At 34.3% G+C, this 72089-nt stretch overlaps 4 protein-coding genes, 1 long non-coding RNA gene and 1 pseudogene across 5 annotated transcripts; 5 read left to right on the plus strand and 1 right to left on the minus strand.

Moving 5' to 3' along the window:
- Window positions 1-4417: 4417 nt before the first annotated feature.
- Window positions 4418-5614, plus strand: LOC105787819 (cytosolic sulfotransferase 13-like; annotated as a pseudogene).
- Window positions 5615-17293: 11679 nt separating this feature from the next.
- On the plus strand, window positions 17294-19723 carry LOC128033725 (uncharacterized). The gene is made up of 2 exons (XM_052621717.1): window positions 17294-17530; window positions 18077-19723. The coding sequence occupies exons 1-2, from the start codon at window positions 17294-17296 to the stop codon at window positions 19721-19723; spliced, it is 1884 nt and encodes a 627-aa protein (XP_052477677.1).
- Window positions 19724-22828: 3105 nt separating this feature from the next.
- On the minus strand, window positions 22829-23436 carry LOC128034609 (uncharacterized). The gene is made up of 2 exons (XR_008190713.1): window positions 23328-23436; window positions 22829-23051 (listed from the first exon to the last, which is right to left on the minus strand). It is a non-coding gene; the product is annotated as an uncharacterized LOC128034609 (long non-coding RNA).
- A 6072-nt stretch (window positions 23437-29508) lies between these two features.
- Window positions 29509-30805, plus strand: LOC105787820 (cytosolic sulfotransferase 16). The gene has a single exon (XM_012614382.2). It carries the CDS (start codon window positions 29590-29592, stop codon window positions 30595-30597), a length of 1008 nt encoding a protein of 335 aa, XP_012469836.1. The 5' UTR covers window positions 29509-29589; the 3' UTR covers window positions 30598-30805.
- A 28714-nt stretch (window positions 30806-59519) lies between these two features.
- On the plus strand, window positions 59520-63859 carry LOC105789479 (cytosolic sulfotransferase 16). Its single transcript, XM_052621722.1, has 2 exons — window positions 59520-59675; window positions 62659-63859. Exons 1-2 carry the CDS (start codon window positions 59520-59522, stop codon window positions 63688-63690), a joined length of 1188 nt encoding a protein of 395 aa, XP_052477682.1. The 3' UTR covers window positions 63691-63859.
- A 282-nt stretch (window positions 63860-64141) lies between these two features.
- On the plus strand, window positions 64142-65732 carry LOC105789480 (cytosolic sulfotransferase 16). The gene is made up of 2 exons (XM_052621727.1): window positions 64142-64151; window positions 64608-65732. Exons 1-2 carry the CDS (start codon window positions 64142-64144, stop codon window positions 65588-65590), a joined length of 993 nt encoding a protein of 330 aa, XP_052477687.1. The 3' UTR covers window positions 65591-65732.
- Window positions 65733-72089: the final 6357 nt, after the last annotated feature.

Consider the following 72089-nt stretch of genomic DNA (forward strand, 5'->3'; position numbering starts at 1 on the left):
TGTACACGCTCGAGCGCACATTACGTGTCTAGGAAAATGAGTTCCCCGTCCTGCCTGACCTATCTATGTGGGAGGTGCCTCCTACGACTTTCGAGCTTATCCCAGACAGAGGGTCACGGAGGAATCCAAGAGGTTGTCCGCAATGAAGTAGAATCCGTAATGAAATGGACATTAGGGAGAAATCCAACGGTAAACGTTGTGGATTATGTAGGTTAAGTCCGACGGTAAGCATTGTGGATTATGTAGGTTAAGTGGTCATAGTCGAAATAAATGCCCTCATCGGAACTTTCATGTTGGACAGTCGTCCGGATCGGGTCGGAATTGACCTAATGATGTAAAATTTGTATGTATAGTATTATAAAACGTATAATTCATTTGAAGTAATTTTTATTATTCAGCTTGTGCTTATGCTTAAATTGTATCCAAATTAAGTTATAAAATACCATGTGCGCATTTGGAATTATTAGAATTGTATGTCCAACCCGTAGGCATTTAACCTTAAATTTAACTTTAATATAATGCAAAAATAAAATAATTAAATTTATACAAAAAAATTCAGAAGTAAGCAAAGATTAAATTAGAAAGATTAAATTTATACAAAAAGAATACAAACTTCGTAATGTACAAAAAGTGCATTAAACCCCTAAAATTGATGGTTCGATGGTGTGGTCCTAGGGGTATACCTATTCAGAAGTCGACGCTCACGTTCTGGGTGTTCGCAACGACCAACATCATCATTCGGCGCAAGTAGGGGTGTGGCAAACATAGTGGAAAAATCCTGTGGCTCGTTAAACACCGACAAACTTGAACCGGAAGGAGTCCCATGATGCTGTGGATACGGGTCGAATGGGTCGGGCATGTCGTACTGCGGCGGGTAGGATCCAAAGAGTTCAAACTCGTGCCGTATTCGCCCCTTGAGAAGCTCAAAAAATAGTTACCGCCCGCCAAATCCGGATGATAGCTATATGAACCCCTATGTGACTGTGATTGTTCGAGATCTGGTTGGGGCTCCTGCTCGGGTTCTGGTTTCGAAGAATAATATGCCACAGGATTCGGATCCACCGGGGCCGCTGCGTCTGATCCCCTAGGTTGTTGCACGTGCTGGGGACTACAATCAACTGGCCTCCAAGTATATATGGCTTCCCGCAACTATAGTACCATTGTATATACTCTAATGATGGTTGTGATTCGAAAGCCATAACCATCTGAGGTCGTCGACGCAATCGATCGTTCCACAGTGCCACAAATTTTCGGTGCTTAATTCCCCAATCCAACATCAGTTTTTCTCTCTTATTCATGCCGTGAACTTCCCCCTCCTCGCACGGCAGATCTGGGATAGGTTGGATGCAGCCAAACTTTCGTAGCACCCGATCTCCGTGATACCACTTGACCATGTTAAAATTTATAATTGGTGCGTTAGTGCACCATATGTGGGAATGAACTTATGCAGACGAGGGTACCACGTCTATAATTTTCAGCCTACAGTATGGCATCCATAAAACTGCATGATTAATAACATTGTTATAATTAGCCATAACATGTGAGTAAGATATAGAAAGTAAGATGTCATGAATGTTAGAATAGCAGCTTACCTCTTCCCGGGTATACTGTTTGATCATGAGTTGGTATATCGGGACAGTGTGCGACCTCCCGATACCCGGACGAACACTCCACCTACAAAAAAACATATAGGGTTTAGGGTTGGTAACATTAGTCAATATATTATGACTACAAATAATGACAATTTATATTTTATCACCTGTTCACCAATGGATAAATATACGGTTGGTGACTAACCGATGCCACAAATGGCATCCAATAGAGCGCTCAGGACTGCAGCAATGTGAGGCATCCGCCCATGTCTACAACATTCGGGTTTGTCACCCGACAAAGCTCCCGTTATAGCACTGCTAGAACGGCGGAGCCTCAGCTATACGAGCTAACACTGGACAAATCAGCTAACAAGGGCAAGTACATCAAATGCACCTTGTTGTTGTTGGCATCGGGCATGAGTACTCTCCTTAGGATATGCATGATGTACGCTCGAGCAGCGCACATCAACTCACCTTCAATGGCAGTCGCTGATAATTTTCCAAATTTAGATTTCAGCCATGTAAATTTTAAGCCCAAAAAATTCGACTCATCGCCCTCTGGCGAGTCTCCTATGAGCTGATAACAAAGTGCAGTTGGATCGGTAAATGAAGATACTCCCGTTTTGGGACTCTCGTCAATTGGGAGCCCAAGCTGCATTGCAACATCCTCCAAAGTCACCGTGTACTCCCCACATGGAAAATGAAAAGTGTGGGTCTCTGGGTGCCACTGCTCCACTAGCGTAGATAATAAATCATAGCGCAAGTCAGAGGTCCGGATCAATGCTGCTGACCCAAATCCGGCTTGCTCCAAGTACGGCATCAATCGAACATCTGGAGCTTTCTTTAAACCATTTATACGGCCCTTTATTACTCGGTAGGAGTCCTGATAGTGTTAAATTACAGAAAAAATATTACGATAACATAATTTATTTCTATATATTACATATATCCTTTTTAAATAAATAAAACCCGTGATTAACAAATAATAAATCATACCGCCTGATTAGCCGCATCAGATATGTGTCTATCGGGTCAAATCAATCAAGCCATTGTGATGCCTGCATGTTGAAAAAAAAGTTAGTAAAACACTCTTACTTCGGCTATTTCTTCGTATTTTTTTCTCCGCATTTTATTACTTTAAAAAATATCATAATTTCTAATTTTATAAATTTATTAATTTAGTGTGTTTTTAAATTAATTTAGTGTAAAAACCCTTATTCATGCCCTTTACTCGTATTATTTTCCGAATTTTATTACTTTCAATAAAAAATTATTTTCGTATTTTATTATTTTATATTATTTCAATACATTTTGTTTGAAATATTTGTATTAATTATTTCTGATTTTTTCAAAATTTTTGTAAAATACTCTTACTTGCCATTTCTTCGTATTTTTTTCTCCGCATTTTATTACTTTAAAAATATCATAATTTCTAATTTTATATTTTACATTATTTAAGTGCATTATGTTTGAAATTTATTAAATATACCATTTTTCTCTTCTCCTTATATTATGTTATTTAGCATATAAATTTTATGAAATTTATTTAGCATGAAAAATTCATGTTATGTACATTGTATGTTGATTAGGAATTTTTTATGAAATTTATTTAGAATGTTGTAATTAGTTTTTTAGAAAAATAGCATTAAAAATAAAATGATAAAAAATATGTTTAAGAAAACATAAAATACTGAAAAGAAAAAACGAAAATTGAATATTCACGGAAAGTAATAAAATCTGAAAAATGGCATTATTCAGAAATTTTAAACACGGGTCAACCGAATTGACATTATTCACTTTCCAGGAATGTTAGGGATATTACATACTTTACCTTTAAAATTTTAAAATTTACAATTATCAAACAATCTAATTATATTTCATACTTAATTTAAGCAATATACCCAAAAAAATTATAACTTAAATTTAATAGTTAATTTTCTAATTATCAAATAGCACCTAATTCTCTTTAAATATTAACTCTCTCAGCAAAACGTGCAAAACGTGGACCGAAACAATTTAAAAAAAAAATCAAAATTTCATCACCCTTATGTTATAGGTTAAAACAAGCTATTACTCCATGTATTTTTTTTTATAGAATTTGATATTTAGTCTCCGGGTGAATTTAATTTTTTAGGGTTAAAATTAAATTGTAATTTTTACGAGTGAATTTAAATTTTTTAGGGGTTAAAATTAAATTGTAATTTTACGATAGTAAAAATACAATTTCATCATTTTAATAGCTTACGTCTTCATAATTTTCAAGGATTAAATCAAATTTTTATCATTTTAGGGTGCTAAAGTGTAATTTTACTTTTAGTAATTTAAAATTTTAAAATTTAAAGGGCCTAAATGGATAATTTTTCATTTTAGCCTTTGCCAGCCCCTAGCTACGCCCCTATTTAGTCCCTATACTTTAAAAGATAAAATTCAATCCTCTTATTTTTTCAATTTAAAATCTTATTCCAATCATTATTGTCGTTGGTAGTTTCTATTAAAAATTGTTAAAATAACATGTTTATTTCCATCAATCATATTACACATTACATGAGGGTAGCTTCATCAGCATGCTGAATTGACAAATTTTGACAAAAATATTTACGATTTTAATGATTGGATTGAGATTTTAAATCAACACAATTGGAGGACTAAATTTTTAACTTTTTAAGTTTAGAGATTAAATCTCAAATTTTATTAAAGTGCAGGGACTAACAGCATATTTTAACCATTTTTCTATCTGAATATTCAGATTGACAATTTTTTTATTATTTCAGCCAGCTATTCGCGTGGGACACGCGAGGTTTAAAATAATGGCTGCAATTCCGACTTTTAGTCACGGATCATTTGCAAATCCTTCTTGCAAGATCTCTAGAAAATTAGTTGCTCTACTTTACCATCTTCACAATGGAGACTTCAAAATTTTTTCCGAGCGTAGAGATACCGAATGAAGGTTGCCAAAAGACATTAAAAAACTGCAATGAACTGCTGCCAACTCTCCCTCAAAGCAAAGCATGGTGGTGTGACCAGCTTTTCCAATACCAAGGCTTCTGGATACCTAGTTTTGGCATAAGAGGAAGCATGTTGATCAATGATCACTTCAAGCCTCGATCCACTGACATCATCGTCGCAACATTCCCTAAATGTGGCACCACCTGGCTCAGAGCCCTTGTTTTCTCCATTATCAACAGAAGTTCCTTTGATTTCAGCGACCATCCTTTGCGCAAAGCGAACCCTCAAGAGTTGGTCCTCTTCTTCGAAGGATATCTTCATAAGTATGGGTCAACTTCCTTCGTCGATGGGCTTCCTTCACCTCGCCTTCTTTCAACTCACCTTCCTTACTCTTTGTTCCCAACACGCATGACCGATGATACCTCGGCTTGCCGTTTCGTTTACATCTGCCGGGACCCCAAAGATGTTTTTGTCTCAAAATGGCATTTCGCCAACAAGTTGAGACCCAAGGAACTGCCACCACTTTCACTAGAGGAAGCCTTTGACTTGTTCTGCAAAGGGATATCGGAATATGGACCGTTTTGGGATCACGGTTTGGGGTACTGGGAAGCTAGTGTGGAGTCACCGAAGAAAGTGTTGTTCTTGAAATACGAAGATGTGAAAAAGGAGCCTTTGGGGTGTGTGAGGAAACTTGCAGGGTTCTTGGGGGTACCCTTTACACCAGAGGAAGAAAACAACGAGACTGTGGCAGAAATAGTGAAGTTGTGCAGTTTCGAGAGCTTGAGCAATCAAAATGTTAATAAAAGTCAAACCAGCAGTGGAGGACGACCTGTTGGTAACTCTGATTTCTTTAGAAAAGGAGAAGTAGGAGATTGGGTCAACCATTTGTCACCTAAAATGGTTGAAAAATTGAATCAAATTACAGAACAAAAGCTTAATTCAAGGTACTGGATTCAACTTTGATTGACTCCTACTTTATGATGTTATAATGATATTAGAGTCTATAAATTATTTGTTCACCGTCTCAGTGAATCTGGTTTATAGAACTAAATAAAAGAAGTCTTTGTTTGTAGTTATGTGGTTTGAGTGGCTGATAATGCTTTTGGTTGTTAGTTTTTTGGGTCTTTGAGTGGCAGCTTCAAATTTTATTAAACATATATTTATACTTGTATTATATTTGTGAATGTAATATATTAAGATTTTCCAAAAAAAAAAGAATAAAAAAATGTAACACCCCTTACCCGTATTCGACACCGAAATAGGGTACGAGGCATTACCAGAGTTTACAAATTAATTTACAGACATATCATTTTTATCTAACATTCATATTTATAACCAATCAAAATCAAAACATTAATGAGCTAACGTTAACCAATTTAACTTATACATGCCATATAATCAGAATCAAATCATCCAAAATTACCGATAGAACCAATTGATAATATGATATATCTCCAACAAGCTTAGATAATCATTTCATAGCATCTAATAATTAAACATATTACCAATAATAATTCAGTTCCAATATAAAAACACATATATATAATATTCATTACCAAATAGCATTCACTTCAATTGAAATTAAACAAAATATAGTTCATACGAACTTACCAGGCTAAATTGCGTAAATACCAAAATTTAGGGACATTTTGAAAATTTTCTATTTTTCTCGAATTTTCACCCAATCTTGATATAAATTAATATTTCATTCAATTTACTAATTTGAATAATAAAATAATTCATTTCATGCAATTTGGTCACTTTTGACATTTTACAAATTTACCCTTAAATTTTCACATTTGTTCAATTTAGTCCCTAAAACATATAAATTGGTCATTTTAATGAAAACTCATGCTAATTGAATAATTATATATTTTCCTCCTCCTCCTCTCCATTCCACATCCTTAATATATATAACATACTTATATGTAACAATATCTATAATTTCACATTTATTTATATTCCTTCAAAGCTGTCCACTTGAGTCATAGTCACTAAATTATTTATATCTTGAGCTACAGAACTCAAAATTGAGATCCGTCAATTTTCTCTGAAAATATACTCAATATATTTTTCCCATAAAATTTTCAGAAATTTTTTTTTACCCAATAAGTACATTTTATTCTTTAAAGTCATCCCTCTTCTGCTGTCTGACAGTTCCGACCCTTCTTCACTAAAACTTAATTATCTCCTCATACAGAATTCAAATGATGTTACCATTTTTTTATTTAAAATAGACTCATTAAGGATTTAAACATATAAATTTAAGCCTCTAATTATATTTCTCCAATTTTTGATGATTTTCCAAAGTCAGAACAGGGGAACCCGAAATCATTCTGATCTTATCTCACAAAACCTATTATATCTCATAGTTTACAATTCCATTGCTTACACTGTTTCTTCTATGAGAAACTAGACTCAATAAGATTTAATTTAATATTTTGTTCATCCTCTAATTTCATTTTTACAATTTATGGTGATTTTTCAAAGTTAACCTCTGCTGCTGCCCAAAATTGTTTTAGTGCAACATGTTAATTACTAAGTTTATAACTTCCTTATTCCCTTTCTCTATAATATTTCCCATCACTTTCACTTATTTCTCTTCACTAATATATCAAGAACATAAGACTTTATATAAGAAAACTCTACTATAACATCTTTTCCATGCTACTTCCAATAATATTAAACTCAAAAGTACATAAAAATCTTGATGTTCTTACCTTGTGCTATTGATTTCAATCTTTAACTTGATTTTCTCTCTCCTCCAGCTTCTATTTCTTGAATCTAACTTGATATTGTAGCTCCCCATAGTCTCCTTGTTATCTTTCTCCCTTGATGGATATGAAAATTCTTTTGATTTCTAAGTAAAAATGGTGAATTTTTGGTAAAAGGGCCAAATTGTAAAAAACAAAACTTTCCTTCTTTCTCTCTTCTCCTCACGTTGGATGCATGGAAGATGATGGGTTGGTTGCTTTTCATCTTTCTTTCCACATATATATACTAAATAAATTAATAATAAAATAATAAAATATCATTTAAAAATTAAATTAAAATATAAATAAACTAATATTTATTTAATTAATTAATATAAAATATCACCAACATCATCATTGCCTTCTAGATTTCTCTCTCTTCTAATTGACCATTTTGCCCTTTATGTTCTTTTAAAATTCCATCATTGAGTCATCACTTAATTTGGTAAAATTACAATTTAGTCCCTCATAATTCCTTCATCTATTCAATTTGGTCCCAATTCATCCATCTTCCTTAGTTTCTAGATTATTCCACCCTTAAATTATTTACACTATTGGTCCTTCAACTTTTTTATATTTACACTTTAACCCCTCAAATTTTGAGTATTTACTCTTGGGTAATAAAACTTTTCTCACTTTTGCAATTTAATCCTTCCTTGAATTAATATGTCATAATATACTTTCCAATGTTGACATAACTCAATTACCCTTTTTATCACTTTATTTCCTTATTTTACCATATCAGTATTTTCATACAATCTTCCTATCATAATGCAACCCATGTAATAATTTTAAAATAAATTTTTCCTTGTCGGATTTGTGGTCCCGAAACCACTGTTCCATCTAGACCCAAAATCAGGCTGTTACAAAAAAGGCTTAGTTTAAGTATCATGTGATTTCTATCTTATGGATAAATGAATCATTGTGTTAACTATTTTCGTGATTATTAAAAATATCTTGAATATTTTTACAATAAATATATATTATATGTTCCATTGGAAATATAAGGTGATGTACACTAAACTAATTAATAAATTGACTAAGGCAAATGCACCTATAAATTAATAGTATAGCTATGGTGAGCACATATATCGTTTCCTCTGGGACTATTATGATACCCAATTATTGCCCGAAGCCCAAAACAGAAACTAAAACCAAACACAATTACAAATTTAATAAAACATGGCCCATGTTACAAGCCCATCTGTTAGTCCAAATTACAGCCCAAGCTATTGAACAATTTCAGCAGAAAAAAAAAACTAAACCCTAGCAGCAGTTTCTTGGTATGCAAAGAATCGCCCATGTCATGAAACTGTTTCCACCCACGTTAAAGAAACCCCACACCCACCATGCATGTTCTTCACCTGCAACAAAACCACAAACAATAGCAAGGACCGAGGATACAACAATAAATTGTAAATGAGTCGGGATAAAAAAGGGATCAATCTTTGTAAAAGGAGTTAGCAAATTTTGGTATTGAAAATAAAAAGGAAATAAAGAAGAAAAACAGAAAAGCAAGGATTTTGAAGGTGATTTTCTGGGTCTATTTTTTTTCTTACTCACTGATTTCTTTGTTTGTTTTTCTTTTCTTTTCCTTTGCACACCAAACAAAAATAAAAGGAGGAGGAGAAATCCTTACCAAAAGAGGCGCCGTCGACATCTTCTTCTCCTCGTCCAAATCGAAGTTGGAGGGGAGTTTGGCTTGAAAACAGAGGAGAAGGTGGAGCGACCCTTGTGGTGGTCTTTGCATGAAAAAGGAAATGCTTTTAGGGTTTTAAAATGGGATTTTATAGGGTTCAAAATGGGCCATTTACATAATTGGTCCCCTTGTTTTTACTGATTTTACGCTTTTTAAATCATTTTTATTTCTTTTAAATTTCGTAATATGTTTTATTTCATTTCAAATTGTTCCAAATGATGTGCAGCGTTTTGGGCAGTTTGGGTAAATTTCCCTTTCGGTCCTCTTCCTATTGTGCGTGTTTTGAATTGCTCCCTTTCTCGTTTTTATTTTTGAATTTAACCTTTAAACTCTGTTTATTTTCAAATTAATCCTTAATTTATCATTTTATATATATATATATATATTTTTTTTTACATACTGTTAAATTGTATTATTATTACTGTATTATTGTTAGCATTTATTATTATCACGAATATTTCCATACCAATATATATGCATATATGTATCTTATTATATAAATATATATATGAATATATTTTAAATGGTTTTAAATACATATGCATAACTTATATATTTTATTATTACTTTATTCTTCTTAGTTTTATTACGTATCCATATTTATACTTTATAATATTCATATAGTTTTTTCGTATTTTATAATGCAAATATATATACATTTTTATAATATGTAAGTACACTATTCAAAGTTGTTATAAATATATTTTTGCATTTTTCTTATATATATATATATATATATATACACGTTTTCATAATTTATTAATATATTTTACTTATATGTTTATATACCTATCCATATTTTATAATTTATTTTCATAACTTTCATACATGTTTTCATATATGCATATAAATATCTTTAAAATTTACTTATATATCATATTTTATTTTGTGAATACGTGTACATATAATTTAAATTAAGGTAATGGTTTCATGTTATGCATTAACATTTTAGCATATTTTTAAAGAAAATATCTTTTGGTTTCGTCAAATCATTAAAATCGTTTTTAAATTTTGAATATTTGGTAATCATGATTCTCGAAAAAGATCGTGTCCTAACTTACTGGATCGTGATCATTTTTCGATGAATTTAGAAAGCTAAGTATTTATTTTACAATAAATTCGCAATTTTCAAATAAAACCTTATTCTCGGGAATTCAAAATGTCGGGTCCTAACTTACTGGTCGTGACATTTCGTTATCTCGAAATAAGAATTTCTGAAATAAAAAGCAATATTCGGTATTTTGAAGATATAAAACATTGTGCCCTAACTTACTGGGTGTGGTGTTTTATTTCTTTGAAATGAGAATGTTTTATCATTTTAGATTCATTCACGAGTTAAAAATTTCTATTTAAAATCTTTTCAAATTTTCGACATCAAGACATAAAATAATCAAATTTGGTACCAATTTTTGGGCGTCACGAGGGTGCTAACCCTTCCTCATGCGTAACTGACTCCCGAACTTGTTTTCTCAAATTTTGCAGACCAGAATTGTTTTTTTTTTGGTGAGCCGATCACACCTTAATAAAGGATCGGTGGCGACTCCAATTTTTGTTTTTAAAGTCGATAACTTATTTTTGTTTTCAAAAAAATGGTTTCGACAGCTTGGCGACTCCGCTGGGGAATTTTGAGAGTCGAGCCATAAATTGATTATTTGGTATCTTTTTGTCGAGAATTAAAGATTTTTTTTAACCATGATTTCCCTTTTGCATTCATTGATTTTTCATTGTTATATATTTGTTTGATTAGCTTAAGGCTGTTAGCTTATTTGCATTTTGTATTTCATGGTCAATTTTACCCCTCTAAGTGGGAGTGAGAAGCTAGTCCTTCGTGAGGTTTTCACCTCCGTGCAGGGTAGTGGATCGCTTTTGGAATACATCTGTACCTATGTCTTCGTGAGATTTTCATCTCCGTGATGCCATAGGGAAATGTATTCCCCTGAACTGAACTCGGTCTGTATGAGCCTATAATGGGTGAAGATCGAGGAATCTGCTGGTTTGGGTACCTTTACTCTAGAAGCCAAAACCTCATATAGTGAACCTTAGGAACCTACCCTAGGTAGAATTACTTTGAACCTTAGTAGACACCTAATTAGGAGTTTTTACTATTTCTTGGTTGTATTGTATTTAATTGTTACTGATTTCTTGTGTTTTATTCTGATTGCATGGCATTACAATTACATGGCATTCCATTATAAAGGCGTTGGTTCATATTCGGTTGCTAAACAGAAAGCTTACCATGGGAAATGGGTTTCTTGATAGAGTGGAGGACAATGCGGTTGTCGAACTTGAATGAGATGACACAATATGGAAAAGGTGATAGTTTGGCCGAGGGATACGACGTCGAATTATGGTACTTCACCCGTGTCGGTAGTAGCTCAAAATAACTTGCGGGAGTTGAAGGAGATTTGGGATCAGTGGAATAATGAGGTTAGGCAGTTATTCTATTCAAATTATGGGGATTTACCTTATTTACTTGATATGAAGGTAGACAAGCGTCTTTTTCGAGCTCTTGCCCAGTTTTGGAACCCGGCCTACGGTTGCTTCACGTTTGGAAAGGTTGATTTGGTGCCTACAATAGAGGAGTACGTGGCATTACTTCGGTGTTCGAGGATTCAAGTAGACAGAATCTATTCGAAAGCGGTAAATGTGCCAACCTTCTTAAGGAAGCTGATGAACATAACGGGGATGAGCGAGCAATGGGTTATAGCTCGGATTAAGCAAAGGGGGGATAGCAGATGCATTCCTTGGAAAACTTTGAAGGACCTCATTTTAGTGCACCTAGACACGAGGAAGAAGGTGGACGTCTTTGCTTTAAGTATTTATGGTTTGATTGTGTTTCCTAAGACATTGGGGCATGATGACGAGGCGGTTACTGACTGATTCGATCGGCTTGATAAGAGAGGTACGCCAGTCCCGGCAATTTTGGCAGAAACCTTCAGGTCGCTGAATGCATGCCGAAGAGCGGGAGAAGGTAGGTTTATTAGATGTGCACAGCTTCTACTTGCTTGGTTCCACAATCACTTCTGGAAGGAGGATAAGGTTTCATATCGGGTCTTCTCTGAAAGCTATTCACCATTGAAAGAGGTAGTGGCTACTCCTAGGAGAGATGACATATCGGAGGAGAAATGGATGGCAATTTTTCAGAATTTGCAAGTGGAGGATATTGAGTGGAGAGCTCCATGGTTGCTTCCAGATGAGGTCCTATATCGGTGTGGGGATTTCGACTAGGTCCCTTTGCTTGGAATTTGGGGAGCTGTTGGTTATGCCCCATTGTTAGTGTTAAGGCAATACAGGTCAAGACAGTTTGTGCCTGCAACTCATGGACTGGCTGAGTGTGAATTCTCGTATAAAGATGATGGTTACAAAAAGAAAGCTCGTGATATGGCCAATGCGTGGAATCAAACTCGTCGAATGAAGAGATTAGCTGTGGGTCCAATGACAACTCTCGAGTACAACGAGTGGTGGGTTATGAGGATCAACGATAACATTCCTGGGCCGAGTCTAGAAAATAGTCAGTCGATAGAGGAGCATTTGCGTGTCGTCCCCACTGAGCTGGAGATCATAAAACAAGACTTTGAAAAGAAGAATGCAGAATTAGAGAAGAAAATAGAGCTGATCGAGGAAGAAAAGGTGAATTTGAGATTGGATGTAGATGTTCAGAAACTCGAGGCTGATAAACTAAGAAAGGGGAAGAATAAGGCTGAGAAAGAGCTAGATAGCTTAAAGACCGACTATAAGAAGCTGCGTTTGTCGATGAGAACTGCAGGGCTCGGAAAAACTTCAGAGCAGTGGCGTGAAGAGATTCGAGAAGAAAAAAATAGGTCAGACAGGTGGGAAAGAAAATTCCAAGAAATGCAAGCACGAAATGAAGCCTTAGAGAAGAGCTTGTTAGAGAGCCAAAAGGAAAAGGGAGAACTAAAGGACAGTGTAGTTGAGTTAGAAGGGTCTCTCCGTCAACATAGAGGTCGAAATTCTGTAATAGAGCTGAAAGCAAGCCTGAGTAGGATCGAAGAAATGAAGGGTAAAATAAAAGAGTTGGAAGCAGCATTACAAAGTTATGAGGGTCGAATCAAGCATCTAGAGGCAAAGGAAGGTCGTCAGAATGAGCAGCTTCATTATTTCCAGGATCAAGTCAGAAATAGGGATCACGTTATGGGAGAAGTCAGAGTGCAGATTCGTGAAGTGGCGATCACTTGCAAACTTTGGCGGTACAAGCTGACACGTTGAGCGTAAAGTTTGAGCTAGAGTCAGATCGAGGACAAGAGTTAGCATCGTTGCTTAAAAAGATCAAGGTCTTAAGTATTAGGGCAAAACCATATTTGTAGCCCATTCTATGTAAAGAGATTTATTTTCTAATAAAGTTTTCTGAAAGTAATTGAAATTAGAATTAACGCCTTTTCTGCATTGCATTTTCATACATCGCATTGCATGCATTAGCAAATTATCAAAGGGTTCTGATTAATCAAAATCATTCCTCAGTTAACCTGGAATCTAACAAGCCAATTCAAATCGTTACGGTTTACAATGAAATCAAGAAATATGGACCAAAGGTTGGAAAAGCTTGAAGGGTTCCAAAAAGAAATGCAAGATCAGCTTCAGCAGCAAATGAAGGAACAACTCGAGAAAATTCAACAAAGTCTGATGGATAAAATGGAGGAATCACAAGGAAGTATGATGACAAAGTTAACGCGATTGTTGACTGAAGGGAAAGATAAGGGAAAGAACTCTGTAACAAATATTGAAGAGGAAGACGAGGATGGACTCCAGTATCCTCCAGGCTTCACTCCTTTACATGTGCAGCACCAAGCGAATGTGTACCCGCGTAAATCTTCTGTTACGATTAGGCCTCAGCAAGTTCAAGCCGATGCTTCAAGGTCGATGAATTTTCACGTCGGATCAGGCTTCAGTCCTGAGAATAATACTGCCAATCCTATTATTCTTGATTTTGATGAGGCAGTTGAAAAAAGAGAAAACAAAAGAGGAATTACCAAAGCAATTTGAAGAAAGATGGAGGTGGATTGAGGAGAAATTCAAAGCGATAGAGACTACTGAAGGATGTCATGGGATGGATGCTAAGGATTTAAGTTTGGTATCGGATTTAGTGCTTCCGTACAAGTTTAAAATGCCAGATTTCGAGAAGTATAATGGGACAACCTGCCCTGAAGCTCACATTACTATGTTTTGTAGGTGAATGACTGGGTATGTCAATAACGACCAGTTATTGATACATTGTTTTCAGGATAGCCTCACGGGGGCTGCGTCAAAATGGTATAATCAATTAAGCCGTGCTAAGATTAGCTCTTGGAGGGATTTAGCACAGGCTTTTATGAAGCAGTATGGGCATGTAGCAGAAATGGTTCCTGATAGGATCACTTTACAGAACATGGAGAAAAAATCGAATGAAGGTTTTAGACAATATGCTCAGAGGTGGAGAGAGGTGGCAGTGCAGGTCCAGCCACCGCTTCTTGAAAGAGAAATGACGATGCTTTTTGTAAACACGCTAAAGGCCCCTTTCATCACACACATGCTAGGCAGTGCCACGAAAAATTTTGCTGACATAGTCATGAGCGGTGAGATGATTGAAAGTGCTGTAAAAAGTGGGAAGATAGATGTTGGAGATAATAACAGAAGACAAAATTCAAAGAAAAAAGAAGGGGAGGTAAACAACGTGAATACACATAGCAAGTCAATTACGGTGAATCAGCCCAGAAAGGTGGTGGTAGGTCAACAGGGTTCATCAAAACAGGAATCTGGTACAAGGCCAAATAATGAGAGGCCTCAGTTTACACCCATTCCTATGTCGTACAAAGAGTTGTATCAGAATTTATTTAACGCGCTTGTTGTTGCCCCATTTTATTTGACCCCCTTATAGCCTCCATATCCTAAATGGTATGACGTAAATGCACAATGCGATTACCATGCAGGAGTTACGGGGCACTCCATAGAGCATTGTACTGCCTTTAAAAAGCTTGTTGAGAAGTTGATTTAGATGGGGGTTGTCAAAATAAATAATTCATCAGGTACAGAGAATCCATTACCCAAACATACTGATGCAGGGGTAAACATGGTAGGTGAAGGTACAGGGAAGACGGTCAAGGAGAATATTGCTGAGGTAAGGATCCCTTTGAGAAGGGTTTGGAAGGAAATGGTAAGAAGAGGGTTAATTGTTTCGGATTCAGTCGAAGGTGACGAGACTCAAAATTGTTGTGAGTTCTATCATGAGGTGGGACATGAAATTCAGGGATGTAAGAGGTTCAGAGCTCTGATCCAGAGCATGATGGATACTGGAGAAATAGAGTTTTTTGAAGAGGAAGAAAGGAAAATATATGCGCATCGGAGTCAGAAACGAGGATTCCGAAGATAATCATCTCGCGCCCTAGGGTTACTGAAATTGGGGCACAAATGACACCGAAGGTTGTTATTCAAAAGTCGGTAAAGTTTTTGTATAAGGATAATAGGAAGGTCCCTTGGAATTATGAATGCGAGGTAACAATTGCGGGGAAAGAAGCTTCAGTTAGTGTTGAGAGAGAAAACCAAAAGACCGGTTCTTATACGAATACCGAGGAGTACTATGGTCGGATAAATGCTGAAACAGAATCAGTAGAGGGAAAAGTCTTTGCAGCAGAGCAAAAGGAAGAGAAGAAGGCTGAATTAAGGCCATTGATTAACGAGCCAATAAAAGAAAAAGAAGCCACTGAATTCTTGAAATTTTTAAAACACTGTGAGTATAGTGTTGTAGAGCAGCTGCATAAACAGCCAGCTCGTATATCGGTGTTGGCCTTGCTCAAGAATTCAGAGGTGCATTGAAATGCGCTGATGAAGGCGTTAAATGAAGCATATGTGGCAAGTGATATTTCTGTCAACCAATTGGATCGGTTGATCAACAATATAAGCGCTGATAATTTTATCTTCTTCAACGATGACGAAATACCATCTGGAGGTATGGGGTCTACTAAAGCTCTGCACATTACTGCTCGGTGTAAAGGAAGCTTGGTGTCGGGAGTTTTAATTGATAATGGGTCTGCATTGAATGTACTGCCCTTATTTACTCTCAATAGGCTACCTGTGGATAGCTCACATATGAAAATATGTCAAAACGTGGTAAGAGCGTTCGATGGGACGGAAAGGAAGGTTTTGGGGAGGATTGAGATACCGTTGCTGATAGGCCTGAATACTTATGAAGTAGATTTCATTGTAATGGATATCAAGCCTTCATATAACTGTTTAATAGGTAGACCTTAGATACATTCGGCGGGGGCCGTGCCTTCAACGCTGCATCAGAAGTTAAAATTGGTGACAGAAGGACGGTTAGTGACAATAAATACCGAGGAAAGTATTATTGCGTCAGTGACCAGCAATGCACCATATGTGGAGACGGACGAAGAGGCGGTGGAATGTTCTTTCCTGACTTTAGAGTTTATTAATACAACATTTATTGCTGAGGGGAATAGAATTCCAGTACCGAAGATATCCAAGACTACAAGAATGGGCCTTCAATTAATGGTGGGAAGAGGAGCTATACCCGGAAAAGGTTTGGGAAGAGATTTGCAAGGAAGAGTTGAAGCACCAGTGATGAAAGAAAAGTTTGATCGCTTTGGTCTGGGTTATAGACCAAATATAAAACAAAGAAGAAGGGAAATAGAGAGAAGACAGGAGAGAAGAAAGGCACGCCTGAGTGGAAATGAAGTTAGTTGGGAGCCTATGGTTTTTCCTCATATATCCAAGACCTTCGTGTCAGGAGGGTTTTTTCATCCGGAACAAAGAGTGCTAGAGGTGGAAGGTGTTGAAGAAATATTAGGAGATGTTCACATCAATGCCCTAGACACGGTTGAAAGAGAGACTTGGCTGGAGATTCGCCCTTACGAGCCTGGAAGTGATCTAGACAATTGGACTGCGGAAGAGATTCCTGTAGTTTTTAGAGCTTGTTCTGAGTAAATATGCAGAACATCCTTGTCGATTTGACTTAAAATATAATTTATTTATGGATTAGGCACATCTTGGATATTATAATAAATATACTTTTTCGTATGCATTTTTGAGCCAGTATTCTTTTATTCTTTTTTTCGAGTAATTATTCTTTTATTCTTTTTTCTACATCATTCTTTATTCATTTCATAATCATATTTTGTTCATAAATTCATATATTCTTTGTATATTCTTTGGCACCTATCATAGGTCCCCAGATATCAATGATATGAGTGACGCCGCTTGGACTCGTAATCACCTTCGAGCGAGACGATGTTTAGAAGGATCACGAATTTTGAAGATGGCGTGACCGTGATGTATCTCCGGACTTATTGAGAATGGTAGAAGAGGAGGATAAGCAAATCTTACCTCATAAAGAATCATTGGAGATTGTGAGTCTAGAGGAGGGAAAAGAAGTAAAGATCGGAACTGACATTTCTGCTAAGACAAAGCAGGACCTCATTGAGTTACTCTGGGAATTCAAAGATGTCTTTGCATGGTCATATCAGGATATGCCTGGGTTGAGCACTGATATTGTGGTGCACCGTCTTCCCATAAAAGAGGATTGCAAGCCAGTTCAGCAGAAGCTCAGAAGAATGAGGCCTGACATTGTGCTAAAGATAAAAGAAGAAGTCAAGAAGCAGTTTGATGCTGGGTTCTTGCAAGAAGTTAAGTATTCAGAATGGGTAGCTAATGTTGTCCCTGTCCCTAAGAAAGATGGGAAGGTGCGAATGTGTGTGGATTATAGGGATTTGAACAGGGCCAGTCCAAAAGATAATTTTCCGTTGCCTCACATTGATACTTTGGTAGATAATACTGCAGGCTATTCATTGTTTTCTTTCATGGACGGTTTTTCTGGATACAATCAAATAAAGATGCATCCAGAAGATATGAGAAAGACCACATTTATCACTTTGTGGGGAACATTCTGTTATAAAGTGATGCCATTTGGATTAAAGAATGCAGGGGCAACTTATCAAAGAGCTATGGTAACTTTGTTTCATGACATGATGCACAGGGAGATTGAGGTTTATGTTGACGATATGATTGCAAAATCTAGAACAGAAGAGGAGCATGTTCAAGTGCTACAAAAATTATTTTTGAGATTAAGAAATTTCCAGCTCAAGCTTAATCCAACAAAGTGCACTTTTGGAACTAGATCGGGGAAGTTGTTTGGCTTCATAGTTAGTGGGAAAGGAATTGAAGTTGATCCAGACAAAGTCAGGGCAATACGTGATTTGCCTCCACCACACACACAGAAGGAAGTACGGGGTTTTTTGGGAAGATTGAACTACATTTCTCGGTTTATTTCACAACTAACTGAGAAATGTGATCCCCTATTTCGTCTCCTAAAAAAACATAATCCGGGCGTTTGGGATGAAGAATGCCAGAAGGCTTTTGACAAAATAAAACAATATTTGTCTAATCCTCCAGTTCTATCATCACCTAATCCGGATAGGCCATTAATACTGTACCTAACAGTGTTTGACAATTCCATGGGGTGCGTGTTAGGCCAGCATGATGAGACAGGGAGAAAAGAAAGGGAAATATACTATATCAGTAAGAAATCCACTAATTGTGAGGTGAGATATTCAACTATTGAGAAGTTGTGTTGTGCTTTGGTTTGGACAACTCGAAGATTACGACAATATATGTTGTATCACACGACATTGCTAATTTCAAAGTTAGACCCCTTAAAGTATATGATGGAGTCGACAACTTTAAATGGAAGGATGGCCAGATGGCAGATCTTGCTTTCTGAATTTGACATAGTGTATGTGAGTCAGAAGGCTGTGAAAGGGAGCGCAATAGCTGACTTCTTAGCTATCAGAGCTTTGGTGGATTATGAGCCTTTGAACTTTGATTTCCCAAATGAGGATTTGATGTATGTGACAACCGCTGAAGAAAATCCCCAAATGGATCAGGTGTGGAAGTTAAATTTTGATGGAGCCTCAAATGCTGTAGGTAATGGAATTGGGGCAGTCCTAATATCTCCAAGCGGAGATCATTATCCTTTTGCTAGCAAGCTAGATTTTGATTGCACAAATAATATGGCAGAGTATGAAGCGTGCATTATGGGCATTCGTGCAGCCATCGAGCGTAAAATCAAAATGTTAGAAGTGTATGGGGATTCTGCACTAGTGATATATCAACTCAAGGGAGAATGGGAAACAAGGGACTCTAAACTGATCAGTTATCGAAAGATGGTTCTCGAATTGATGGACGAGTTTGATGATATTACTTTTTGTTATCTTCCACGAGATGAGAATCAGATGGCTGATGCGTTGGCTACCTTAGCCTCTATGATCCGAGTGAATAGGTTAGAGGACATGAAGCCTATCCAGATGAGTATTTTTGAAACCCCGGCTCATTGCTATAATGTCGAGGAAGAGGGGAAGGATGATCATCCCTGGTATTTGAATATATTGCGATATATAAAGAATCATGAGTATCCAGATCAGGCAACGGAGAATGATAAAAGAGCACTGAGAAGATTGGCTATTGACTATGTTCTAGATGGAGAAATCCTGTACAGAAAAGGGAAGGATCAAGTATTGTTAAGATGTGTGGATGCAGTAGAAGCTAGAAAAATTCTAGAAGAAGTCCATGAAGGTATCTGTGGCACACATGCGAATGGTTTCACAATGGCCAGGCAGATCATGAGGTTTGGGTATTATTGGTCTACTTTGGAAAGGGATTGCATCAGCTATGCTAAGAAGTGCCATAAATGCCAAATTTATGGTGATAAAAGGCATGCACCTCCTTGACCTCTTCATGTTATGACTTCTCCATGACCTTTCTCTATGTGGGGTATGGACGTCATTGGGCCAATATCGCCTAAAGCTTCTAACGGGCATCGCTTCATCTTTGTGGTTATTGACTACTTTACCAAATGGGTGGAGGCTGCTTCATATGCAAACGTCACAAGTCAGCAGTTAGCAAATTCTTGAAAAAGGAAATCATATGTTGATATGGAATGCCTGAGAGGATTATATCTGATAATGCACTGAATTTGAACAATAGTGCAATAATGGAGGTCTGCAGTCAATTCGGGATCAGACATCATAACTCGTCGCCATACCGCCCAAAGATGAATAGTGCAGTAGAAGCAGCTAATAAGAATATCAAGAAAATTGTGGGAAAGATGACCGAGACTTACAGGGATTGGCATGAGAAATTACCATTTGCTCTCTTTGCTTATAGAACGTCTGTCGGACGTCATTGAAACAACACCTTTCTCTTTGGTTTATGGCATGGAAGCAGTTTTACCTATTAAGATAGAAATTCCTTCTCTCCGAGTATTATCTGAGTTGAAATTGGATGAGGCAGAATGGGTTCAATCTCGTTATGATCAATTGAACTTAATTGAAGGGAAAAGGCTAAAAGCTGTTCGGCATGGTCAAATGTATCAAAAACAGATGATGCGGGCCTACAACAAAAAAGTTCGTCCTAGAGAATTTAATGAGGGGGAGCTGGTGTTGAAAAGAGTCCTTCCTATACAAAAAGATTTCAGAGGGAAATGGATGCCAAATTGGGAAGGCCCATATGTTGTAAAGAAAACTTTTTCAGGGGGAGCTTTGATTTTGAGTGAGATGGATAGCAAAGACTTGGCAAACCCTGTAAACTCGGATTCAGTTAAGAAATACTTTTCTTAAAAAAAAAGAAAAGAAAAGAAAAAAAGAAAAAATAAAAATAAAATAAAATAAAAAAGAAAGAAAGAAAAGAAAAAGAAAAAAAAGAAAGAAAGAAAAGAAAAGAAAAAAAGGAAAAGGAGAGGCCAATGTGAAAACCCGTAAAGGGCACTTTGAGACCAAAGGGATTTGAGTTGAAAACCGGAAAAGGCGGCTCAAATCTTGATCGGTGGCGCATTCGGTGATCTTGCAATGATTGAACCAAGAGGGAAAGGGACGAAACATCTTGGGGCATCGACAGATCTGTAGATCTTCTAAGCACATGTCGGATTGAGTGGTCTTGAGAAGTGCATGCGGAGAAGTTCAAACTGCGATATCTGGGACACCTAGTCTTCATATTATTTATATTGAATTGCTTATTCTTTGAATACTTTATCCAAGACACGAGTCAATTCCTCTTTTATTCTCAATATTATTGATAATTTATTCATTTCGAGCTATGCTCTCAATTCAATTCTATCTATTCGTTGTTTTTTTCTTTTGGCAAAGCATGTTGCATTAGAATAACGATTAATAGAGTAATAAAACTTTTACAAAGGATTTTGCATATTACTTTGGAGGTTTCTAAATAATATGGGAACCTGAAACAGGACTATTGTTTAGAACACACTTGGTTTAAAGGTGGGAAATCTGAGAGGGAAGAGTCTAAATTAAGACTATCTCTTTGGATTTTATTGTCAAAAGCATTGATTAAATAAAATGACAAGATGTCGTGTTGGTAACAAAGCGTCAATGAACAAACACGCAATGATCACCTTGCAATAAGAAGATGTTTCATCGGAGAAGAAAATCCTTCATTTGTGCATAGGCATTTGGTATGACACCCTGAGAATGGTATAGAAGTCCAAAGTGCTTCACATTGCGATAAGAGAAGATCGAGAAGTCATGTTTTTCTACCCTTGGGTTACAGTGAGAAGATGATACAAATTTTGTGTCCCAGTGGATTAAACCCTGAAGTTTACAGTGGGTGCAGGTTGATTAAGTGTTTCTTCGGAGATGCTAGCTGAACAAGAGGACGTTCTAGTGCGTCGGTGATAAAGTCTTAGTAAACTTTGAGTAATGATAACCTAAGCGGGGTCATTTTCTAAAAATAATATTTTACATTCATTCATACACGCCTAGTTAGGAGCATTTGATTTATTCTAATCATGACATCCATTAGGCATAATTAGGTTCATAAATTGAATTATACAGGTCATGTTCCCCAGAGAACAAACCGGTGAAACAGTCTTATCTCCACGAAGTTGCGATGGAGCGAGCGGAAGAAATCAATCCTATCTCCCTGAAGTTGCAGTGGAGAGGATTAACATTCAGATCTTATCTCCCTGAAGTTGCAGTGGAGCAGACAGAAGAAATCAATCCTATCTCCCTGAAGTTGCAGTGGAGCGGATTAACATTCAGATCTTATCTCCCTGAAGTTGTAGTGGAACAGACAGAAGAAATCAATCCTATTTCCCTGAAGTTGTAGTGGAGCGGATTAACATCCGAGATCTTATCTTTACGAGGTTGCGAGAGCGAGATCGCATCGATCTTATCTCCACGAAGTTGCGGGGAGTAGATGAAAAAATCAATCCTATCTCCACGAAGTTGCGGTGGGCGGATTAACATCCGATCTTATCTTTACGAGGTTGCGAGAGCGAGATCACATTCGATCTTATCTCCACGAAGTTGCGGGGAAGCGAGCGAAGAAATCAATCCTATCTCCCTGAAGTTGCAGTGGAGCGGATTAACATCCAGATCTTATCTTTCTGAGGTTGCAGAGAGCAGATCACATCCAGTTTTATCTCCCTGAAGTTGCAGTGGAGCAGACAGAAGAAATCAATCCTATCTCCCTGAAGTTGCAGTGGAGCGGATTAACATCTAGATCTTATGAGAGCAGATCGCATCTAGTCTTATCTCTCTGAAGTTGCAGTGGAGCAGACTAAAAATAGCAAATTTTGTTCTTTTAAGAAGCTACAAGGTACAAGTTCTACCTCCTTGATGTTGCAGTGGAGTGGATTGAAGCACCGATTCCTATACCTCTGAAGACGCAGTAGGTTGGAATGAGGTTGCTTGAAGAGCGCCAAGGTCCAGTATGACCGGGCAAAATTGGGCTTTTTAGTCTTTGCTCTGTTCCCGTTACACGACAACGAGCAAATAGGGGCAGCTGTGATACCCAATTATTGCCCGAAGCCCAAAACAGAAACTAAAACCAAACACAATTACAAATTTAATAAAACGTAGCCCAAGTTACAAGCCCATCTATTAGTCCAAATTACAGCCCAAGCTATTGAACAATTTCAGCAGAAAAAAAAAACTGAACCCTAGCAGCAGTTTCTTCGGCGCTGCAGCAACTGCCCATGTCGCGGCAACCGTTTCCACCCACGTTCAGCAAACCCCCACACCCACTATGCACGTTCTTCACCTGCAACAAAACCACAAACAATAGCAAGGATCGAGGATACAACAATAAATTGTAAATGAGTCGGGATAAAAAAGGGATCAATCTTTGTAAAAGGAGTTAGCAAATTTTGGTATTGAAAATAAAAGGAAATACAGAAGAAAAACAGAAAAGCAAGGATTTTGAAGGTGATTTTCTGGGTCTATTTTTTTTTTCTTACTCACTGATTTCTTTGTTTGTTTTTCTTTTCTTTTCCTTTGCACACCAAACAAAAATAAAAGGAGGAGGAGAAATCCTTACCAAAAGAGGCGCGCCGTCGACATCTTTGCTTCTCTTCGTCCAAATCGAAGTTGGAGGGGGGAGTTTGGCTTGAAAATAGAGGAGAAGGTGGAGCAGCCCTTGTGGTGGCTGCTGTTGCAGAAAAGGGAAATGATTTTAGGGTTTTAAAATGGGATTTTATAGGGTTCAAAATGGGCCATTTACGCAATTGGTCCCCTTGTTTTTACATTTTTTAAATCATTTTTATTTCTTTTAAATTTAAGTAATATGTTTTATTTACATTTCAAATTGTTCCAAATGATGTGCAGCGTTTTGGGCGGTTTGGGTAAATTTCCTTCGGTCCTCTTCCTATTGTGCGTGTTTTGAATTGCTCCTTTCTCGTTTTCTATTTTTGAATTTAACCTTTAAACTCTTTTATTTTCAAATTAATCCTTAACTTATCATTTTATATATATATATATATATTTTTAAATACTGTTAAATTGTATTATTATTACTGTATTATTGTTAGCATTTATTATTATCACGAATATTTCCATACCAATATATATGCATATATGTATCTTATTATATAAATATATATATATGAATATATTTTAAATGGTTTTAAATACATATGCATAACTTATATATTTTATTATTACTTTATTCTTCTTAGTTTTATTACGTATCCATATTTATACTTTATAATATTCATATAGTTTTTTTCGTATTTTATAATGCAAATATATATACATTTTTATAATATGTAAGTACACTATTCAAAGTTGTTATAAATATATTTTTGCATTTTTCTTATATATATATATATATATATACACACGTTTTCATAATTTATTAATATATTTTACTTATATGTTTATATACCTATCCATATTTTATAATTTATTTTCATAACTTTCATACATGTTTTCATATATGCATATACATATCTTTAAAATTTACTTATATATCATATTTTATTTTGTGAATACGTGTACATATAATTTAAATTAAGGTAATGGTTTCATGTTATGCATTAACATTTTAGCATATTTTAAAGAAAATATCTTTTGGTTTAAATCAAATCATTAAAATCGTTTTTAAATTTTGAATATTTGGTAATCATGATTCTCGAGAAAGATCGTGTCCTAACTTACTAGATCGTGATCATTTTTCGATGAATTTAGAAAGCTAAGTATTTATTTTACAATAAATTCGCAATTTTCAAATAAAACCTTATTCTCGGGAATTCAAAATGTCGGGTCCTAACTTACTGGTCGTGACATTTCGTTATCTCGAAATAAGAATTTCTGAAATAAAAAGCAATATTCGGTATTTTGCAGATATAAAATATTGTGCCCTAACTTACTGGGTGTGGTGTTTTATTTCTTTGAAATGAGAATGTTTTATCATTTTAGATTCATTCACGGGTTAAAAATTTCTATTTAAAATCTTTTCAAATTTTCGACATCAAGACATAAAATAATCAAATTTGGTACCAATTTTTGAGCGTCACGAGGGTGCTAACCCTTCCTCGTCATGTCTCGACTCCGAACCTGTTTTCTCAAATTTTGCAGACCAGAATTGTTTTTTTTTTGGTGAGCCGATCACACCTTAATAAAGGATCGGTGACGACTCCAATTTTTGTTTTTAAAGTCGATAACTTATTTTTGTTTTCAAAAAAATGGTTTCGACAACTATAATTACTAGTAATTATCACATTTCTATTATTTAATCTAATACTTCAAGGGCTTAATTAAAATTAAATTAAATTATCTAAATTAACTAATGAATGCACCAAAGAATAAAACACAACAAAAATAGTCAAATATCAACCAAGTGACAAAACAATACCTAGGTAAGAATCCACCTAAATTTCATCTATAATTCTCAATCTAATTTATGCAATTTCTTTTATTAGCTTTTTGATCCATAAAAATCTCTAATTTATGCTAATATCTCTTTCGAGCATAAGAGCAACTAACTCTAGGTTGATTAATTGAAATTTCTTTCTAATTAAAACCCTTATTATTGTATTAATTTGCTCTATGGATCCCCATATTAGATTTGACTCTAATCCGGTAGATTTATGTCGTCCTATTTCTAAGGTTACATAAAACTCCATTCAATTATGTAAGATCTAATCGCAAAAAGGGTCTATTCAACCTCAGACTTATGCACATCTAATTTGAATCAACACTCTAAAATTATCAACCCCAGAACAATTAAGCATTCATAATTGAAAACAAAGAAACTAGAGTTTTATTGCATAAAACTAGAAATCAAACAATAAAATCCATCCTAGGGTTTATCTCCCCTAGGTATTAAGAGAATTAGTTCATACTTACAAGAATAAACACCAAAAATACAATATGACCACTAAAATAAAAGAAATTCATGATAATTCCCTTGGAAATCAGCTTGGACTCTTGTATCTTGATGGAGAATTGTTTGAAAATTGACTTCAATGGTGTTTGCTGGGTAATTTTCGTGCTATCTCTTGATGTCCACTTTTTTTTCTCTTTTATTTTCTTATTTATGCCTTCTTAAAGTGTCAAACCTAAAAACCTTTACTTCCTTCTGTTAGCGCACATGGTTCCTAAAATCGTCACACCTTGGACACACGGTCATGTGGATTGCCCATATGAAACTTTGCTGCATGTGTACAACTTCCGGAATGTTCCATTGTTTTAATTTTCACCATTGTTCACTCTTATTGCTCGCAAGTACCTTATTAAGCATAAAAACATGAATATAAAGAATTAGGAGTATATAATTAGCCATTAACGTCACATAATCACCCAAAAATGCACTGAGAATGAGGCTAAAATAGATTACTATTGACACTTATAATAAGGATGCAAATATTCTTTCTGGTATGGAATTTATTTTTAAAAAAAAAACGAGTATCACTATCAATACAATTATAAGTAGAATATAAACATAAATATATATTCAACTAGTTATAATATAAAATTGAACCAATATAAAACATAATGAATAAAGAATAAGACAAAATTAATGTCTAACAAACACGTGAAGAAAGCACAAACCATATATTGTAATTATGGATAAATCTATCTTAACCAACAAATCGGTCCATCAAATTTTAGTATGATAAAGCTTTTTTTAAAATAATAGGATAGACCTAAACAAGACAGTAATGCCACCGAATACCATGTACCAAAGAAAATGTCATCATCATACCAGAAAAAAAAAAGCATTATTGTAATAAGCTCAATTTGCCCGGGCCCGATTAAAATCCAAATAAAACAAATATAAAAACCAGTCCAATATTCGAAGGCCCATTTTCATGGCCCAAACCTAACTACCCAGATGCAGGCCCAAAGCCTAGGTTTTACCCTAGCCCGATTTCAGTATGGCCCAAATGCGTATTGAAGCGATAGCCCTAGCGCATTACGCTCAACGCCCCAATAGTCTCCAAATTGCCAGAAGACTCTAATCGGTGCACATTTCGGAACCGACCACTCCCCACGATACCTGCAAACACGGACTAAGAGTCCAAGAAGAAAATATTGTAAAAATAAAGCATTTTATCGGGCTATATAAAGCCAAATTGGTATACTGAAATGGGGGAAATGAAAGATTATAAAAAAGAAAAAAGGAAGGCAAACGTTGTATTGAAAAACATTAGAAAACATGAAAGATCAGAATACGATTTTGAAGGTTTTTATTTTTTTTCCTCGAGTCTCCTTTCTGTTTTAGTCACCATTTCATGTTTTTGAGACAAAAATAAGGGAAGAGGGAGGAGTTTTGTTTACCTTTCGATCGGCGGCGTCGTACGGTGGGGAAAACATGAGAACGGCAGCGCTGAAGGGTTGATAAAACCCTAAGGAAGTTGCTTCTGCTTCAGGGAAAAGGGAGCAAAATATTTTCCCTAAATTTTTTCTTTTTTTTAAACTTTTAACAAAGAACAAAACGACGCCGTTCTGTGGGGGGAAAGAGTCCGCGCGTTAACCCGACCCACAGGTTGGGTCCGTGCATTTTTACTCTAAATGGGTAATTTTCGCAATTGGCCCCCCAGGATTTGCAGTTGTATACTAATATGTATTTTTTATATATGCATACACATATTTTCAAATTTACTTATATTGTACTTATATATATATATTTGTAAATACATATACATATATAATTTAAATTAAAGTGTTTGTTTCACGTTATACATTAGCTTTTTAACATGCTTTTTAGAAAATATATATTTTGGTTGTGTCAAAGCATTAAAATCACCATATTTTATAAATTTTCAAAATATTTGGCATGCATAATTCTCGAGAAAGATCGTGTCCTAACTTACTGGATTGCGATTATTTTTCGATGAATTTAGAAAGCCAAGTATTCATTTTGCAATAAATTCACAAATTTCAAATAAAGGCTTATTCTTGGGAATTCAAAAATGTCGGGTCCTAACTTACTGGTCGTGACATTTTGTCATCTCGAAATAAGAATTTCTAAAACAAAAGGCAATGTTCGGTATTTTGAAGATTTAAAAATATTGTGCCCTAACTCACTGGGTGTGGTGTTTTATTTCTTTGAAATAAGAATGTTTTGTTATTTTAATTCATTCACGAGTTAAAAGCTTTCTTTTAAAATCTTTTTCAAATTTTCAACACCAAGACATTAAACAATCAAATTGGTACCGATTTTGTGCGTTACGAGGGTACTAACCCTTCCTCGTACGTAACTGACTCCCGAACTTGTTTTCTCAAATTTCATAGACCAAAATTGTTTTTAAGGTGAGCCGATCACACCTCAATTAAGGATCGGTGGCGACTCCAATTTTTGTGTTTTAAAAAGTCGACACTAAATTTTTGTTTTCAAAAAAATGGTTTCGACAATTATGTTGAATGATATATGTGTATCTGTAATTTTATTATGTGTGTATGCTGAGTGAATTTTGTGTAAATTTTTTAGTTTAGTTCAAATTTTTTGGGGTTTTCCTTTCATATATTTTATACTGATTTAGTTTTAAATTATAATGTCTTACTTGTATTATATTTGTAAATGCAAAAACTTTATTGGCTGCCAACATATTGGGCATCTTTCCCCACATTTATCTCCAAAATTTCTTACACCACAAACTACAGAAAGGGGTTTCAGTTAAAATGACACGAATGAATCCCACAGTTTTATCTGGTTTTGTTGAACTCAACAATGGGTTTTTTACTTGGTTCAAAGCAGATATCCAAACAATCTATGTAGCCAATCAAAATATAGTGATTTTTACATAAGATTCATCTAGCATTATAACACTATTGACAGGCCCTTAACAGATTTGTTGTTGGACAATGCTTTTACATGGAACCTGTGTGCTCAAGCTGCATTCCAAAATGTAAAGACGTCTATGACCACGGCCCCTGGATTTCAATTTAGAATTTACCTCATCCCCAAAAGTTTCTAAGAACTGTCCACAGCCCTGTATTCGATTATTACGTTTTCAGCTTAAGAAATATGCCATGTTGGCTTCTGTGCTTTGCTTAGTACCAGACGAGTTGAACCTGTTTTTTAATTTGTAATATTTTATATTATATACTTTTATATATAATAACATATAAAAATATTAAAAAAATAGGTTAAATTGTTTATATTAAAATTTTAATAAATAAGAAAATATATAAGTATTCAATATTAATTAAAATAATATAATATTTTAAATAATAATATGAGAAAATTTAAAATTAGATTGAATTAGTCATTTATGAATATAAATAGATTTAGATAAAATTTAAAGTTCATATGTTAGTTCGGGCTTGTCAATAGTGTTATAAAAATCTCATTTCAATCATTATTGTCATTGATAGTTTCTATTAAAATTGTTAACTTAACATGTTTATTTTCATCAATTATATGAAACATCACATGAGGGTATCTTAATTAACATGTAAAATTTACTAATTTGACAACAAGTATTAATGATTTTAATAACTGGATTGAGATTTTAAATCAAATAATTGGAGGATTAAATTTTTAACTTTTTAAATATAGAGATTAAATCTCAATTTTTATCAAAATGCAGGGACTTATTGTATCTTAATATTCAAATTGACAAATTTTTTTATTTTTTATTTATTTCATCTTTATCGTATTTGTTGGAGCCAGCTATTGGCTTTGTATGGCGTGGGACTCGCGAGGTTTAGAATAATGGTTTCTTAATTTAAAAAAAACCACACATGATGTTGGTATACGCAATTCCCACATTTAGTCAAATATAACGGATCATTTGCAAATCCTTCTTGCAAGATCTCTACAAAATTAGTTCCTCTACTTTGCCATCTTCCCAATGGAGACTTCAAAATTTTTTCCGATCGTAGAGACACAAGATGAAGGTTACCAAAAGACATTCAAAAACTGCGCTGAACTGGTGCCAACTCTCCCTCGAAGCAAAGGCTGGTGGTTAGACGAGCTTTTCCAATACCAAGGCTTCTGGATGTCTAGTTTTCCCATCAGAGGAAGCATGTTGATCAATGACCACTTCAAGCCTCGACCCACTGACATCATCGTCGCAACTTCCCCTAAATGCGGCACCACCTGGCTCAGAGCCCTTGTTTTCTCCATTATCAACAGAGCTGCCTTTGATTTCAACGACCATCCTTTACGCAAACTAAACCCTCAAGAGTTGGTCCTCTTATTTGAAGGACATATTCATAAAGATGGGTCAACTTCCTTCCTTGATGAGCTTCCTTCGCCTCGCCTTCTTTCAACTCACATTCCTTACTCTTTGTTCCCAAAACGCATGACCGATGATACCTCAGCTTGCCGTTTTGTTTACATCTGCCGAGACCCCAAAGATGTTTTGGTCTCAAAGTGGCATTTCTCCAACAAGTTGAGACCCAAAGAAGTACCACCACTTTCACTAGAGGAAGCCTTTGACTTGTTTTGTAAAGGGGTTTCGCACTATGGACCGTTTTGGGATCACGTTTTGGGGTATTGGAAAGCTAGTGTGGAGTCACCGAAGAAGGTGTTGTTCTTGACATATGAAGATGTGAAGAAGGAGCCTTTGGGGTGTGTGAGGAAAGTTGCAGAGTTCTTGGGAGTACCCTTTTCACAAGAGGAAGAAAACAGAAAGACTGTGGAAGAAATAGTGAAGTTGTGTAGTTTCGAGAGCTTGAGCAATCTAGATGTGAATAAAAGTGTTGCCAAACGTTCCGAACGTCCTGTTAGCAACTCTGATTTCTTCAGGAAAGGTGAAGTAGGAGATTGGGTTAACCACTTGTCACCTGAAATGGTTGAAAAAATGAATCAAATTACAGAACAAAAGCTTCAAGGTATTGGATTCAACTTTCATTGACTCCTACTACTTCATGCTGTTTGAATGATGAAACTACTGGAGCCTATAAATCTATTCACCGTCTCAGTCTCAGTGGATCTGATTTATATTTCATAAACCCTTTAAAACTAAATAAAAGAAGTCTTTATTTTTATATATGTGGTTATTTTGGATCTGCTTAGGTTTAAATTTTATTAAGGGAATAATAATGCGTGGGTGTTTAATTTTATGTTATGGATTTGATTCAGGTTTTCTGAGTGGTGGTTTGATATATTTTGTATTGATTTGATGTTACACTATAATTTGTCGACATATATTTATATTTTATTTTTGAATGTACTATATTGAAACTTAAAAATAACACGATTTAAGTATCATGTGATTTCTATCTTATGGGTAATGAATCATGTGTTAATTATTTTTTATTAGATATATTTTAATATTTGTACAAGAAATATGTATTATATGTTCTATAGGAAATATAAGGATATATATTTTCTTTTTACATATAGAATTTAATTTATTTTAAAAATTTTGTCTTTAACAACACAGTTATAAGTACAATGTAAATACAAATCACTATAGCAAAACAGGTTTTTAGCGACGTTTTTTTGGGCCTATAACGGTGCTTATAGGCACCGCTAAAACTATTTGCGGCGATTTTACCAGCGCCGCAAAAAATGTCGTTATAGATAACGCCACTAAATTGTGGCATTTATGTGGAAAAACGCCGCTATAGAACATGACCTTTTGCTGCGTTTTTATGACGCCGCTATAGGACATGACCTTTAGCGGTGCTTTTTCCACAAACGCCACTAAAGAAATGACCTTTAACGGCACTTTTCCCACAAACGGCGCTATAGAACATGACCTTTAGTGGCGCTTTTCCCACAAACGCCGCTATAAAACATGATCTTAGCGGTGCTTTCCCCACAAATGCTGCTAAAGAACAGGACTTTTAGTTGCGCTTTTACTAAAAACGCCACTAAATGTCATGTTCTTTAGCGACGTCTGTAGAAAAATCGCCACTACCTTTAGCAGATTTCTAACATCCCATTTTCATTCATATACACCCGAATTGTCAACATAATTTCCTGTAACATCAAATCCAACCAAAAATTACAAATTTAAATGATACTTCAAATCCAACGAAAGATATATGATCTAAATTAATAAATGAATTAACAAAATATTCTTACAATAATGTTATAAGTTATAATGTTAAAATATTATTAAAATAAAAAAACAGACGTCTAAGATGGCGAATTCTGTGACTGCTGAAACATCTTCATCATATTCTTAAGCTGTAGCTGGAGTGCGTCATATTTTTTGCTTTGCTCTGCTTCCCTTGTTGCTTCATCTGTTTCCCTCGCTGCTACCTCCACTTTAAGTTGTAGCTGGAGTTCTTCATATTTTCTTTGAGCCTCTGCTTCTCTCGATGCTACCTCCGCTTTAACTTGAGCAATTTGCTCAACTGTACTCGTTTGCATCTGAGCCATTTGGTCTCTTAACCTCTGAACTTCAGCTTGAGCTTGACTCCCCGAAGGCATGTATTGTTGCGAGATGGATCCAAAATATTGGGTTGGGTTAACAAAAGATCCTTGAAATCAAACCCGACATACCTTTCAGGACCTAAAACTTCAGTAATAATTCGGTTATCAATGTCATCAAGATTAACAGAACTATCACTTAAAGCAATCGCTTCATACTCCGCCTTTTTATCCTTTAGTTTCTATTAATAAATCAATCAAAGAGTTAGAAACGAAATATATAATAAAAACAAATGCAACATAACTTAACATTATTTGCATTACAAACGACGAATTAAACCATTATAATTAAACATGATAAATATTTAAAATAATTCAAATTTTATTAAGTAAATATACCATAATTTATGTAGCTTCAGTAGTTATAGGAGATCCATCTTTCTTTCTATGTGTAATATCAAAAAGCTGAAGGTGTCCAACTTTTTGACCAGACGACAATTCCTACAATATAGTAGTAAAAATATTTTTTAGTAGAAAGTAATTAATATTTGACACAATTAATAAATTCAAAATACCTCGGCCTCAGCTACACAAGCAAAACCAATTGTGTGCTTGAATTTTTGTTTTTGCCTACTTGTAGTTCCAACTCGCTCACGATCCTACATTATGAAATTATTATTACGTATATAGTAAATACTATAAATCAAAATAATTATAAGAGTTTGGAAGTATGTAATACCTCTCCTTTCTTTGAATTCCAAAATCTAACTGCATCTTCTCGTTGGTACCTAAGCATTCCCGGCGGGACATTCCTCAATTTCTCTTCGAGGCTTATATTTTTCTTAAAATATTCATTCTTTAAAGCACTTTTATGGTCTCTCCATTTTTTCCTAATGCCTTCTTCACATAATTATCCGAGACCTCTAAATCAAATCTCTCCTGCAAAAAACACAAGTTTAGAAAGTAAATATAAATGAAACTTAAACCAAAGTGTTATAAATTACATTCATGTTATTACCTTAATATTATCTAAAGCTTGATTTTTGTTACTATCAGGCATATGATGCCATGACTCGTAGTTGATAGGCAATAGATTGACATTTCGTGCTATAATGCCCAAGTATATTGCTAAAAGTCGAGCTTCTAATCCAACAGGCTGACCAAGACTGGTTCTAGCTACTTTGACATGCTCGACAAAATTTAACTTGTATAAATCTTTTAGTAGCATACGTCCTCGAGTTTTGCGCGTCCCACCACTTTCAGCTGAAAAATGGTATATAAGAATTTGAAAAAGAAATCAATAATAAAAGTCAACACGCATGTAAATTAAAGTTAACATTACTTTGAATTTCTGCAGGTTTGTCAGCTATATTTGGAACATTCGAAGATCCAATAACAGTCTGTTGTTCACTATTTGTTTCTTCCAAATTTGGAGGATTTTGAACAATACTTAGATCTCGCAATCTTCTTCTAGGCATTTTATCTGCAATACAAATAAAATAGTTGAAATTTTTTTAACTAATTACAACAATAATAGTACAAATAAAATAGTTGAAATATTTAACAAGATCAAGATTTAAATTATAATATTACATATAATTAAAAAATCGTAAAATCTTACTACATCATAATTCGTAAATATCTTTATCCACATCTCGACAAACCTATTGAAATTGTGTACTAGTACTAGGGATATTTTCATTTAAGTTTTGTTCTGGAAAAGACAAAGTTTCTGATCTTTCATCGATTTCATCTCTACTTCCATTGCCCATGTTAAACAAGTCTCTAGAGGTGTTACGGAGTACAACGTACCAACCCTCATTAGTTGATCTTTCGAGTAAAAAACTTGTTTCACTTGAGAAGAAAATACATACGACTCGTCTATCAATTGTTGTCCAGTGTGAATTAATCGAGAGAAGTTCACCATTGTAAAACCAAATTGATCTTTTTTAATTCCGTGAGCAGTATTAATATCAGCCCAATCACATCAAAATAAGACAACCTTCCGTTTGCCATAGTAATCCAACTCAATAATGTTAGTAAGAAGTCCGTAATACTCTACATTTCCCTTAACAGGATTAGTGTCCCTAGCACTGGCATAATTTGTAATTGAAGAATTAACAACTATTCCACAATTTTGAGTCTTCCTTAATCTTTTTCGAGATTTTGTATGAAACCTGAATCCATTGATGGGGAAGGCACTATATCTTTTTACTACTCTATTCAGACCTTGGGAAAGCCATTTAACTTCGTCATTGACGTCTTTTCCACTCCAAACCTATTGAATTGAAAGTAAATTGATTAATTATAAATGTTATGAGAAAACATTATTATTTGTCAATGAAAGCTTCGGTTGCATACCATTTGCCCTAACCATTCATAAAAAGATTCTGTAAAATACTTATGAATCTCTCGATGTTGTAATCTTCGGGAGCGTGAACGAGATCTCAAGACTTGTTTATACTCAATAAGTTAAAAAGTGGATTACTTGGTTAGAATATAAACAAATTAAAAAGATGAATATTTATCAAATTCTAAAACTCACTTGCGTAATGGTTTAACTGAATCATTGAAAAAGAACATATCGATGTGCTTGTACCTAATATTTATCATCTAAGTGTGCAATTTCAAATTTACCGATTGGTGCTCCTTAACTTCGAAATAAATAAGTTTCGACTAAGTTATGATTAGTGAGCCCAGCATTTCTACTTGGTCTATTCAGTCTTGTTTCAACATCTTCTAAATATCTAGAACAGAAAGTCATACACTCCTCTGCCAAGTAGCCTTCAGCAATTGATCCTTCTAGATAACGCTTATTACAACAATAAGACTTCAATTTGCATAGGAACCTAAACACGATATACAACATTATCAAAAGTTGTAACTAAAGGTATATTCACGAATGAATGAAAACTTTACAAATAAATTAGCACCTCTCTATAGGATACATCCACCGATAGAAAACCGGTCCATCAAGTTTTGCTTTATAAGGGAGATGGATTAGCAAGTGCACCATAATAGTGAAGAAGGAAGGTGGAAAGATCTTCTCCAAATTGCATAAAGTCAAGGCGGCTCGATCTTGTACTTTCTCAAGTTCTTCAACATTCAAAACTTTTCCACTAATAGCTTTCATTATATTGGATAGTTCAATTATACAAGACGTCACCTTTTTTGACATACAACATTGTAAAGCAATTGACAGTAAATCCTACATTAAGATGTGATAATCATGTAATTTTATGGAATATAGTGTTTGATCTTTAAGACTCACACATCGAGATATATTTGATGTATACACATCTGGGACCTTTATATCTTTCAACACCGTGCAGAACGCTTCTTTTTCTTTCTTCGACATTGTAAAAATAGAAGGCGACAACCGATATTTCCCATTCAGAAGTACTTGGGGATGAAAATCACGTCGAATTCCCATGTCAACTAGATAAAGTCGACTCTGAAGATTATCTTTTGATTTTCTATCGACATTCAGAATTGTCCCAATGATGTTCTCACAAACATTCTTTTCAATATGCATGACATCAAAATTGTGTCGCAAAATGTGATGCTCCCAATAAGGCAACTAAAAAAATGCTTCTTTTTCTCCACAAGTCCGCCTCATTACGATCATCCTCTTCATCAGATTAATTATCAATCTGCAGGTCAACATTGCCAACATACGCCTCTCTCGATCTTTTCTTTGTTTGCATGTTGGGTGTTGATTCATCTTCCCATAACTGAAATTGATATCTTTTAACTTGAACAAGATTTCAGATCCAATGGTCTGCTCAGGAGCTTCTCTGAACTCTTCAGTACCATCAAATAGAGTCTTCTGAAATCTAAATCTATGATTTCCATCTAACCACCGATGATATGACCCATATAAGAGAACTTATTCCCATTATATAACCACTTCGAACATGTTTGTGTTGCACAACAAGGACAAACATAACGTCCTTTGGTACTCCAACCAGATAAATTGGCATAAGCCGGGAAATCATTAATAATCTACAACAAAGCTGCACGTAAATAAAAGTTCTCATTTCTTAAGACATCATATGTTTCAACACCCGTCCATAACTGTTCCAAATCTTCAATAAGTGGTTGCATATAAATGTCAATATCATTTCCAGGACTTTTTTCTCCAGGGATAATCATAGATAAGATAAAAGAAGATTGCTTCGTGCAAATCCAATGAGGAAATTGTAAGGAACAAGCACTACAAGCCAAGTACTGTATGAAGTACTCATGATTTTATAAGGATTAAATCCATTAGATGCTAGCCCAAGCCTCACATTCTGAGGACCACTTGCAAAGCTTGGAAATTTACTGTCAAATGATTTCCAAGCTAAAGAATCCGCAGGATGCTTTAATAATCCATCATCGGTTCGTTGACCATGATGCCACCTCATAGGCTCTGCTGTCTTTAACGACATGAAAAACCTTTGAAGCCTTGATATTAGTGGAAAATATCGCAAAATCTTTATTAGCTTCTTTCTTGACTATGCCTCACCTTCATCCTCATTCATATATTCTGTATTCATATTCATCCAATGAGATTTACCGCAAACATGACATATTCATATTCATCCAATGAGATTTACCGCAAACATGACAAGGCTGTTGGTTTTTCCGATCACCCAAATACAACATGCAATCATTTGGGCAACTATGAATTTTGTCGTACCCAAGGCCTAAATCTTTTATCAGTTTCTTCATATCTCTGTATGAATGAGGGATTTTTGCAAACGAAAACATATCTCTCAAAAACTCTAACAGCATTGTAAAAGAGTTTCCGATCCACCCTCCTAAACATTTTCCTCCCAAACATTTTAAGTGAAAAAGACGAATGCAGAAGGAGATTTTTGAACATTTTGATCCCTTCTAAAGTTCTTCATTCATTTCATTAAATAACTTGTAGAACTTCGCCGCTTCTCCATTTGGCTCTTCATCAGGTACACTTCTTCCTGTTTCAGTAAAAGCATTTCCATCAATATTACAATCATCAGATGCAATAAAGTCAAGTGGAAACGATTGCAAACCATGACTGCGCATACTAAATGCATCTTGCAACATACCTTCCATGTCATCTTCTCTAACAGACTAATGGTAAGCATTATGAGGATAAGCCGGATTAATCGTTGAAGAGGTTCTACGAGGTGTACACTCTCCATGGAAAATCCATTTTTTATACCCTAGAATAAAGCGATCAACAATTAGATGTTCGTAGAAAACTTCATGAAAATGTCAATTGATGTTGCCACACTTCTTACACGGGCAAATAATCATATTCTCTTGGCTTGCATTTTGAAATGCAAAATTTAGAAAAATTTGTACTCCATTTCGATAGTCATTACTCCATTTCGATAGTCATTGCTTACCTTGACAAATTCATCCAACTCTTATCCATTTCGTAGTTCTTGAAGTCTAAAGTTGACAATAAATTACGGTTACTTAAATGTTCTCAATTGATTTAAATCATGTTATTGTACTAAAATAGATAATACATATCAAGTATCAAGTATCTAATGGGTTTAAACTAATTCGTAAGTTGTTTATTTATAAGTATATATTTATGTATTATGTAAGTTATGTAAGTTATGATATGATATATATTTATGTAAGTTATGTAAATTATGCAAGTTATGTAAGTTATGATATGATATATATTAATGTAAGTTATGTAAGTTATGATTATCATCTTTAAATTTTAACATTAAATTTTAACCCTTTAATTATACTCTTTCAATTTATAAATTTGTGTTTTTAATAAATAATATAAATTTATAAATTTTATTTAAAATTCAATTATCTACCCTTAATATAAAAGCAATCCCAAACCCTAATAGGAGATTTAAGGTCATTGTGTAGTTGACAACCAAGCAATGCAATTTCATTAAGTATACAACCAAGTATACAAGAGTATCATATGAATTGAGACAAAATATAATATCAAACATACTAACCTTACATGATAAATGAAATTGCATGATAAATGAAATTATATTAATAATTTTATCGGTTGGATTGTAAAAATACTAACCTTACAAAAAGTGATAAAATATGTAAAATTAGAGTTTTACACTAATATAAGTAAATCATTTTAAAATTGATAAATATTGAAATACATTAAAGCAAAAAAAAAGTTAAAAGATCTAAAATCGATAATATTAATTAGACTGTTGGTTTTATAATTGAAACTATTAAAATTTATAAGTAAACAAATATCATATTATAAAATACTTTTTATCGTAAGCGGTTGTTGAAAAGATCTGGTTCATTTATATTAGTGAATAGTTTCTTGATAATTTCTCAAAAGTTCTTTGATTCTTAGCTTTATTTCTCTAATATTCCTTTTATTTGTTGGATACCTAACATTACCTTCTTTTTTTACTTTGCTAGGCTGATTAGTTACAGCCTAATATATTTTTGTCCCTTTTGTTTTGTGCTACTTTTAGCTCTGGCCCAAAGAAAAATGCCGCTAAAGACCATGACCTTTAGCGGCGCTTTTATCACAAACGCCGCTAAAGACCATGACCTTTAGCGACGCTTTTATCACAAACGCCGCTAAAGACCATAACCTTTAGCGGTGCTTCTATCACAAACGCCGCTAAAGAACATGACTTTTAGCGACGCTTTTGTCACAAACGCCGCTATAAAACAAACCTTTAGCGACGCGTCTCACAAAAACGCCGCTAAAAACATAACATTTAAAAAAATTATTTTAATCAAATAATATTTATTTTTATGATAAATATTATATTATGTTTTATTTTTTAAATTTGAACTTTAAATATACTTTTAAGGATAAATAAAAAATATTATATAAATTAAATTTTCTATGAAAATTTTAAATTTAAAACTAAATATAAAAATTAATGAATTTAGTTTTAGAATTTAAAAGAATAAATTAATAACACAATTAAAATCCAAAAGTTAGAACTCAAGTTGTCGTAAGTATTAAAAGTAAAAATAAAAATTTAGAATCAAAACTAAAATAAATAATACATATGAGAAACAGACTGACTAGTTGAACCTGCTATGACTATACACATTGCAAGGTAATAACGAGTACAATGCATTTTCTTAATCAAGTAAATCTTGGTAATAAAAGATATAATACATTTGCTTAATCAAGGAAATCTTGTAATGAACTCAAAGCAATGAGCCTTAGAGAGAAACTTTTGAGCATGGCTTCGAATTTGAACTGCAGATTTAGTGCCTACATGCTCATTATTATTGGTAGGCCCCATTCTCTTTACATAATTACAGCAGCTGTAATCGCAGAAACAAAACAAAACAAAACATGCTGACTTCAACGATAATGCAGCGTCTGTCAGGCAAATGTTTAAATTTAAGTCAGCCTTATGTTGCAGCATTTCATTTGCCTGAGAATCATGTTTAATATTCATACAGAGGGTAAGGAAGGAAGTACAAAATTTAAACACGAGGCTTGTTAAGAAAAAAAGCATAATACCTGAATATCAATATCAGTTTGACCTCCTTGAGCTCCACCAAGAGGCTGATGTATCATTATCCGTGAATTAGGTAAACTATACCATTTTCCTAAAGTTTTGAAGAGAACAAAGGAATATGCACGTTTAGCAGATAGAACGAGAAACTACACCAATCAATGGAGCTATGACCGGTAGAAATCTATTTATATACCTTTAGTTCCCGCACTAAGAAGAAAAGCTCCCATGCTGTTCACGGAAAAACAAGACATATCCGTTAACAATAATAAATAATTGCATTCGGATTTAAACTGAAATCTTATTGTATGAATGCACTTCACACCAAAGTGCTTGAGATCCAAAATATCAATAATTAAGCTCTTGCACCAGAAACATTATTTTGTCATATAATTTATAAAAGTCAAGCTATAATCCAATACACGACTTCCAAACATTGGAACACGAAAAATACAATCAATCTCTTCAACTAATTCGACTATACAAAATACATATTACGCATATTAAGAAATATTCTCATCAAGGATCAAATATCTATTGGAATGAATCGAGTACAATAATTTAAGGACCAAAGTTAAGATCAATATTCCTTAATTAAGAGACAAACAAGGCATACAGGTTTCTGGTCTTCCATATTGTGACTTGAAAATATAATTGCATATTTTGCATTACAAACAGAAAAAACATCAACGAATTTATTACCTGGCAGCAAGCTTAACGAATTTAACAAATCCCAAGTAAACCTTAACCTTAAACCCTAAATTAACCATTCAATACATATAAAGCCCATCTATTATATATCTATTAAATAATTTAAACTAAATTCATAATTTCAATATATTAAATTTATTATTATCTCTTTTACAATTATATAAGAACATATTTAAAATATAAATTAAAAAAACTAATTAATCTAAACCCAAAACCCTAACCTGACCCTTGAATCCCTAAACCCTAAATCCTTAACTTTTAACCCTAAAACATCTAACCCCTAAACTCCTAACCCCTAAACTTTAAATCCCAACCCTTAAACCATAATCCCTAATCCATAATCCCTAAATCCATACTCCTTAAACCTTAAAATAGTAACTCCTAAACCGGCCTTAAATATTAAATTAATCATATACCCTAAACTAAAAACCCTAAACAAATTTATTATTATCTCTTTTACAATTATATAAGAACATATTTAAAATATAAATTAAAAAAAACTAATTAATCTAAACCCAAAACCCTAACCTGACCCCTGAATCCTTAAACCCTAAATCCTTAACTCTTAACCTCATAACATCTAACTCTTAAACCCCTAACCCCTAAACCTTCAATCCCAACCCTTAAACCATAATCTCTAATTCTTAAACCCATACTCCCTAAACCTTAAAATAGTAACTCCTAAACCAGCCTTAAATCTTAAATTAATCATATACCCTAAACCAAAAACCCTAAACTATAGTGATAATTAATTCAATATTTTAAAATTAATACTATTTCTTTTATGATTATATAAAAAATTTAATATATAAATTTAAAAACAATCAGTAATCATATACCCAAAAAACATTAAAATTATTTAAAATAATAGTATTTTAATTTTTCCAAGTGTTTTATTTTCAAATTATTTCTACGTGTCATTATTTTTTTGAAGATTTTAAATATTCAATCAGAAATAAATTGAATTTTATTCAATTAATATAAATAAACCAATTAAGATAAAATGTTTTTAGCGGCGCTTTCTCAAAAGCGCTGCTAAAGCCCCTAGCATTAGCGGCGCTTTTCCAAAAATGCCGCTAAAGCCCCTAGCATTAGCGGCGCTTTTCCAAAAACGCCGCTAAAGCCCCGAAAGGTCAGAAAACGACGCCTTTGGGCTTAGGTTTTTTGCGGCGTTTTTCCAAAAAACGCCGTTAATGCTCAATCTTTAGTGGTGATTTCCATAAAGTGCCGCTAATGCTTGATTTTTATCGGCGTTTTTTGTCCAAACACCGCTAAAAATGCCGCTAAAAGCCTGTTTTGGTGTAGTGGGGAAATTGGTTAATCACCCTTTAAGGACTCTTCAAATACATAAAAATCTTGGAAAAGGAATTGAACATAGTTGTGCCCGGGCACCTACTCGTGTCCAACACTAACAACCGAGTCCAAGTGATGTATTTTTTAGGCTCGAGAAAATTTTTTTGATGATTTATCTTTCTTACAGAAAATGAAAAAAAATGTGCAGCATAAAACAATAAAAATTGCTACTTTTTGGATCATACCTAATTCCTAGTGTTTGTATAGTGGCACAGTCATAGATGTTACTGTCCTAGTGTTCGTGTCCTTCTTGTATTTAAGTTTGAACAACCGTCTTTCTAAGATATAAATTGAAATATCTTTTTTTTATCTAAATTAAACTCTTTAACTATACTCTTTCGTAACTTATCGAGTAACATACAACATGTTTCTCAAATTATTCTATATTATCTTGCTATGTTCATTTAGCAAAAATATACCATACTATATTTGGTTATGACTTGCCTAGTCAAATTCATTTGCTAATCTTTCTAAATGATCAACAAACTATCGCAAGCCATTCTTTTGATTCTTTTCCATATTATTTACATTTACAATCATGCCCGGTAAATATTTAAATTTTATTTCGCACAAGCATGCTAAAATTCAAGAGAACACTAACCTTAATAATCTTCCCAAAACACTAGGTTCAACACCAAGCTTCAATCCACTAACTTCTCTTCACCTTTGATACTCCTTTCACCCTTGTTCTCTTCTCTAGTTTCAAGCATATACAACCATTTTCCATGATAAAAAGTTACTCTAAAACTAGCATTTATAAAAACCCAAGCGTTATACTTGAACTCATGAATGCTATGAATGAACCCAATTTTCTTACCTCTTTCTCCTTAAGAAATATTACTTAGGTTCTTCAACAACTCACAATCGAATTTCCTATTGGATGGCCAATATATATACGTGACCATTTGATAATTAAGTTTCATTTAAAATTCAAGAAAACCAGCAAAGATACTTACAGTTTCTTCTCTTGGCATTACGCTTCTCCTAACCGACTCTACTTGATGAAAATAGAATAAGCCTCTCCTTTTATAAGTCAAATTTTAATTAAATAAAAAATCTAAACATGTTAAATCTTGGAAAAGCGACAACAGAGGAGTGAAATTTACCGATTGGTTGTGGCAGAGGAGAGCAAAACGATGTAGTTCGTATAAAACAAAATGACCGTTTGTAGTGTTTTTTACCTAGCGCCACTATTGCTCGATCTATTGCGGCGTTTTCACCTAGTACCGCTAATGCCACTAAAGACGCCACTTAAAATGGCGCTGTTTTGTTTAAAGTAAATTTTTACAGCGTTTTTTACCTAGCGTCGCTAATGTTCTATCTATTGCAGCGTTTTTCACCTAGCGCCGCCAATGCCACTAAAGACGCTACTTAAAATGGCGCCGTTTTGTTTAAAGTAAAATGTTTTTTTTTGCAGCGTTTTTTACCTAGCGCCGCTAATGCTTGATCTATTGCGGCGTTTTTCACCTAGTGCCGCTAATGCCATTAAAGACGCCACGTAAAACGGCGTCATTTTGTTTAAAGTAAAATGTTTTTTTGTGGTGTTTTTTACCTAGCGCCGCTAACGCTCGATCTATTGTGGTTTTTTTCACCTAGTACCGCTAATGCCACTAAAGACGCCACTTAAAATGGCACTGTTTTGTTTAAAGTAAATTTTTTACAGCGTTTTTTACCTAGCGTCACTAATGCTCGATCTATTGCGGAGTTTTTCACCTAGCGCCGCTAATGCCACTAAAGACGCCACTTAAAACAGCTCATTTTTGTTTAAAGTAAACTATTTTTTTACAACGTTTTTTACCTAGCGCCGCTAATGCTTGATCTATTGTAGCGTCTTTCACCTAGCATCGCTAATGCCACTAAAGACGCCACTTAAAATGATGCCATTTTGTTTAAAGTAAAATGTTTTTTTGCGGCGTTTTTTACCTAGCGCCGGTAACGCTCGATCAATTGTGGTTTTTTTCACTTAGCGCCACTAATGCTCGATCTATTGTGGCATTTTTCACCTAGTACTGCTAATGCCACTAAAAACGGCGTCGTTTTGTTTAAAGTAAAATGTTTGTTTGCGGTTTTTTTACCTAGCGCCGCTAATGCTCGATCTATTGCAGCATTTTTCACCTAGCGCCGCTAATGCCACTAAAGATGCCACTTAAAACGGCGCCGTTTTGTTTAAAGTAAAATGTTTTTTTTTGCTGCATTTTAATCATAAATGCCGCTAATGCCTTTGATACTAATAAATATTTATAGTTTAATTATTTCTTAAATTCCTTTAAATTAAGTTTGTTTTGTTTCAAACAATATATTTAATTTGTAAAATTTTATAATTGTGTACGAAAATAATTTTAAAAAATGAAACTAAACTTCCTTACGAAGAGTTTGTATCCACGAGTTTAATTTTTTGTGTAGCTGATAGAATTTATTAAATTGATTTTGATAAAATTTAACTTCTCAAATTCTTTTTTGATATTATGTCTACAATTACTCATAATTCCTCCCCAACTCATAAACAGGAGGATAATGCATTTCAATACACTCAAACTCATGTTCTCATATATTGACAACAATGTTCACACTAATTGAGCTAAGACTCAATCTGCTTAACTTCCCAAATTCTAAATTACCAAGAGGTGGATTTTTGTATACGGAAATATGAAAATAATGAATTTCTCTCTCCTTTTACTTTATTATGCCTTTGATATTAATTTAATAATATATATTATAAGGTACAAAAGTAATTAAAAAAAGAACCTAATTGCTTACCTAAACCCTAAAATAAATTGATTTTTTATCATTTTTATCAAAATCCCTAACCCTAAAACATAAACACTAAATCCTAAAACCATAAATCTTTAAACCCTAAACTATAAAAAACTAAACCCCAAAACATAAACCCTAAACCCTAAACCCTAAACCTTAAACCTTAAATCATAAACCCTAAAATAAAATGATTTTTTGCGACGTTTTCGCTACTACTAGATCTTTTGCGGCGTTTATGATAAAAACGCCGCTACTAGTTGACCTTTTGCAGCATTTTTATCATAAACGCCGCTACTGCTTGACCTTTTGCGGCATTTTTATCATAAACGCCACTATAGCTCTAACATTTTGCGGCATTTTCCTATTAGCGCCACTAATGTATAACTTTTGCGGCGTTTTCGGTTCAATTAGTTATAATGAAAAATTGAACAAGTATAAAATATAACGAATAATGAATCGAAAAAATAACCTTATATATTTCATACACATCACAAAAATAAAAGTCGCAAATCATAATAAAAGTCAAACTTAGTAAAAACCCAAAACTTCCACCTTAACCATAAAATCATTAATTGGTACATAAAATTTTAAAATGATAGAGTTAAACAAGTTACGACTAATTAATTCAAAACCGATAAGCAATAATGGTATCTTATTGCTAGTAATGCCATCGAATATCATGTCCAAAAACAAAGTCAACGAATATCTTGAGCAATTCTAATATATATTACCTATGAAAATTGGTTCTGGCAATGATTAATTTTTTAAAAAAAAAACTCCCATGATTATTTTAATGCTTGCATTGTGGGTATTTATTAATAAATCAGATAAAAATAATACTGTTAACAAGTAATGTTATATTTGAGATCTATAAGTGATTTATATGATGCAATGTTTCTTTATGTCGCGAGTTAGAAAATATAATGTGCAGATTTTGGTGGCAAAATCAAAAGACCAATAAAAGCATACATTGGAGTTGTTGGAGGGATATGTGCACCCCAAAAACGTAAGGTTGAATTGAGTTTAGAGATCTATCAAAATTTAACATAGCCCTGTTGGCAAAATAAAGGTGGAAGCTAATTACAAATCCCGATAGTCTACATTGCTGAAATATTACCCATAGGGGATTTTATGAGAGCAAGGTTGGGTTCTTACCCTTCGTTTACCTAACGCAGTATTTGGGGAGCCCGTAGCCTATTGGAAATATGAATGGGGTGGAAAATTGGAAATGGGGAATTAATGAACATCTGGAATGATGTATGGCTGCCAAAACTTAGAAACGGAAGAATAGAGTGTCAGAACATCAATTTAAACTACACAAAAGTCTTTAATTTTTTTTCATCAATTGGACAAAAATAATATACAAACTAGATGTTCAAAGATAGGGGTTGTGACAATAATAACTTCAAAGGAAGAGATTTGAACACAAACACAACAGTTAACCACTAAACCAAATCAATTCACTTAATAAATTTTAACAATTCAAAAACTAAAATTTTGGGGCATTACAACTTTCCTTCTTAAAGAAATTTTAATCTCAAATTTTACTTGACTCGAACAGATGTGATTCAATTAAATAATTTTAAGCAACATATAAAATTATAAACCAAAAATAAATAATTTAAAATCATAAAAGAAAAGGGAAAAATTCACAAATTAAATAGTTTTAAGCATCATATAAAATTATAAATGGTGCTTGTGGTTTCTAATGAAAATGTAAACTATTATGTAGAATATATGATGTTTAAAATATTATCATTCTTGTCTGAAATTTTATTCAACTTAATATAATTAATTTTGTATGATTAAATTATCTTTCATATTCGTTTTACTAGAAAATTTTAAATAATTTGATTCGATTAATTTGAAATTTAAATTTTTTTCGATTTTTCTAACTAAATCGAGTTTTGCTCACCCTAACTCGCTTAATTTTAAATGTTTAACTATTTTAAATGTTTAATTATTCAATTCACTTAACGGTTGTTGACTTGTATGCGGTGGTTCTTAATTTAAAAATACTATTGACGTGGCAGTACCTAATTGATTAATTTTTTTCCTAGTGGTATTAACTTTTAGGGTAAAATGAGTAACGAAAATTAAGTTTGAGTAACATATTTGACTAAAAAAAATTTAAGTATCATTTTGAAAATAAGGTATAGTTTAGGGGGTATTTTTTAAATTAAACCATTAAAACATTAATTAAATATAAGTTAAAAACATTTAAAACTTAAATTAACTCTCTCTTTTTTAATCGGTGTCTATTTATTTTATAGATTCAGAGAAGTATCATTCAAATTATTAGCTCAGAAGGACCAACTCGAGAACACCGATAGGGAAGTTGTGGTGGAAGTAATAAAAATTGTGCAACAAAGAACACAATGATTTATAGTGGTTCGACCCCAATTGCTTTCTCCACTATCTTAGCTCACCACAACTAAGGATTTTCTCAAAGCCACTAATTTGACAACTTTTGAGGACATGTTTAGCCTTATAATCTCCCTTAAGATTTATACCCCAAAATCTTAGGATACAACTCTATTAAGGTTTCTACCCAAACCTTAAGAATTAACCCTCTCTCAAAAAAAAACAAATATGTAAATAAAGAAACAATCCTTACAAGATCAAGATATTTTCCAATTAAGCACAAATACAAAGAAGAACACTTGAGTTAAATGAATACAATGAAAGCTCACAAGTGTTTACAAGAAGAGTTATGAAAGAATTAAGCTCTAGGTTGTTTTGATTTATCTTTAAGCTTTGCACATTGCTCTACATGTTGCTAAACCTTTGGAAGAGGATATTTATACCCTCTAAATGCTTTCCAACCGTTGTGGTTGCTGTAGAAGTGAATATAGCCGTTAGGGATAAAATACCAGGTCATTAACTTCACCTACAGCAATGAGTATCGATACCTACTAAAAGGGTATCGATATTTTTTATAATTAATGTTGATTTTAGTGACAGTTGGAGTAGGAATATCGATACCTAAGAGAATTATCGATACTTTTATGAAAATTATCGCTACCTAGTAGAGGTTACAAATTTCAAAATGTAAATTTGGTATCAATTAACAGAGGAGTATCGATATCTTGTAGAATATCGATGCTCAGACAAAAAGTATCGATACTTTTCGTCCTGGAGCAATTCTAACTTGTTTGAAAATGATTAAAATATATTTAAAAATGTTTGACTCAATTGAAACCATTTCAACTTGATTTTATGAAATTCCTGAAATTTACTTTTATTAAAAAACACTTTAATTTGTTATATCAAACCATATTATCCAATAAGATTTAGTTTAACACAAATTAAAGTAATATGCAAATAAATGGTTACAATGATAGATTCAAAAATCCAAAGAAATCCTTATATTTAATTTTCTTAGCAAATTAAACAATTAAAAGAAAATCTTCACCCTTATATTTCTTGTTTCTTTTATCCTCCACTTTACAATTTTCTATTTCATCTTTTATCCCTTCTTGTGTGAGTCATCAGCCGGCTATTGGCTTGTATGTCGTGGTTCTTAATTTAAAAACACGATGTTGTCATAACCGAGGTGCAGCGTTGCAATTCCCACTTTTGTCAAAGAAAACGATCATTTGCAAATCTTTTATTGTATCTTAAAATTCAAATTGACAATTTTTTTATTTCAACTTCATCGTTTTTGTTTGAGCCAGCTACTGGCTTTGTATAGCATGGGACTCATGAGGTTTAAAATAATGGTTTGTTAATTTAAAAATACCACGTGATGTTGGTATACGCAACGTGCAGCTTTGCGATTCCCACTTTTGTCAAATAAAATGATCATTTGAAAATCCTTCTTGCAAGATCTCAAGAAAATTAGTTGCTCTACTCTACCATCTTCCCAATGGAGACTTCAAAAACTTTTCCGAGCGTAGAGACACCAGATGAAGGTTACCAAAAGACACTTAAAAACTTCGATGAACTGCTGCCAACTCTCCCTCAAACCAAAGGTTGATGGTTAGGCCAGCTTTTCCAATACCATGGCTTTTGGATATCAAGTTTTGGCATAAAAGGAAGCTTGTTGATCCATGACCACTTCAAGCCTCGATCCACTGACATCATAGTCGCAACATACCCTAAATATGGCACTACCTGGCTCAAAGCCTTCGTTTTCTCCATTATCAACAAAGCTCCCTTTGATTTTAGCGACCATCCTTTGCACAAAGTAAACCCTCAAGACTTAGTCCCTTTCTTCGAAGGAATTACTTGTAAAGATGGGTCAACTTCCTTCGTCGATGGGATTCCTTCACCTCGCCTTCTTTCAACTCACCTTCCTTACTCTTTGTTCCCAACACGCATGACCGATGATACCATGGCTTGCCGTTTCCTATACGTTTGTAGGTACCCCAAAGATGTTCTCGTTTCAAAGTGGCATTTCGTCAACAAGTTGAGACCCAAAAAACTGCCACCACTTTCACTAGAGGAAACCTTTGACTTGTTTTGCAAAGGGGTTTCTCACTGTTAAGTATGACTCCTATTTTCAGTCAAATTTGAGAAATAATCTTCTAGTTAAACTCTGTTTATTTATTTCAGCTAAACACTGATTAGTTTAGATTATTTATTTCAGTCAAACACTGATTAGTTTACAACCTTAAAAAAACCCTATTTAGAGATTAGAACTCATAACACATTTAGAGAATTTTGCGTTTACATTTTGAGGGTTCTTTGTTTTTTCGAGGTTTGGGATTTAGTTTTATCTCCATCTTTTGTACTCTTCTTTCTTTTTCCATTATAGTAAAATTATCTTTGCCCGTGGTTTTTTATCCGCTTTGAAAGGGTTTTTTCACTTTAAATTTGTGTGTTTAATTTCTTAAATTATTCCGCTATTTTGTTACTTGTTGCTTATTGCTTAATCGGGTCGGTCTCTAACAAGTGGTATCAGAGCTAGTTTAATTTTCATATATCAGCCCATTCAGATTGGCAGCAACAATGTTTGAAATTGAGAAGTTCAATGGTGAGACAAATTTCAATCTGTGGCAAGTTCGGATGATGACAATTCTAGTTCAATCCGGTTTGAAAAAAGTTGTTATCGAGAAAAAGCCTGAGAATATAAATAAAAAAGAATAGGAAGAGCTTGATGAAAAGGCCTTGTCTGCAATCCAGTTGTGCCTCACGAATATGGTATTGCAGGAGGTATTGATGGAGAAGACCTCATCGGCCTTGTGAAAAAGGTTAGAAACTCTTTATGCGACTAAGTCTCTGGCTAACAGTTTAGTGTTGAAACAACATCTATTTATGTTTCGCATGAACGAAGGTGAGCTTCTTAGAGATCACATCAGTCAATTCATTACTCTTTTAAATGATTTAAAGAACGTTGAGGTTCATATTGATGATGAAGATCAAGCTATGCTATTATTGTGCTCTTTACCCCCTTCATACAAGTCTTTCAGGGGGACCCTGATTTATGGCAGAGACAACTCTCGTTCGAAGATGTGAAGGGTCATTTGTAGAGTAGAGAAAACTCGACAATGAGCTTCATTTGGATAGCAAGGCAGATAGGCAAGCTTCTGTTTTGATGGCATCAAAGAAACGAGACAAAAGATGTCGCTATTGTAAAAAGTTAAGTCACGTCAAAGCAGATTGTTATAAATTGCGAAATAAAAGAGCTGCTGAGAGTGACGAGGAAGATGTAGCTGGTGTTAATTTGATCGATGAAAGCAGTGATGATTTCTTGTTAGTGTCAACGAGCGATAACTCCAAGCTCACGTCCGAGTGGATCCTAGATTCGGGATGTTCTTTCCACATATGTCCCAATGGAGAATGGTTCTCCACATACATTTCGATTGAAGGTGGAGTTGTGCGTATGGGAAATGATTCATCTAGTAAGGTAATTGGTATTGGTACTGTTAAAATTAGGATACACTATCGGACGATTAGGACACTCTCAGATGTCAGGTATGTACCTGATTTACGAAAGAATCTCATCTCCTTGAGTATTTCAGACTTGAAAGGATGCAGAATCAACATCAAGTCAAGCGGCATTAAAGTATCTCGTGGAGCTCTTATTTTATTAAAAGGTAAAAGAACTGGCAGTCTTTATATTCTAGAAGGTTCTACAATGACCGGTGAAATCAGACGTCCCTTGCCATTACAGAGTTGAAGTCAACTCATTTGGAGCAGAGGCAACTTGATCATAGGAGGGAAAAATGTATGACTGTTTCATTGAAGAGAGGTTCTCTTTTGGATGCAGGTTTTGAAAAGTTAAAGCACTGTGTTCGTGAAAATCAGACCTGTGTTAGTTTTGATTTGGCAGTGTACAAGTCGGAGGTTAGAAGTCTTCCAGTTTCTAAGCACAGATTCGACTCAGTTAATTCCCTGTATAGTTCAAGATAGGCTCGTGGCAGGCTTTGGTAAAGATGGCGTTGTAGAAATATGAGTCAAGGTGGAGATTTGTTAAGTATGACTCCTATTTTCAGTCAAATTTGAGAAATAATCTTCTAGCTAAACTCTGTTTATTTGTTTCAATCAAACACTGATTAGTTTAGATTATTTTATTATTATTTGACATATGAATTTAGCCTATAAATAGGCTCTTTTACAACCTTAGAAAAAAAAACCCCATTTAGAGATTAGAACTCATTAAACATTTAGAGAATTTTGTGTTTACGTTTTAAGGGTTCTTTGTTTTTTTTGGGGTTTGTGGTTTAGTTTTATCTCCATCTTTTGTACTCTTCGTTCTTTTTCCATTATAGTAAAATTATCTTTGCCCGTGGTTTTTTATCCTCTTTGGAGGGGTTTTTCCATGTTAAATTTGTATGTTTAATTTCTCAATTTATTTCGCTATTTTTGTTACTTGTTGCTTAATCGGGTCGATCCCTAACACTCACTATGGACCGTTTTAGGATCACATATTGGGGTACTGGAAAGCTAGTGTGGAGTTACCGAAGAAGGTGTTGTTCTTGAAGTATGAAGATGTAAAGAAGGAGCCTTTGGGTTGTGTGAGGAAAGTTGCAGAGTTCTTAGGAGTACCCTTTACACCAGAGGAAGAAAACAATGAGATTGTGGAACAAATAGTGAAGCTGTGCAGTTTTGAGAGCATGAGCAATCAAGATGTCAACAAACTTGACAAAAGATATCAACAGCGTCTGTTAGCAACTCGATTTCTTCAAGAAAGGTGAAGTTGGAGACTGGGTTAACCATTTGTCACTGAAATGGTGAGAAATTGGATCGGATTCTTGAAGAAAAACTTCAAGATCTGGATTCAACTTTCATTGAGTCCAAAGTATCTCATTGAATTTGATTTATATTTGAATGTTTTCTTTTAATTACGTGATTTGCGTATTATGTGTCTTTTTAATTTTCATGATCAACTATGTAATCTTTTCTTTATCTACATAAATAATATAATACATCAAGAAATAGCAAATTATACATTATTATTATTTTAACTCTAAAATTAATATATTTTATAAAATTCTAAAACCCTACATTTTCAAAATCCAGGACCTTAAAACTTAAACTCTAGATGTCTTTAGACATTAGACCCTAATTTAACACTTTCTCTAAGATCATAAATCTTAAAATTCTAAATTTTAACCAACCATACCATAAATTATAAATCTAGTTGAAAAACATAAACCTTCCGCTACTATTACTATTTGTTACTTTTATTTAATTTTTGAATGGAATAAATTAGAACTACAATGGACTAAAAATCAATGTATATCTTATCCTAAATCAGAATAAACTAGAAATACAATCAAATCAATACAAAACACAATGAATTAAATAAATTTAAATCAAAATAATTATTCAAGTTATATTTTGCATTATATTAGAATTGGTGTTGAATTTGTAAAAAGGAAAATGATTAATATGATTTTCATGATTCTTGTTTTCAGAATACGAGATTGATAAAGGACAACTTAATTAGTTGATGTTTGAATGAGCCGGCGGCAATTAGCTTTTATTCTATGTTGAGATTACCGCCATTTAACAAATCAACATTTAATTGCAAATAAAAATTGCCTGTTACTGTTACTTGAGTATAATAAAAATGGATCATTTGCAAATTCTTTTTCCATGATTTCCCTTCCCCATGGAGAATTCAAACTTTTTTTGCCATTGAGAAAGAATTAAAGCTCGATGAAACAAAAAAGTCGATGAAATATAGTCTCATTACCAATTTGTTATATTAGATATCATTGATTAGCTTTGAATCTGAAGGGCATCTTATTGCCAATGTTCCTTTACCTTTAACAACAATATAATCTTCACTTTGGAAATTATTGAAGTATCTATTTCCCTAAAGAGATCACAATCAAATGCCATATGATTTATGTAACCATTATCAATAAACCACTTGTCACTAGAGCTGCTAGTTGTAAAATAAGTTGCTACAAAAAGTTGTTCCTCCTGTAATACCTTAAAATTTGAGTTTTTAATTTGTTAATTTTTATTATTTTAAGTGATTTACTTTAGTTGTTAATTATTTTAGATATGTGTATGAGGACATGGGTTCGAATCTTACTTTTAAAAAATTTTGCTATTTTTATTCATATCCCTATCTTTGTTCATTAGACTTCAATGTTATTTTCGCTCATTTTGTAATAGAATGAGCCTTTCAATTTAGTGGTTAAACTTTAATGTACTCTTTAATCTTATGTCTAAATCATTGCTTGAGCAATTAGAATTATTTTTATTAATGGTCTTGTGAGTAGTACAGCTAGTGGAATTTGGATTCGAAATGAAGTCTCTGGAAAATATGTTAGATAAGGATTAGGTTTGTTGGGATAATGGAAATATTTATTTTATTTTATTTTATTCTATTCTATTTTTAACTTATTTTCTTTTATTTTGAAATTAGAAAAAGAAAGAATAATCCCAAATTTTTGATCCACTAATCACGTTCCCTATCTTTCTCCCCAATTTTTCCCACACGTGTTTTTTCACTTTGGTCTTCAGTAAAGTTTTCCCAATATTTCTTTCTTTTGTTCTTCCCTTTTCTCTCCAAACTTCCTTGGTTTCTTGATTGTGGTCTCTTGTGTTATTCAATTTCTTTGGTCCACGTGTGATTGAATTGTTTGCAACCTGACTCATGCGTAAGTATTGTCTATGTTAGTTCCTTCTGTTACTGAGTTTCCCTTTTGTTGTCCTTGGTTAAGTTGGGATTCTTGTGCTGCATTTTCTGTTGTTAATCGTGTGGGTTTTTTAGTTGAAGGTCACGATGTTAAAATTGGCCAACCATCTTTCTTTGTTTGAAGTGCATGCGACTTGATGACATCTTTGCGAGACGTATACTTCTTTATGTGACAAGGTTTTCTCTTTAGTTTCTTTGTTAAGCTACTTAGTTGAAAATGAACTAAGTTGGTATTGTTTTGATGTTTTTAGGTGCTGATTGACATAATCGACTTGTGTAAGTTAAGTTTTACTTGTTTCAAAGTAAAACTAGTGGTACTAGGTAGTATTTGGTGATGTATTTGACTATATATATGTTGTTTTTCTAGTTGAATGAATGAGTTGAATGAGCTATCGACCATTAGCTCCCTTCTTTGCGTTTGTGAGCAAGTAAATTATTTTTGTTTCTTCCTCATTTGTTCTCTGTCTTGTTATCTTTTTTTGCTGCTGCCAATGTTCCAACAAATGGTATCATGAGCCTAAGTCTTAAGGGACCATTGATTTCGCTTCCCCTGCTCAACATCGGCTTAAACTTATAAGACCCCCAAACAAGCTTGAATAAGCTGAATGAGGAGTTTCAAGGAAAGGTGTGAGCTTTCCAAATGTGCAAGCTTAGCAAGATGTCAAAGCGCAAGCTTAGCAAAGTCTTGAACTGTTGAAGACAAGCTGTTGAAGACAATATGCAAAGATGTGAGTCATCAAAAGGTGTGAGTTCGACAACATGTGGAAGCCCAATGTGTGTTGTATAGTTGCAAGCCTATTGAAGGCAGTAAGCAAAGTGTGAGCACATCAATTGCAAGCCAAAATGGCAGAATGAAGGCAAGCAAACTATACTTACGAACTGTTTGTGCAAGAAGAAGCAAAGAAACAAGGCAAAATGTGTTGTCAACCAAGGCTGTGAAGGAGGAGAAGACTCCATTTGGTGAACAAATCTTTGGCACAAAAGACTGGGATAGTCAAGTGTGTAAGTCAGATTTGTTGTTTGTGAATGAAGCCAAGGTTGAAAATTAATTGGTCAGCTTGAAACAAAGCATCTAAGGGCTGCCAAGTTCAAAAACTTGATGAATGATATGTATTTGCAGCATGGAGTCCAAGGAAGAGTGTTGAAATTGGCCAACCATGCTGCTGTTTGAAGTGCATGCAACTTGATGACATCTTTGCGACGTATACTTCTTTATGTGACAAGGTTTTCTCTTTAGTTTCTTTGTTAAGCTACTTAGTTGAAAATGAACTAAGTTGGTATTGTTTTGATGTTTTTAGGTCTTGATTGACATAATCGACTTGTGTATAAGTTAAGTTTTACTTGTTTCAAAGTAAAACTAGTGGTACTAGGTAGTATTTGGTGATGTATTTGACTATATATATGTTGTTTTCTAGTTGAATGAATGAAATGAATGAGCTATCACCATTAGCTCCCTTCTTTGCGTTTGTGAGCAAGTAAATTGTTTTGTTTCTTCCTCATTTGTTCTCTGTCTTGTTATCTTTTTTTCTTGCCAATGTTCCAACAAATGGTATCATGAGCCTAAGTCTTAAGGGACCATTGATTTCGCTTCCCTGCTCAACATCGGCTCAAACTTATAAGACCCCAAACAAGCTTGAATAAGTTTGAATGAGGAGTTTCAAGGAAAGGTGTGAGCTTTCCAAATGTGCAAGCTTAGCAAGATGTCAAAGCGCAAGCTTAGCAAAGTCTTGAGCCTGTTGAAGACAAGCTGTTGAAGACAATATGCAAAGATGTGAGTCATCAAGGTGTGTGTTCAACAACATGTGGAAGCTCAATGTGTGTTGTATAGTTGCAAGCCTATTGAAGGCAGTAAGCAAAGTGTGAGCACTGTCAATTGCAAGCCAAAATGGCGAGAATGAAGGCAAGCAAACTATACTTCTGAACTGTTTGTGCAAGAAGAAGCAAAGAAACAAGGCAAAATGTGTTGTCAACCAAAGTCATGAAGGAGGAGAAGACTCCATTTGGTGAACAAATCTTTGGCACAAAAGATGGGATAGTCAAGTGTGTAAGTCGATTTGTTGTTTGTGAATGAAGCCAAGGTTGAAAATTAATTGGTCGACTTGAAACAAAGCATCTAAGGCGCCAAGTTCAAAAACTTGATGAATGATATGTATTTGCGACATGGAGTCCAAGGAAGAGTGTTGAAATTGGCCAACCATGCTGCTTTGTTTGAAGTGCATGCAACTTGATGACATCTTTGCGGTAGCGTATACTTCTTTATGTGACAAGGTTTTCTCTTTAGTTTCTTTGTTAAGCTACTTAGTTGAAAATGAACTAAGTTGGTATTGTTTTGATATTTTTAGGTCTTGATTGACATAATCGACTTGTATAAGTTAAGTTTTACTTGTTTCAAAGTAAAACTAGTGGTACTAGGTAGTATTTGGTGATGTATTTGACTATATATATGTTGTTTTTCTAGTTGAATGAATGAGTGAATGAGCTATCACCATTAGCTCCTTTCTTTACGTTTGTGAGCAAGTAAATTGTTTTGTTTCTTCCTCATTTGTTCTCTGTCTTGTTATCTTTTTTCTTCTTGCCAATGTTCCAACAAATGGTATCATGAGCCTAAGTCTTAAGGGACCATTGATTTCGCTTCCCTGCTCAACATCGGCTCAAACTTATAAGACCCCAAACAAGCTTGAATAAGTGAAGGAGGAGTTTCAAGGAAAGGTGTGAGCTTTCCAAATGTGCAAGCTTAGCAAGATGTCAAAGGCGCAAGCTTAGCAAAGTCTTGAGCTTTATTGAATACAAGCTGTTGAAGACAATATGCAAAGATGTGAGTCATCAAAAGTGTGAGTTCAACAACATGTGGAAGCTCAATGTGTGTTGTATAGTTGCAAGCCTATTGAAGGCAGTAAGCAAAGTGTGAGCTGTCAATTGCAAGCCAAAATGGCGAGAATGAAGGCAAGCAAACTATACTTCTGTGTTTGTGCAAGAAGAAGCAAAGAAACAAGGCAAAATGTGTTGTCAACCAAGGTGTGAAGGAGGAGAAGACTCCATTTGGTGAACAAATCTTTGGCACAAAAGATGGGATAGTCAAGTGTGTAAGTCGATTTGTTGTTTGTGAATGAAGCCAAGGTTGAAAATTAATTGGTCGACTTGAAACAAAGCATCTAAGAACGCCAAGTTCAAAACTTGATGAATGATATGTATTTGCGACATGGAGTCCAAGGAGGAGTGTTGAAATTGGCCAACCATCTTCTTGTTTGAAGTGCATGCAACTTGATGACATCTTTGCAAGACGTATACTTGCTTTATGTGACAAGGTTTTCTCTTTAGTTTCTTTGTTAAGCTACTTAGTTGAAAATGAACTAAGTTGGTATTGTTTTGATGTTTTTAGGTCTTGATTGACATAATCGACTTGTGTACAAGTTAAGTTTTACTTGTTTCAAAGTAAAACTAGTGGTACTAGGTAGTATTTGGTGATGTATTTGACTATATATATGTTGTTTTTCTAGTTGAATGAATGAGTGAATGAGCTATCGACCATTAGCTCCCTTCTTTGCACGTTGTGAGCAAGTAAATTATTTTGTTTCTTCCTCATTTGTTCTCTGTCTTGTTATCTTTTTTCTTTGCCAATGTTCCAACAAATGGTATCATGAGCCTAAGTCTTAAGGGACCATTGATTTCGCTTCCCTGCTCAACATCGGCTTAAACTTATAAGACCCCAAACAAGCTTGAATAAGTGAATGAGGAGTTTCAAGGAAAGGTGTGAGCTTTCCAAATGTGCAAGCTTAGCAAGATGTCAAAGCGCAAGCTTAGCAAAGTCTTGAGCTTGTTGAAGACAAGCTGTTGAAGACAATATGCAAAGATGTGAGTCTGTCAAAGGTGTGAGTTCAGCAACATGTGGAAGCCCAATGTGTGTTGTATAGTTGCAAGCCTATTGAAGACAGTAAGCAAAGTGTGAGCCTGTCGAATTGCAAGCCAAAATGGCAGAATGAAGGCAAGCAAACTATACTTACGAACTGTTTGTGCAAGAAGAAGCAAAGAAACAAGGCAAAATGTGTTGTCAACCAAAGGTCATGAAGGAGGAGAAGACTCCATTTGGTGAACAAATCTTTGGCACAAAAGACTGGGATAGTCAAGTGTGTAAGTCAGATTTGTTGTTTGTGAATGAAGCCAAGGTTGAAAATTAATTGGTCAGCTTGAAACAAAGCATCTAAGGGCTGCCAAGTTCAAAAACTTGATGAATGATATGTATTTGCAGCATGGAGTCCAAGGAAGAGTGTTGAAATTGGCCAACCATGCTGCTGTTTGAAGTGCATCCAACTTGATGACATCTTTGAAGACGTATACTTCTTTATGTGACAAGGTTTTCTCTTTAGTTTCTTTGTTAAGCTACTTAGTTGAAAATGAACTAAGTTGGTATTGTTTTGATGTTTTTAGGTGCTGATTGACATAATCAGCTTGTGTGCAAGTTAAGTTTTACTTGTTTCAAAGTAAAACTAGTGGTACTAGGTAGTATTTGGTGATGTATTTGACTATATATATGTTGTTTTTCTAGTTGAATGAATGAGCTGAATGAGCTATCAGCCATTAGCTCCCTTGCTGCACGTTTGTGAGCAAGTAAATTGTTTTTGTTTCTTCCTCATTTGTTCTCTGTCTTGTTATCTTTTTTTGCTGCTGCCAATGTTCCAACAAATGGTATCATGAGCCTAAGTCTTAAGGGACCATTGATTTCGCTTCCCCTGCTCAACATCGGCTCAAACTTATAAGACCCCCAAACAAGCTTGAATAAGCTGAATGAGGAGTTTCAAGGAAAGGTGTGAGCTTTCCAAATGTGCAAGCTTAGCAAGATGTCAAAGCTGCAAGCTTAGCAAAGTGCGAGCCTGTTGAAGACAACTGTTGAAGACAATATGCAAAGATGTGAGTCTGTCAAAGGTGTGTGTTCAGCAACATGTGGAAGCTCAATGTGTGTTGTATAGTTGCAAGCCTATTGAAGACAGTAAGCAAAGTGTGAGCCTGTCGAATTGCAAGCCAAAATGGCAGAATGAAGGCAAGCAAACTATACTTACGAACTGTTTGTGCAAGAAGAAGCAAAGAAACAAGGCAAAATGTGTTGTCAACCAAGGTCATGAAGGAGGAGAAGACTCCATTTGGTGAACAAATCTTTGGCACAAAAGACTGGATAGTCAAGTGTGTAAGTCGATTTGTTGTTTGTGAATGAAGCCAAGGTTGAAAATTAATTGGTCGACTTGAAACAAAGCATCTAAGGGCGCCAAGTTCAAAAACTTGATGAATGATATGTATTTGCAGCATGGAGTCAAGGAAGAGTGTTGAAATTGGCCAACCATCTCATTGTTTGAAGTGCATGCAACTTGATGACATCTTTGCGGTAGCGTATACTTCTTTATGTGACAAGGTTTTCTCTTAGTTTCTTTGTTAAGCTACTTAGTTGAAAATGAACTAAGTTGGTATTGTTTTGATATTTTTAGGTCTTGATTGACATAATCGACTTGTGTGCAAGTTAAGTTTTACTTGTTTCAAAGTAAAACTAGTGGTACTAGGTAGTATTTGGTGATGTATTTGACTATATATATGTTGTTTTTCTAGTTGAATGAATGAGTGAATGAGCTATCACCATTAGCTCCTTTCTTTACGCGTTGTGAGCAAGTAAATTGTTTTGTTTCTTCCTCATTTGTTCTCTGTCTTGTTATCTTTTTTTGCTGCTGCCAATGTTCCAACAAATGGTATCATGAGCCTAAGTCTTAAGGGACCATTGATTTCGCTTCCCCTGCTCAACATCGGCTCAAACTTATAAGACCCCAAACAAGCTTGAATAAGTGAAGGAGGAGTTTCAAGGAAAGGTGTGAGCTTTCCAAATGTGCAAGCTTAGCAAGATGTCAAAGGCGCAAGCTTAGCAAAGTCTTGAGCTGTTGAATACAATGTTGAAGACAATATGCAAAGATGTGAGTCTGTCAAAAGTGTGAGTTCACAACATGTGGAAGCTCAATGTGTGTTGTATAGTTGCAAGCCTATTGAAGACAGTAAGCAAAGTGTGAGCACTGTCAATTGCAAGCCAAAATGGCGAGAATGAAGGCAAGCAAACTATACTTACGAACTGTTTGTGCAAGAAGAAGCAAAGAAACAAGGCAAAATGTGTTGTCAACCAAGGTCATGAAGGAGGAGAAGACTCCATTTGGTGAACAAATCTTTGGCACAAAAGACTGGGATAGTCAAGTGTGTAAGTCAGTTGTTGTTTGTGAATGAAGCCAAGGTTGAAAATTAATTGGTCGACTTGAAACAAAGCATCTAAGGTGCCAAGTTCAAAACTTGATGAATGATATGTATTTGCGCATGGAGTCCAAGGAGGAGTGTTGAAATTGGCCAACCATGCTTTGCTTTGAAGTGCATGCAACTTGATGACATCTTTGCGACGTATACTTCTTTATGTAACAAGGTTTTCTCTTTAGTTTCTTTGTTAAGCTACTTAGTTGAAAATGAACTAAGTTGGTATTGTTTTGATGTTTTTAGGTGCTGATTGACATAATCGACTTGTGTGAGTTAAGTTTTACTTGTTTCAAAGTAAAACTAGTGGTACTAGGTAGTATTTGGTGATGTATTTGACTATATATATGTTGTTTTCTAGTTGAATGAATGAGTGAATGAGCTATCACCATTAGCTCCCTTCTTTACGTTTGTGAGCAAGTAAATTGTTTTTGTTTCTTTCTCATTTGTTCTCTGTCTTGTTATCTTTTTTTGCTGCTGCCAATGTTCCAACACACGAAATGGTTAATCCACTTGTGGATTGAGGCTTGTGATGAGGGTGCTGTTTATATTCTAGGGTAAGTGGTTAATATCGTTTTGGGATTACTGGTTGCTGAAAATAGTTTCGATTATTGTTGATTTCACCCAATTGACCGATTTGGTTTGATAAGGTATTAGTTATTAGTTCGTGTGATTTGTTAATTTAGGTATTAGAATATATAATTTTTGATCCTACATCGGATTTTGACAAGGTGTGTAATAAAAACTCGAAAATCTGCTAACAGCTGAAAGTAAAAAAAAATAGATTATCTACACCACACGCCTGTGTGCCAGGCTGTGTGGGCCGTATGGGCATGTGAGCCTAAATTCTTCAATTTTTTCTAGTGTCGTATTCGTCGTGCGAATCAAATGTAACACTTCCGTAGGGTTCATATGGTATAAATTTGTTCGCAAATCATAATTTCTAATGTTCTGTTAATGTTAAGAACAACCTAGGAATGCATAAGTAGTATGATGTTTGTGATAGCATGTTTTGTTATATGCTAATATTATTTGTATCTGATGTGTAAAGCATGTATGTCATACATGTATCTGATATCTATTTAGCATTGCATGTGTATTGGGGTGGGATTATAACTATAGAGGAACTGTGGACAATTTAATTTATCTGCTATATTTGGTGGCTCGGCCATGTATATCTGTTTTAGGTGGGTTACTGCATTTTGATTTGGCAGCTAATTTGCATATATTCTGTAAAGTGACTTATGATCACTTAGCGGTGTGTAGGGTTGGATGAGTATTTAATACTCTAATTCGTATGTAAGGATGTCGGAGATGGTGTGTAGCAAATGGAGGTAGGATCTGAATCTATATTTTTTTATGTATCTAAATATATATCTGCTATGCATCGATGTTTGTATTAGTTCTGTAAGATCTGTTTAAGTATGTGTATCTGATTTATTGTATGCAATGAGTTACACACTGAGTTCATAAGCTCACTTTCGGTTTGTTTGGTTATCAGGTAATTCTCAGATGGAGGACGGATCGGTGTGACGGGAGCTCGATTTTACATTTTTGCTTTACATATCCTTTTGTCCAGTTTAACTTAATTTCGTTCCGTTGGACTGTTTTGGATTTTTGGATTGTTTTTAATTCCGGTTTTATTTTTATTTCTCATTTAGAACCGTTAAACGTTTTTTTTATAATAACAAACCTATCTGCAAATGTTGGATTTCAAAATCAAATCGTATTTCCAAAATTTTATTTAACTGAAAAATTCTACTACAAAACTAAGTGATTTAATAAGTGATCATCGGCAAAGCTAATAAATTATTTTAAAAGGAAGATTTCCTTAAATAAACTGAAGTTTTAATTATTTTGCAGTTTCAAAATAGATTTTGAATTTTTGAATGAACTTAAATAGCACTTCCAGATTTAGTTATAATGTCTAGGCTGAGTTTAGAGTGCTGAGTTTAGAGTGTTTCACCACTTTTTCTTGATCACCTACTTGTGAAACTTCTTTTTGTTGAAAGATACTTTTACAAATCTTTTGGTAATGTCCCATCTTTTGCATGGTGCCTCCAAACTTTTAAAAGTATTGCAGCAAAATGCGGTGAGTTAATTGCTACAGACAGTAAGATTTTAAATTGCAATTCTTTTACTAGAAGAATTTTCATGATTATCACGGATCATCTGAGCAGAATTCATGAAGAACTGGATCTCAAAGTCAGTAAATTTTTTTTCAAAATTAGTGTCATTGAAACAGAACCAATGGTTATTCCTAAAATACAAAATTAGGATGAAGACTACTCAGGGGATAATGGATTGCACAATGTTCCATTCATGGAGGCAAAGATTAACAAAGACGTTAACCATGTTGGAGGAGAATTTGATATTTAGTCCCTACACTTTGAAAGATAAAAATTCAATCCTCTTATTTTTTTTAATTTAAAAAATCTCATTTCAATCATTATTGTCGTTAGTAGTTTTTATTAAAAATTATTAGCTTAACATGTTTATTTTTCCTCAATCATATGATACATCACATGAGAGTAACTTAATTAACATGCCAAATTGACAAATTTTGTCAAAAAAGATTGAAGATTTTAACGATTGAATTGATATTTTAAATCTAAACAATTACAAGACTAAATTTTTAAGTATAGAGATTAAATGTCAAATTTTATGAAAGTACGGGGATTAACATCATATTTTAACCATTTATTGTATCTTAAAATTCAAATTGACAATTTTTTTTACTTCAATTTCATCGTTTTTGTTGGAGCCAGCTACTGGCTTTGTGTAGCGTGGGACTCGCGAGGTTTAAAATAATGGTTTCTTAATTTAAAAATACCACGTGATGTTGGTATACGCAACGTGCAGCTTTGCGATTCCCACTTTTCTCAATTAAAACGATCATTTGCAAATCCTTCTTGCAAGATCTCAAGAAAATTAGTTGCTCTACTCTACCATCCTCCCAATAGAGACTTCAAAAACTTTTCCGAGCGTAGAGACACCAGATGAAGCTTACCAAAAGACATTCAAAAACTGCGATGAACTGCTGCCAACTCTCCCTCAAACCAAAGGTTGGTGGTTCGGCCAGCGTTTCCAATACCATGGCTTTTGGATATCAGGTTTTTGTATAAGAGGAAGCATGTTGATCCATGACCACTTCAAGCCTCGATCCACTGACATCGTCGTCGCAACATCACCTAAATGTGGCACCACCTGGCTCAGAGCCCTCGTTTTCTTCATTATCAACAGAGCTTCCTTTGATTTCAGCGACCATCCTTTGCGCAAAGCAAACCCTCAAGACTTAGTCCCTTGCTTCGAATCAATTATTCATAAAGATGGGTCAACTTCCTTCGTCGATGGGATCCCTTCACCTCGCCTTCTTTCAACTCACCTTCCTTACTCTTTGTTCCCAACACGCATGACCGATGATACCTCGGCTTGCCGTTTCGTATACATCTGCCGGGACCCCAAAGACGTTTTCGTTTCAAAGTGGCATTTCGCGAACAAGTTGAGACCCAAAGAACTGCCACCACTTTCACTAGAGGAAACCTTTGACTTGTTTTGCAAAGGGGTTTCTCACTATGGACCGTTTTGGGATCACGTATTGGGGTACTGGAAAGCTAGTGTGGAGTCACCGAAGAAGGTGTTGTTCTTGAAGTATGAAGATGTAAAGAAGGAGCCTTTGGGTTGTGTGAGGAAAGTTGCAGAGTTCTTAGGAGTACCCTTTACACCAGAGGAAGAAAACAAAGAGATTGTGGAACAAATAGTGAAGCTGTGCAGTTTTGAGAGCATGAGCAATCAAGATGTTAACAAACTTGACAAAAGATATCAGCAACGTCCTGTTAGCAACTCTGATTTCTTCAGGAAAGGTGAAGTTGGAGACTGGGTTAACCATTTGTCACCTCAAATGGCTGAGAAATTGGATCAGATTACTGAAGAAAAACTTCAAGATACTGGATTCAACTTTCATTGACTCCAAAGTATCTCACTGAATTTGATTCATATTTGAATGAAGATTTTCTTTTTAATTACGTGATTTGCGTATTATGTGTCTTTTTCTATTTCGATGATCAGCTATGTAATCTTTTTTGTATCTTCAAAAATAATATAATACATCAAGAATATCAAATTATACATTATTATTTTAACTCTAAAATTAATATATTTTTATAAAATTCTAGAACCCTACGTTTTAAAATTCTAGACTTTAAAACTTAAATCCTAGACCTCTTTTTAGACACTAGACCTTAATTTAACACTTCCTCTAAAATTATAAATCTTAAAATTTTAAATTCTAACTGACCATACCATAAATCATAAATCTAGTTTAAAAACCATACACCTTATGCTACTATTACTATTTGTTACTTTTATTTAATTTTTGAACTAGAATAAATTAGAACAACATTAAACTAAAAATCGAAATGTATCCAAGTGAAATTAGAATAAACTAAAAATACAGTCAAATCAATACAAAACACCAATAAAGTAAAAATTAGAATATATCTAAATTTAAATCAAAATAATTATTCAAGAAAATACACGTGTTTATATTTTGCATTATATTAGAATTGGTGTTGAAATTGTAAAAAGGAAAATGATTAATATGGTATTCATGATTCTTGTTTTCAGAATACGATATTGATATGAGGACAACTTAATTAGTTGATGTTTGAATGAGCTGGCGGCAATTAGCTTTTATTCTATGTTGAGATACCTACCGCCATTAAACAAATCAATATTTAATTTAAAACTACCACATCATATGGCATACAGAAATAAAAAATTGCCTGTTACTGTTACTTGAGTAAAATAAAATTCGATCATTTGCAAATCCTTTTTCCATAATTTCCCTTCCCCATGGAGAATTCAAACTTTTTCGCCATTGAGAAAGAATTAAGCTCGATGAAGGGTACCAAAAGACATACAAAAACGTCGATGAACTGCTGCCCACTCTCCCTCGAAGTAAAGGCTGGTGGTTAGACCAGCTTCTTCAATACCAAGGGTTCTGGTTATCAACTTACGGCATTCGAGGAAGTATGTTGATCGATGACCACTTCAACCCTCGTCCCACTGACATCATCATCGCAACATCACCTAAATGCGGCACCACGTGGCTTCGGGCCCTCGTTTTCTCTATTATCAACAGGAATTCTTTTGATTTCAGCGACCATCCTTTGCGCAAGGCAAACCCTCGAGACTTGGTCCACTTTCTCGAAGCACATATTCGTGGAGATGGGTCAACTGCTTCCATTGATGGGCTTCCTTCACCTCGGCTTCTCTCAACTCACCTTCCTTACGCTTTGTTTCCGGAATGCATGACCGATGATACCTTGGCTTGCCGTTTCGTTTATATCTGCCGAGACCTCAAGGACGTTTTAGCCTCAAAGTGGCATTTCGCTAACAAGTTGAGACCAAAAGGAGTGCCACCACTTTCACTAGAGGAAGCCTTTGACTTGTTTTGCAAAGGGGTATCGCACTATGGACCGTTTTGGGATCACGTTTTGGGGTATTGGAAAGCTAGTTTGGAATCGCCGAAAAAAGTGTTGTGCTTGAAGTATGAAGATGTGAAGAAGGAGCCTTTGGGGTGTGTGAGGAAAGTGGCGAATTTCTTGGGGGTGCCATTTACACCAGAGGAAGAAAACAAAGAGATCGTGGAAGAAATAGTGAAGCTGTGCAGTTTTGAGAATATGAGCAATCAAGATGTAAATAAAAGTGACACCAGAAGTCAGGAAAAACCTATTTCCAATTCTGATTTCTTTAGAAAAGGTGAAGTTGGAGATTGGGTTAACCATTTATCACCTCAAATGTCTGAGATATTGGATCAGATTACAGAACAAAAGTTTCAAGGTACTGGGTTCAGCTTTCACTGACTCCTAGTGTTATCATCAAGCTATTACCTATGTCCATTATGCTGCTCCTTCAATAATGTTTGAATTTTATTCTGTATTATTATTGCAGTCAACACTAGTTGATGTCTCTATCTTTGATTTTAATAATATAATCTTAGTATCATGTAGTGTCTTCTTTTTATGTCAACTATCTAATTTTATCAACGCAGCAGAAATTGTTAAATCTATATCTATATAATCTAATATATATATATATATATATATATATATATATATAAAGAAGAGTTTGGAAAATGTAAATATCTTTTATTTATATTACTAAATTTATATTTAAAAATAAAAATTAAAGTAAAAATAAATTTGTGATAATTATACATTTAAAAATAACTATAATTTAATTTACAATTATTAATTAAAAATTATGTAATTTTAAAATGAAGTTATTACTTGAACTCAAAATGATGGTTCTCAAGCCACCAAAAATAATTTTCTATGCCTAAACAATATATAAATGGCATCAACCAAATTGTGTATCTAGGCAGCTATCATGTCTAAGATGTGTGCAAACATAAAAAAAGAAGATTTAAATATGATAAAATAATTGAAATCGAAATAACAATAAAAATAGACAGAAATGGAATTTAAATAAATAAACTGATATGATGAAACTCCAACTTCAGGCTCGATGTTGTTCTGATTTCGAACCGGTCATTAATAACAAATATTCTCCTTCAACCGATAAATTAATTATAATAATTGAAGACATCTCAAATCACTAACACTTTTATGTATAAATCAATTGTGAAGATTCTCAACAATTAATATTTACCGAACAACCATAAAACATGTCTCCACAATTTAACTCTCCAGTAACGTAAAGTAAAAAGGTCCCAACGCAAACCAACCTTCAAAGCCTAACCGGCTTTGGAATTATTTATAGGCAATAATGTTATCTTATTTCTGGAAGTTCAAATTTAATATCTTAACCGATTCATAGCTTGTGCTTCAGCCTTATTCCAGCAATGATTAATTAATCATTTTTAAACAATATATTATTAACCATGTTTAACATTTATAACAATGGAATACATGATTCGGTTTGGATTTAGTTTTTCTATTTCCAGCTTAATTTTCAAAAATAAATATATAAATAAATATATATTATATATTTTTATAATTAAATTTGATAAAAATATTTATATTATTTCTAATAATAAAACAGATTATTTTGGCATAACGGTTTCAAGCTTAATTTTTTAAACATTAATTTCATTATAAGTTTTATCATATATGTTCTTTCCCAATCCATTAAATAGGAGGATAATATGTTTTAGTAAACTGAAACCCACATCATCTCACATTAACAATAATATCAATACTAATAAAATTAAGACTCAATCAACTACTTAATTTTTTTAAAATCAAATTTAAGCTTCTTCTTATCCATCAACGCTTCTACTGCATAGTGGAAATCAAGCCTACATTTAGTGAAATGTGACAATTTATTTTGGTTTAAGTGGGGTCGGTCAAGGGAGGAAGGAAGAAAAGGAAAGAAAGAGACAAATAGAGAAGACAAAAAGAGAGATGAGAGAAAAGAGGAGAGGAAATTGAGAAAAAAAAGGTTGTATACTCATTTTTGTATGATTAAAATATTATGTATATTAAATTATAGCATATTCAAGATGTATGTGAAAATTAAAATAATATAATAAATATATTTATAAAAATTTTATATAAATAAAAAGGTGAAAAACTAAAGTAGCATGAATTTAAATTTTATTATGTATTTATTTTTCTAACTTTTATATAAAAGGTATAACATGATACAAAACTCTCAAAATAATATAATTTACTTTGTAAAATGAGCATATTTTTAGTTTTTTTTCCAACTGAGTTAGTATTCAGTTAATTCATAAACACAAACTCTATTAGGAACTTGACTATCAAATATCTAAAATAGTAACAAAATTGAGTCTGCCTTGGGGCACGAATTAGGGTTTTTGGTCTGCCTTGTTGCACGAGTTTGCGTATTGAGTTTATTTTGTTAGGGTTCGTGGTCTGCAGAAAGGTTAGATCTCATATTCGGGTGTGCGTTACGGTTAATCTTAATATGGTGGGGGCAAATCTGGCAAATCTCAATATTATGGATGAGGAGGAAGATCCCTTGATGGTGGTAAGGGATGATATGTTTGCTAATCCAGAATATGGATTATGTCTGGTAGGGCAAGTTCTCACAGATAGTATTGTGAACTTCCCATCTCTAAAAAACACGCTGGCGGATTTGTGGCACCCGCTAAGAGGAGTATCTATTATGAAAATTGAAAATAAGCATATTTTGTTTCGATTCTATAGTAAAATTGATTTAAAACAGGTTATGGATGGCATGCCATGGTTTTACAACCGACATCTGATAGTATTTCATAGGCTAATAAGGGGTGAGGATCCATCAATAGATTCGTTATGGACTACAGTTTTCTAGGTGCAGATCCACAATTTACCGGCTGGATTTATAACAGAAGGGATGGAGTGGCAATTAGGGGATTTTATTAGAAAATTTATGGAGTATGACGCATCGATGGTCACGAGGGGATTAGTAAATATATATGGATTCGAGTTACAATGGATACTAGAATCCCACTTAAAAGGAAGAAACAGATTGGTATTGGGCAAAATAAATTCATATATGCATTGTTTCAATATGAAAATTTGTGGTTATTTTGTTTTTTATGTTGCCGTCGTTATTTTGTTTTTTATGTTGCCGTCTTAGTCATAGAGAGAGTTTCTTTCCAGTACGATTAACATTAAGGGATCAGCAAGTGGATTTTGGCTGGGACCTATCTCTAAGGGCTACGCCAAGAAGGGAAGGGCAATTGATAAGCAAATGGTTGTGGGAGGAATCTGAGAATGAAAGGTGGGCAAATATGGATATCGATAGGGAGAATACGACAAGAAGATTTGGTACTGATGTAACCAATCAAAGTGAACATAAAGGAGGCATGGGTTTGGTAGGGCGGTTTATGCGATATACAAGAAAGCATATGGATTTGAAGATTGAAGATAATATGGGACAAATTGAGGGAATGAGAGATGAAGCAGAGTTAGAATATATGCCTGTAGAATTTGTGGATGGGAAGAAAAGGTAAAGATTTAATCTAGAAGTGGGTGGTTCTGATAACAGGAGGGGATTGTTAGAGGGAGGATAGGAAAATGCAATATTTGTGGCTGCTACTGAGCAGGCCGACTGAGCATAATAAAATATTCAATTGGAATGTTCATGGTTTGGGGCAGCCACGAGCAGTCAATCGTCTCAAAAACAAGTTGAGACACATTCAGCCCCATATTTTGTTTCTTATGGAAACAAAGGTTGCTAGTAAACGTATGGAGAAAATAAGGAGGAAGTGTGGATTTGAACATGGAATTGATGTTGAAGCAGAAGGAACAAGAGGGGGATTATCGTTAGGATGAAGAGAAGGAATGATTTTAACTTTAAAAAGCTTTTCGAAATCTTATATTGGTGTGGAGGTGGATGAATGGAACGAAAATAGTGTATCGAGATTCATAAGTTTCTATGGAGCACCTATGGAGAATGATCGAAAGGAGTCATGGAATTTATTACGGCATCTGAAGCATGGAAATAATAAGCCATGGCTAATTTTGGGAGATTTTAATGAAATATTATTTTCTTTTGAAAAAATAGTGAGGAAGGATAAGGGAGGAAAGATAGATGGTTGCTTTTCGAGAGGTGCTAGAAGATTGTGAGTTGAGTGATTTAGGATTTTCTAGGCAATGGTACACTTGGGAAAGATGTAGATTGGTTGGAAATAATATTAGGGAAAGATTGGGCAGAGGGGTTGCTAACCAAGAATGGTGGGATCTTTTTACAGGGTATTCGATGAATAATTTGCAACATGGTTTTTCTGACCATTGTCCAGTGTTAGTGGATACGAATGGGGATGGGAGAATACAATTTGGAAACCGACAAAGGCAATTCCATTTCAATGCCGATTAGATACTGGATAAAAATTTCGAGGAACAAGCTAAACATGGGTGGTTATCAAACGAGAAGGATATTTTAGTGACTAAACGAGTTGGGGGTAGGATTGAGAAAATGGGAAAAAAAGGAGAAAGGCTTACGAGAACGTCGAACAAAAGAATTGAATTCTAGAATGCTTGAATTGAGTACTAAAAAAATCAATGATGAGGTTTTAGCAGAGATTACAGAGGTTAAATTTGAGATGAATCTCGAAGCTGATAGGGAGGAACTTTTTTAAGAACAACAGGCGTGAGTCAATTGGCTTCAAATGGGGGATAGAAATACGACATTTTTTTCATAGATGGGCTTATTACCGTAAAAAATGATCAAGGGGTTAGAGAAGGCTTCCGGGAGATGAGTTATTGATGCTGATGAAATTTCTAAAACAGCTACAGGATATTTCAAAGATCTATTTTCGTCAAAAGAGGTAAGAAACACTCAATTTAATTTCGGCTATACCACCATGTATTACGGAAGAGCTTAATGAGAAATTAGTGACGGAGTTTCAAGCAGAAGAGATTGTAGAAGTAATAAAATCTATAGCCTTTTTTAAAGCATCGAGCAAATGTGGTTTCCCTACAATTTTTTTCAAAAGTATTGGCATATAATAGGGACTAACGTCACTAGATACTGTCTAGATGTTCTTAATGGTCGACGAGACATTGAGGAGGTGAATCATACAAGCATGGTTCTTATTCCTAAGGTGATTTCTTCGAAAGACATGAGCAAAGCATATGACAGGGTCAAGTGGTGTTTTGTGGAGAGGCTGATGCGAATAATGGGTTTTTGCGAGGAGTGGAGTTCACTTATAATGAGGTGTATTACTAGTGTTTCATATACAGTGGTGATCAATGGAAAAAATGGGGAGGAGTTTCGACCTACAAGAGGATTAAGGCAAGAAGATCCTTTAAGCCCATATTTATTTCTAACTTGTGCCGAAAGTTTCTCACATTTAATCGACATAGCTAGGAGAGAGGGGAGGCTTTTAGTGGCAAGGGTGGGGAGAAGTCATATTACAGTGACACATTTATTTTTTTGCTGATGATAGTATGTTGTTTGGAGAGGCATTGACTAAAGGTGCAAATATCATGAAAAACGTAATCAATGAGTACGAAGCAATATCGGGACAAATGGTTAATTTTGACAAATCTCTTATGTACTTCAGTGGTAATGTAGAACAAGAAATATATGAATAGGTGGCTAATATTTTTGGAGTACGAATTTCTATTAATCCAGAGAAGTATTTGGGACTACCCATAATGGTTGGTCAAAGGAAAAAACATGTTTTTATTGAGATTAAAGAACGCTTCAGCAAGCTGATAAACAACTGGAGTGTACGTTACTTATCGGTCGGGGGCAAAGAGGTATTTCTTATATCCGTTTTACAAGTTATTCCGATCTATGCGATGCAATGTTTTAAATTACCAGTTTCTTTTTGCCATGAACTTAAGAATATTATTTGTAAATTTTGGTGGCGTAATCCCAAAACCAATAAAGAAATACACTGGTGCAAGTGGAGTGACATGTGTATCCCCAAAATAAAGGGAGGGTTGGGTTTTAAGAATTTATCAACGTTTAATACGGCCCTGTTGGCGAAGCAGGGATGGGAAGCATATGGGGAGCAAGACGTCTTATTGAGGAGGGGATTGGCTGAAGAATCGGGGATGGCAAGAATGTCAATATTTGGAATGACACATGGTTATTGGGTCCTGGAAAAGGAAGAGTACAATGTTAGCACATTGATATTTGATATTCTAAGGTGTCAGATTTAATTGATAGAGAGTCTATTACCTGGAAGCAGAAGGGAATTCGTTCATTATTTTGTGAGGAGCAGATGCAGAGAATACTCAATTCCGTTGGCGAGCAGTGAGCCACAAGATGTGTTAATTTGGAGAGGCGATAAAACAGAGATTTACACAGTTAAAAATGGTTACAAATGGATGAATACAATGGAGGAAACTAGCATACAACATGATAATCTACCTAAGTTTTTTACAAACATATGGGATCTTAAGGTACCAAGCAAGATTCGGATACATTTGTGGAAAGTTGCTAACGAATTTGTGCCTGTACAGTATAATCTGAGAACCTGCAAGCTAGTGACTAACACGCTTTGTCCAGTATGCCAAGAAGAAGAAGAGATGGTGAGCCATCTCCTTCGGGATTGCAACTTTACTCGACAAGTATTACAGGATTTGGGAGTGTTTAATTCAACAACCAACAGCGAAACAAATTGGAAAAAATGGTTAGCAGTTGAATATGAAAATCATACTAATGATGTAACAGCCCGATTTTCAGTGATGTCGGAAATAGTGGTTCAAGGCCACCAAATTCGACGAGTAATGTAATGGACTAAATTCAAGGTTATCGAAACAGTGGTTTCGTAAACCTAAATTCGATTTAAAGAGAAATTTATTTTAATATTTTTGCATGAATATTGATATGATAGGAAAATTGTATGAAAATATCGATAGAAAAATTTTACCG

This window comes from Gossypium raimondii, chromosome 2 (genome assembly GCF_025698545.1).
Source record: "Gossypium raimondii isolate GPD5lz chromosome 2, ASM2569854v1, whole genome shotgun sequence".
Taxonomy (NCBI): Eukaryota; Viridiplantae; Streptophyta; class Magnoliopsida; order Malvales; family Malvaceae; genus Gossypium; species Gossypium raimondii.

Excerpts from the sequence above, each read along its gene's own strand:
- LOC128033725 (XM_052621717.1), top strand. The coding sequence starts at position 17,294 with ATGGTAGAAGAGGAGGATAAGCAAATCTTACCTCATAAAGAATCATTG. Across the intron at positions 17,531-18,076 it reads TAAAAGAGGATTGCAAGCCA|CTCAAGCTTAATCCAACAAA; the intron begins GTTCAGCAGAAG and ends AGAAATTTCCAG.
- LOC105787820 (XM_012614382.2), top strand. The coding sequence starts at position 29,590 with ATGGAGACTTCAAAATTTTTTCCGATCGTAGAGACACAAGATGAAGGT.
- LOC105789479 (XM_052621722.1), top strand. The coding sequence starts at position 59,520 with ATGGCGAGAATGAAGGCAAGCAAACTATACTTACGAACTGTTTGTGCA. Across the intron at positions 59,676-62,658 it reads CAAAAGACTGGGATAGTCAA|TTGCTCTACTCTACCATCCT; the intron begins GTGTGTAAGTCA and ends CAAGAAAATTAG.